At 47.5% G+C, this 72,089-nt stretch overlaps 1 protein-coding gene and 1 long non-coding RNA gene across 2 annotated transcripts; one reads left to right on the top strand and one right to left on the bottom strand.

The window, feature by feature from the left end:
- Positions 1 to 42,656: 42,656 nt before the first annotated feature.
- Positions 42,657 to 43,313, top strand: LOC147972491 (uncharacterized). Its single transcript, XM_087524357.1, has one exon. It carries the CDS (start codon positions 42,657 to 42,659, stop codon positions 43,311 to 43,313), a length of 657 nt encoding a protein of 218 aa, XP_087380483.1.
- A 13,391-nt stretch (positions 43,314 to 56,704) lies between these two features.
- Positions 56,705 to 57,840, bottom strand: LOC147972490 (uncharacterized). Its single transcript, XR_015603422.1, has 2 exons — positions 57,714 to 57,840; positions 56,705 to 57,104 (listed from the first exon to the last, which is right to left on the bottom strand). It is a non-coding gene; the product is annotated as an uncharacterized LOC147972490 (long non-coding RNA).
- Between the last annotated feature and the right edge of the window lie 14,249 nt (positions 57,841 to 72,089).

The raw sequence follows: 72,089 nt of genomic DNA, 5'->3' as shown, positions 1-72,089 counted from the left end.
ACAGGCTCGCAGATACCAAAGCAGAGAAGTACGGGCCAAAACTTATAACGTTGGCGAACTAGTTCTACGCCTGCCGGATAAGAAAAAGAACAAGCTCGAGCCCAAATGGGAAGGTCCCTTCATTATTGACCAAGTTCTGACCGGTGGAGCGTACCGACTGCGGGATGCATCGACTAGTCGACTCGAGCCGAACCCATGGAACGCGGCCAGGCTCCGAAGATTCTACGCCTAGCACCGGACTCTATGTTCGTCCCCTCCTTGTGTCCATTTTTTGCATATACATTATCTGTCTTGTTTTTCTTTCTTCCTTTCTTTTATTCTTTCTCTAGGTCTTCAAGGGCCAACTTGTGCCTCGCTTGCACATTATAGATGCGCTAGCCACGCTCATCATACCTGGGGGCTTCTTTCGCAGAAGCTTAATTATTTATCTGGGCGTCAGGCCCTGCAAATGTGTCATGCTTCCGCATGTACCTTTTTCGCCATTATATGCATCGATATGACTTAAGTTTTGGCCAAGCTGGGTTGCCTGGCTCTTGTATTTATGCCCTACATTCCCGTTAATTCGGCTACGGCATAAGGGGAGCACCTCTGTGATTGTTACTGCCGGGTCAGCCGGATGTGTACCTCAGACTGGGTGAAGCCGAAATCTAGCGTTCTTAAGGGAATATTCGGTCGGTGAACAAAAGATGATTTTTATTTATTGTCCATATCCGCCCCCAGATGTTTTTCCTGCGTTTCCTATCTCAGTCCGGACATGCACTTTAGGGCATGCCTACCCAGGGAAAGGAACCCTTAACGGAACTATTCTCCCTGGAAGATGTTTCTTACTACCCATGTAATATAACATAACTAGTTGGGCACTTGTCTGTTCAAGCACTAATGACCCCTACGCCTGGTCTCCACGCATACCCCGGTTCTTATATAACTGAGCGGGTATTAGGATACACTCCGGACTATCGGGTCCCGAGGTTGAAGCGAAAAGGTCCGCCAAGACAAATGATCTACAATCCGGTTAGAAGGCATTATACATGTCACTTTAATTACATAGTCATGCAGACTGACTAAATTCCTCTTCTATACCATCCAACAGGCGGTCTAGCTTACAATCCTGTTGGGAATACTTTGCGGCTAATTCAACTTGCCCATAAACTAAGCTAACGGGGATCTCTTTTCCATCGGGCCCCACAGGTCCGACCTCGGCCATATGATTTGGGTCTGCCTTGGTATACCGCGTCTTCACCATGGCCCAGGCTTCTCTGGCACCCTGTCGGCAGGCCGATATCTTCCATAATAGGAAGCGCCGTCGTGCTCCCTTGAGCTTCTCCGTAAGCTCTGCAACGCCCTCTGGCTGGGAGACGGATGGCCACAAGGCCTGGGCAACACCTTGCATCACCTGCCGAACTTGTTCATGCAGATGTGAGAGCTCGGATAGAAGATCACCCGCAGACACGGGCATTTCCTCCGCGGGACGACCCGTCAGCATACCTACAGACGTAATGTTGTTAGTCGGCTTCTTCGCCGAACTCCTTTAAAAGGATTCGTTCAAGCACTTACTGAAAATGTCGCGCCGAAGCCGCTTATTCTCCTCGGAGTCTGCAAGCTGGGCTCGAACGTCTTTTAGTTCCACGCTGAGCTTGATATTGGCATCTTGGAGATTGTTTTTCTCCCGCCTAACCTCAGTCAGCATGCGTTTGCCAGCCTCTAGCTGTCGCAAAACATGTTGGTCCTCCGGATTTTCTCCGGATTCATCTGAAACATCTATTGTTAGATCTGCAGCCACGCCGCACGCTATATGGTAACCATCATTCTTTAAAGTAAATGTTACCAGCGGGTGAATTTTTCGGTTCCTGCAATGCGGCAACAGCGGCCCGCAGTTGGGTCTTGCATTCCTCTAGCTCCTGTGACAGCCTAGTATTCTTCTCTGTAAGAACCTGCACAATAAAGATGATCCTTAAATCAGTTCTGCTAACTGTTTCAAGTCTCAGGGGCTATTGATACATATAAATTGTCAGATTTGCTTACCCGTACATCCTTTACATACTGATCCGTGGCTCTGGCTAGACCATCTTGAGTAGCTCGGAGGTACGCCTCTCCAGAATTGAAGGCATCAAATGCCTCTAGTGAGAAACAAGCGTCGCGGAGTACGGCCCGACAACGCCTATGATTCATGGCGCTTTCCACTTCTGAGTTTGTAGTGGATAATCTATCTGCATCCTCTGTAGGGGGATTATCCGGCGCCCGCCTCATATCGGTTTCCGCCTCTATGTCCGGTCCTGGTGCCCGACTGGTGGAAGCGTGATTAGTAACATCACCGAACATATTCTGGCGAGCATTTTTTCTGTTAAAGAAACACGGGCATCATTATATTTCGAGAAATACGACAACCACGGAGCGGGGTTTTTTGTCATACCTTTGCGTCGGCGTCTCTGTCCTGACCGCCTTCCTTTTTCTCCTACCCGGCCTCGGTGCCTCTTGTTGGCGAGTTGATGCAGGTTCGGCAGGGCGTCCCGAATGCCTTTCCTGTAAAAATGCCATGTGTATATGGTGGGTGAAGTGTCTAAAAGGGGATCCTAGTTTTTGGAGTTGGGATTTTTGGTTTTTCTTATGTGCGATGCAGGGAGCAGTCCGGGATAGTCGGCCATAATGGCCACCATGGCATCATCGCAGCTTAACTGATAGAACTGCCGGTCTATCAGCTCCACGAATATAATCGGATCTACTTCAAGTCCGGAGTCGAGGGCCCGGTCAGGGTCCTCTGGTTGTGGAGAAGGGCTGCTGACCTCCTTTATGGCTTTTCGCAATTCCTGCCGCAAAATGGCAAGGTGAATACTTACAACAAAGAATGCGGGAGAAATGGGAGTAGGGAGATATAACTTACCCAGCTTGGAGAATTGTACATGGAGAATCCATCCCGTGGTTTGATGCGGGTGAACTCCTCTTCCTCACCCTTGAACAATTCAGACAGAATTTTCGCTAAAGCGGCGGCATTGTCCGGACCCTTAGGCCCGCAGCGGGTGGCATCATCCACCCCGTTAAAACACCACAATGGGTGCCCACGATATTGAAGTGGTTGCACTCCCCGCATTATGCAAATCGACATAACTTCGATTACTGTCAATCCTCATCGAGCCAGTGCTTTAATCCGGTTCATCAGATAGAGGACTTCTCCATTGTCTTCCACCTGGGGGCTCCGTGGGCGCCAACTTCGGCGTTTCTTCAGAGGAGCATTGTTGAACTCAGGAAGACCCCACCGAAAAGGGTCCGGAAGGAGAACGTCCTCCATATAAAACCATTCTGAAGGCCAGTCTTCGGACGACTTCTTTAGGGTACAGGGCAGGTATACGGTATTGGCGATGCGCCATATTTCGGCTCCGCCCACTTGATAAAGTGACCCCCTCTATGTGCGAGGAATGAGGCAAAATAGCCTTTTCCACAGCTTGAAGTGAGCCTCGCAGCCCAGGAGCAACTCGCAGAGAGCAACATAGCCGGCGATATGTAGGATGGAGGCGGGGGTGAAATTGTGTAACTGGAGGCCGTAGAACTCCAAGAGCCCGCGGAGGAACGGATGAATTGGAAATCCGAGTCCTCTTAATAAATAGGGAACAAGGCAGACCCGTTCCCCAATAGAGGGGCAGGGAAAGCTCTCCGCTTGCTCCCCGCCATTGTAGGTGGCAAGCCCGGCTCGAACGGGCACCATATACGCCGGAGGGAGAAATCCCTTAGTCTGCAGTTCGACTAATTGACTGTGCGGGACTGAACACCTCTCCCAATCACCGGGCTTAGGGCTACGGGGGTGGGAGGAGGAGCTGCGGAGGTCGGCCATGCTGGAATGGATCTTTCCGAAACGCGCTCTGATGGATTCTCGCTGGGGGGGAATGGTATTGATTGGATCTAAGGATCCCCATCCCTTTAATAGACAATTTATTTATCTGGCTAGGGGGTGAATGTAAAAACGCCTGACGCCTCGTATTCATTCGACGCATGGGAGATAACCCTTGTTGGGCACAGAAGCCAAGAGGTCCAAACATTTATGGGACCGGACACTGCTTTACAAACATTTGGAAGATGGAGAAGAACCCGCCTTGCAATGCCGAAGACAAATGTGCGCCGGACTCATCGTCATTGAAGCCTGGTTAGGGGGCTACTGAGGGAGTCCTGGATTAGGGGGTATCCGGACAGCCGGACTATATCCTTTGGCCAGACTGTTGGACTATGAAGATACAAGATTGAAGACTTCGTCTCGTGTCTGGATGGGATTCTACTTGGCGTGGAAGGCAAGTTAGGCAATACGGATATGTATATCTCATCCTTTGTAATCGACCTTGTGTAACCCTAGCCCCCTCCGGTGTCTATATAAACCGGAGGGTTTTAGTCCATAGGACAACATACAATCATACCATAGGCTAGCTTCTAGGGTTTAGCCTCTCCGATCTCGTGGTAGATCAACTCTTGTAATACTCATATCATCAAGGATAAATCAAGCAGGGCGTAGGGTTTTACCTCCATCAAGAGGGCCCGAACCTGGGTAAAACACCGTATCCCCTGTCTCCTGTTACCATCCGCCTTAGACGCACAGTTCGGGACCCCCTACCCGAGATCCGCCAGTTTTGACACCAACAGGGGTAGAACATGGGAGATATTATTCCTACTAAGGGACATTGCCGCCGTCACACAACCTCAACCAAGACGTTGAACCTAACAAGAAGCAGAACAGGGTCCCTCCCGCCGGTGGGTGGGGTGGGAGGAGATCCTCCGCACCTCCATGGCCCCAACAAAGATGGGGCGGACTGGCGGCGGCACCGACGGGAGGAGAAGAGCTTTTCTTGTGGAGGAGGAAGGGGATGGAAATAACTTTCTTCTCAAATTAATATTGAGTTACTGACTCATTTAATAATGTGATTTTGTTTTCTCACATTTAAGATTGAGTTTTCTCATAGTGTAGCCAACAACCGGCTATATGGAGTTACCATGTCAGGTATAGCCAATCTAATAGCCAACATCTGAAGTAGCTAGTTACTAAGAATAACAATATTAATACATGACTCATTTTACACTCTGGAAATGTTTTTGAAGTTCGTGTTGCAGCTCTTTCAATAGACAACCGATTTTCCTTCTGTCATCTTCTCTCTTATCGAACTCATCCAAGATATAATAGTTTAATACTTACAGCCTGATGACTGTACCATTAGACTTGGTTTTATGGATTACAAGTTATAGAGTGATGTGGGCTTCATTTGGCTGGGCGATGTGGCTTCATTTGGTTGGGAAATATGAGCTCACCAATGAAGATTCACAGAAAGGTTAGTGGGGATGTTGTTTAGAAGTGAACGTAAATGATGGAAACTTAAACTTAAAATTCCTTTAAACCTAGTGGAAGAAATAAGGAGAAAATGATACAACATATAATGATTACTATCTCTTAATACTCCCTCTGTTCCTTCATATAAAGTGTATTTGATTTTTTTAAAGTCAAACGAGTGCATGTTTGACTGAGTTTTTTAGAACAAATATATCAATATCCAAAATACGAAACTTATATCATTTGATTCATCATAAAAAGTAGTTCATATTTTACATATTAGGTATTGTAGATGTTGTTATTTTAGTCTATAATCTTGGTCAAACATTTGAATAGTTAACTTGCACTTCAATCAATACACCTTATATTCTAGAACGGAGGGAGTAACTCATAAGAGGAAAATGTCTGAAGGAGGAGAAAACTCATTAGTGAGTTTAGAAAATAAAAATATGCTTTATGTACTTTCCTCCAAAACCCTATTAGGGAAAATTGAATGTATCACATATTATCTTGAGAAGATATCGCCTCATTAGACACCGTTATGTGAAACTTTTGAAAGAAAAACTCATAAAGGAAAATAGTGTGATCTCATATGTCACTGAAAAACCCCTTTAAAATCTAGTGGAAAAATATATGAAGAAACTCATATGACATATCTAAACACTTTTATCTATATTGTCTCATTAAAAACCTTTTAGGAGAAACCATTAGGGAAAACCCATGAAGGGAAAAAGAGTACAATATATGAATCTGATGATTATGATTAGGTTTTAATTTTGGAGTCTACTCCTCCCGAACTTTCCAAATCTAGAGGTTTTGTCATATTGATTCCATTGGCATGACAATGGAATGTAGAAATTTGTAATAACACTCTAAATAATCTGTTAGATCTTCACAATAATTTATGAGTAATGTATTTGTGATACTACTCTTCATATAACATAATGTATTTCAATGACACACATGATATGACCTTGATAGATAATAATGTGTGATTCTAATGAATCTTAGCCACATCATTTTGAGTGTGGTCAACCATTTTGTTAAGCCATGCATATTTTGAATGTTCATATAAATTAATTGTGTTAGAATGATAAGTGAAGTAGCCATTAAAGTCTATTTAGATGACTTTCATAAGAAGGCTATTCCTGCAAATTCATTCATTGATATGGCATTGTTAGGCTCAAATAAGTAGCCCCTATCATTATATCATATCATGGTCATATCTTGATTTTCCTGATGGAATTGTCCAAGATCTATTGCGAGCTTGAGATATAAGCTGGTATTCCTTATATCAACCATATACCTTTTGTTGGGGGGTTGCACTTTGAATAAATATAGTAAATATAGTGTCAGGCCTAACGTAGTTTGCAACTATATGAGTGCTTTGGCATTAGTGAGATATAGAACTTCAGGTCCTGGTATCACTTCATTATCACCCCTATGTAAGAATGGAATTGTACCATAGCAGGGCAGTATGACCATACATGTGTTTTATTGATATGATATATCCACATTGAACTTCTCATATATGTTTTGGATATAGGTAGATTGATATCTATTCTTGAGAAATGTTCAAGTCGTAAACTTAAGCTAAATTTGGATGAATCCAAATTTCCCGTCTTGAGATGATTTTGTGTATGTATAGGTATTGTATAGATATTGATGATGAGGTCATCGACTAAGTGATGTAAAGAAATCAAATTTGAGATTCCTATATTAACCACACAAACAATTATCATTATTTTAAAAGTCCTTTTAATGAAGGAACTCATTTAGTCAGTAGTACCATATGATTTCCTGTCATTTCAAGTTATATAGTGACTTGTGAAGTTTTGCACAAAATATGTTGTGATTTATTTTTGGATTCAGAACTGTAAGCCCTTCAGAGACTTCAATATGGATCTTTGAAACAAGTGACATATGAGTATGTAGTCACTACATCTATTAATTGCATGGATACTTTTTTTATACTGCCAATGATATTTAGTATCGAAACATAATTCCACTTATACAAGAGGGTATGTTACATCATAATTGATGTCGGGTCTCTGCGTGAACCCCTTTTACTACAAGCCCCGCTTTCTCACCACCTCATAGATTTTGTTTATGAATGAGAAGTTATTTGTATTCCATATGGGATTTACTTATGGGGAGTGTGTAATCTTTGGTAAATACAACGCTTTTGTTGAACGAGTGCTATTCTTTTATAACTTGCTTCCTTTTATGTGAAACCATATGAGTGCAAAAGGCACTCTATTAAGTGAAGAAATATATGTTGACAAATGTAGTCTTTGTTTTCTACGATTCTGGTGGAATTGATGAAATTTTTGGAAATGTATTTATCCCTTTTAACTCTTTGTAATTTCCTACAATAATGGAGTCAAGATGTTTCGATGTCCTGGCACCAAAATATTTGTGCCCATTTGTGCCAGCCTTTGGATGATGAGCATCCTGTGAGGTGTCTTTCAACATGATGTTGAATTTCATATACTGTTTAAGGATCTAATTTCCTTTGTTTCCATGGAAGCATATGAGAATATATATCTTGTGGTCATATTTCTTCCTCTCTTGCTCCCATTTAAGAAGAAGAGTGGTTTATTAGGTACCCCAACTCTCTCTAACATCTTACTACAATGATGAAGTCGAGAATATGTCAATAATTTGACGCAAAGAGCGTCAAAATAAGGAATTGCCATATACCCCACCCATTATGGAACTAGTAGCTAAAACATAGAGAAGGGCCCATATGGCATGATTCATTGAGTTATATTTTTTATTCTGTTTTATTTGGTGACTACATTTTTTTGTTAAATAGATATGAAATACATACATTGTGGAAAAAAAATTGCACACATACCGTGAAGCAAAGGGAAGTCCTTGTCTATTTGAAATGGAGGTGGACCGTTCGGCAGCGAGAAGAAGCAGAGTGTGTGCCATGCGAGTTAGTGTGCTAATTATATAGTTTTAGACTTCATGGTGATATGGATCCATTAAGCTGATTTTAGGGGGGAAACATAATAATTTCCTTATACTCCTACAAGAATCCTAGAACGTTGGGTAGCCACCGACGTGTGGAACTACAATGGCGCATACACATGGCAAGAAATTGGCGATGGCTGCAACGTGGTGTTGATTTTATAATTATTTAGGAGATTAGAGTTGCTTGGAGATGACACTTTGCATCATAGACTCGAAGGTACTGGAGCTACATAAAGCTGATTGAATTTGTTATGCTGGCCTTTCTTTTAGCAGTGTAGAATGCAGAACAATCACTGCGAATACATGTACGACCAAGCTAATCGGACGGTATACGTCCTTCGCTGGCAAATTAATCAAGCAACTGTCAAGCCGAACAATCCCTACATGAGATCAACCGGCATACGTGTAGCACATGCCTTTTGGTTAAGGTTTGTAGCAGCATGGGGCGGCGGCAAGCATGTGCACCAAAATGAGCTCGCTTTCCAAGGCCATGCAAAATTGGAGTCGAGAGGTTTTTGGCTCCCTGCCCGACAGATTTCCAAGTTAAAGGTGCAGCTCAAGGACGCTAAGGAAAGATCGCTTGTGACTGGATTTTTTCAAGAGGTGAAGGACATTGAAAGTCAGCTCCATGATCTTTATGAAAAGGAGGAAATTTATTACAAACATCGATCACGTTTAGACTGGCTGCAATGGGGTGATCAAAATACCAAGTGTTTCCAAAATCGGGCTTCTCATAGGAAGAGGAAAAAAATGGTGAAGGCCCTATGCAGGGAGGATGGCACTCGGAGTACTTCTGATGACGAGATGTGTGCGCTTGCAGCGGGTTTTTATGCTTCGTTGTTCCAATCCGAAGGTTCGAACGCAGTGGAAAGAGTTTTGCAACACATTGATATGTTAGTCTCAGAGGAGATGAACGAAAAACTCACAGCCATGATCTCGGATATGGAGATAGAGACAGCTCTTTTTCCAGATGGGCCCGACTAAGGCCCCGGGACCGGATGGTTTCCCGGCCTTGTTCTACCAACGACACTGGTCGGTGGTGAAGGAGGATGTGTGCAAGGCGGTAAAGGATTTCTTGTATGGGGTTGATACACATGAAGGCTTTAATGATACTATTATCGTGGTGATACCTAAGCTCAACTCACCGGAGTTGCTGTCCAATTCCGACCGATAAGCCTATGTAATGTGCTCTACAAAATCGCTACAAAGGTACTTGTTAATAGACTGAAGGGAATCCTCCCGTTGTTGATCTCGGAGGAGCAAAGTGCTTTTGTGCCCGGAAGGCTCATGACGGATAATGTCTTGGTTGCATATGAGTGTATCCATGCAATCAGGAAGAGGAATAGGAGGAAGCCTCTATGTGTGGTCAAGCTGGATATAATGAAGGCATACGATAGAGTGGAGTGGAATTTTCTGGAAACGGTGATGGAGAGGTTTGGTTTTCATGCAACTTGGATTCAAATGATAATGAGATGTGTGACTTCGGCGCGTTTTAGTGTGAAGCTCAATGGGGGGGATATCAGATTCATTCCTACCTTCGAGGGGTCTCCGCCAAGGTGATCCGTTGTCACCATACCTTTTCTTGTTCTGTGTAGAAGGTTTTTCAGCTTTGCTAAAAAATGCACAAGATGTGGGTGATTTGCGAGGGGTTTCTTTTGGGAGCACTAGCCCCATAGTTACCCATCTTCTCTTTGCGGATGATAGCATTGTTTTTCTAGAGGGATCTGAGAATAATCTCCTCATGCTAAAGTCGATCTTGGGGGACTATGAGAAGGCGTCAGGACAGAAAGTTAACATGCAAAAGTCGGCCATATTTTTTGGGATGGGGAGTACGGAGGAGAGCAAAGAGCAGCTCAAGGCGGTCATCGGAATCAATTCGGAAGCATTGAGCGAGAAATATTTGGGCCTGCCTACCGCAGTGGGCAAGTCCAAAGAAGGTACTTTCAAATATGCTAGGGAGAGAGCTAAGGGAAAGGTCACGGGATGGAAGGGGCAAGGTTTATCCAAGAAGGCTCGTGAGCTGCTGGTTAAATCGGGGCTCCAGTCTACCCCAAATTTCACCATGAGTTGCTTCCAACTCACCAAGAAATTGTGCGGGAACCTGACATCTATCTCTTCTAACTGTTGGTGGGGTGAAGCTAAAGGTGAGAAAAAGGTACACTGGATCACTTGGCAGAAAATGTGTGCGAGCAAACGCAAGGGTGGTATGGGTTTTCGTGATATGGAGGTTTTTAATCAAGCGTTATTGGCAAAGCAAGCGTGGAGAATTATGCTTGTCCCCACTTTGCTGTGTGCACGAGTCCTCAAGGCACGCTATTTTGCTGATGGGACTATCCTCAATGCAACATGTCCGAGTGGTGCTTCCTACACTTTCAAAAGCATTTTGTTTGGCCGGGACTTGTTGCTTGAGGGACTTTGTGACGCCCGGATATTTAAGCTATAGTAATTCCCTGTTAATCGTGTCGTGTCACCTTAGTTATTGTTGCTAATCTTGCGTTAGTTCAAAACTGATTCAAAATTCAAATTCAAAATCAAGTCAAACAATTAAAGTTTTCAAAGGTCAAAACTAAAATGTTGTAAAGGTGTTAAGTAAATCATGGGTAATAGAGATGGAGAAACCTAAATTTAATTAAAAAAATAAGTGTTCAAAATAATTAAAATAAGGGTTTAAATATTAAAATAAATGCCTTTTGAATTTTATAAAATATTAAACTATTTTAATTTGGGATGAGAATTAATGTGGCAGTAGTATATTTAAAAGTATTAATTTAGGTGCTAGTGATAATTTTCATAAATATAAAATAAAAGAAAACTAAAAGTAAAACAATAAAAGAAAAATAAATAAAAGGTAAAAACAAAAGAAAAGAAAAGAACCCCCGGGCTCCGGCCCAGCAGGCCACCGGCCCAACTGGGCAAAGACCCAGCCGGCCACTCCCCATATCCCCCACTACCCCCGAAACCCTAACCACTCCCCCACACGCTCCTCTCCCCCGCACCCCATGACCCGATCTGGATCGGGGGCGCTCGCCCCCCGACCCTGGTGACCGCGTCGCCGCCACCTCGCGCCATCACCGGACCCCGCCAGACGCATCGTCGACCCCGCCCCCTCTCCACCGTCGGCGCCAACGCCTCACCGCCGTATCACCACCACCGTCGCCTTCCTCCTCGCCGGCGCCGTCGTCCTCGACTCCTCCTCAACCGCCGTTGCCCCGATCCCTACTCTCCGCCGTGAGCCGCCGCCTTCTTCCTCCGCTCTGCCCTTCGCGCGCGCCGCGCCCCCCTCCACCGTGGTCGCGCCTCGGCGCTGCTCCTCGCCTCTGCCCGCCGCTCCCCACTTCATCGCGACGCACGCCGCTCGGGGCTGTGCCCCGCGCCCCGCCCCCGCTCCCTGCATCGTCGAGACCTGCGTTGGCACATGGCCTGGCAACGCCCGACTCCTTCTGCAGCGCGCCCCGCCTCTGTCGCTGCTTCGCTCCTGCGTCGTCGCCATCCCCATCGCCTGTAGTCGCGCCAAGCCCCGCCTTTGCCGCCCATGCGCGTCGCCCGCCGCCCGCGTCGACGGCGCTCCCGCCTTGGCTCGCCCCTCCTCGCGAACACGAACGCGCCCGCCACCCCAGCGCTCGGCTACGCCGCCCGCTGACGGCCTTGCCTTGCCGTCCTTGTCACACGCGCTGCGAGGCCGAGCCCCAACGCTGCTCCACTCAACGTCGTCGCCTCTACCGAGCCCACCCAGCGATCCAGCCGTCGCCCGAGATGGCCGCGCCGGCTTGCCCCGCTCGGGTGCGCCCGCACCAGGCGCCCAGCGCCCATCGCCCGCACCCACAGTGGCCTATGGGCCACTAACCAGTGGGTCCTGTCCCCTGTGCCACATACATGTGGGGCCCAGTCCTAGAACGATTTATTAAAAAATCAAATAAATAAATAAATTAAGTTAATTAATTAATGTTTAATTAACCTAATTAACTAGTGTTAATTAATTAAACAGTAATTAGATTAGTTAAACCCTAATTAGACTAAAGAGTCAATGACATGTGGGACCCACACATCAGTTTGACCGGTCAACACCCTGTTGACTGCTGTCAGCAAACACTGTTCTGGATAATGTTGAATTAAAATAATTAAGTAAATCCAAAATTTTATTTAAATCTTTTAAAATTAATATAAAATAAACTGTAGCTTGAATCAAAAAACTTTGTACATGAAAGTTGCTCAGAACGACGAGACGAATCCGGATACACAGTCCATTCATCCGCCACAGATCCCTAGCATAGCGAACGTGCAACAATACTCCTCCGGTTCGTCTGTCCGAAAACATGGAACACCGGGAATATTTTCCCGGTTGTTTTCCCCCTTCGTCGATATCACCTCCTACCGCGTTAGGGCACACCTAGCGCCGCACTTTGTCATGTCATGCATCGTCATGCTTATGTTTGCATTGTATTTATTGTTTCTTCCCCCTCTTCTCTCCGGTAGACTACGAGACCGACGCCGCTGCTACACAATACGACTACGGTGTTGACGACCGCTCCTTCTTGCCAGAGCAACCTGGCAAGCCCCCCCCCTTGATCACCAGATATCGCCTATTCTTCTCTCTACTGCTTGCATTAGAGTAGTGTAGCATGTTACTGCTTTCCATTAATCCTATCCTGATGCATAGCCTGTCATTGTTGCTACAATTATGGATACCTTACCTGCAATCCTAAATGCTTAGTATAGGATGCTAGTTTATCATCAGTGGTCCTACATTCTTGTCTGTCTGCCATGCTATACTATCAGGCCGTGATCACTCGGGAGGTGATCACGGGAATATGCTTATACATAATATATGATTCTTGTGGTGAATAAAGACGGGTCGGCTCGAAGAGTACCCGCCAGTGATTCACGGATTGGGTCCGAAAGGACGTTTGTCCCGACGGCCCACTGAGTGGATCTTTGTGGCGGAGCGACATGGTAGGTTGAGACCACCTAGGAGAGAGGTGGCCCTGGCACTGGTCGGCGTCCGCGTTTATTTCAAAATAACACGCTTAACGAGATCTGGGTATTTGATCTGAGTCTGGCCATTGGCCTATACGCACTAACCAACTACGCTGGAACAGTTATGGGCAGTCGACGTCGTGGTATCAGCCGAAGCCTTCTTGACGTCAGCGACTGGGCGGCGTGCGCAGGGTTGGACTGGAACGCCTGCTCTTATATAAGGGAGGCTAGGTCTGCTCGTCGGTCACGTTCGCAACGTGCAGGTGTGCAATGGGCGATGGGCCCAGACCCATGCACCATAGGATTTAGACCGGCGTACTGACCTCTCTGTTGTGCCTAGGTGGGGCTGCGACGTGTTGATCTTCCGAGTCCGGTCATGACCCAGAAAAGTGTGTCCGGCCAAAGGGGATCGAGCGTGTTGGGTTATGTGGTGCAGCCCTGCAGGGAAGTTAATTTATTCAAATAGTCGTGATCTTCGGCAACAAGACGACTTGGAGTTGTACCTTGACCTTATGACAACTAGAACCGGATACTTAATAAAACACACCCTTTCAAGTGCCAGATACAACCCGGTGATCGCTCTCTCACGGGGCGACAAGGGGAGGATCGCCGGGTAGGATTATGCTATGCGATGCTACTTGGAGGACTTCAATCTACTCTCTTCTACATGCTACAAGATGGAGGCCACCAGAAGCGTAGTCTTCGATAGGACTAGCTACCCCCCTCTTATTATGGCATTCTGCAGTTCAGTCCACTGATATAGCCTCTTTACACATATACCCATGCATATGTAGTGTAGCTCCTTGCTTGCGAGTACTTTGGATGAGTACTCACGATTGCTTTTCTCCCCCTTCCCCTCTTTCCATTTCTTCCTAGTTGTCGCAACCAGATGTTGGAGCCTAGGAGCCAGACGCCACCGTCGATGACGACCCCTACTACACCAAGGGTGCCTACTACTACGTCCAGGCCGCTAACGATGACTAGGAGTAGTTTAGGAGGATCCCGGGAAGGAGGCCTATGCATCTTTCGATCTATATCCCAGTTTGTGCTAGCCTTCTTAAGGCAAACTTGTTTAACTTATGTCTGTACTCAGATATTGTTGCTTCCGCTGACTCGTCTATGATCGAGCTCTTGTATTCGAGCCCTCGACGCCCCTGGCTTGTAATATGATGCTTGTATGACTTATTTTAATTTTTAGAGTTGTGTTGTGATATCTTCCCATGAGTCCCTGATCTTGATCGTACACGTTTGCGTGGATGATTAGTGTACGATTGAATCGGGACTGTCACAAGTTGGTATCAGAGCTGAATGCCTGTAGGAATCCCCCTTCCACACTCCTTGGCCGAAGTTGAGTCTAGTCGATGAAAACTGTTTTACTAACATGGCTGTGTGGCCCATGGGCCCACGTCGCCATTGGGTGGTATTAGGATCTTTTATTCCTCGGCCTATACTCTTGGACTCTGATCTCTCTTTTATTCTGGTTAAAATGAATTTACTAACTCTGACTCTAGGTTCTCGTAACTACTTCCTCCCGGAGAGCCCTTATCACAGATGATGGCCTGCTTCACCAAAAGATTCCGAAGATACTCTCCGTTATCCTCTCGAGACCTTGTGCCCAACACTTTTGCTATTCCCAACCACAGATAAATCCATATGGATAACTGCTTACACTTGTCGTTCTTACCTCTGTTCCCAGTTTCCCCTATTATTACTTGATACCCTGAAAATTTCTTCGATAATTTGAGAATCCTTTGTGCCCACCGCTTTGCAGCTCTTTACCGCAGAAATACCCTGCGGATAATTCCACACACTTATCGAGGATTTGTTCATCCCCAGTTGATCATGTGTTTCCCAAGATTCTTTGAATGCTATTCGGTCTTTCGAAAATCCTCAGCAGACTATTGCTCTTGAAATTCTTGCCTGCTTGCATTATGGTTAATTCCATATGTCTAGTAGTCTTCGTTGACCTCCCTTGTCCTTGGCATTTTGAGCCTAAGGAATTATTGTCTGTGAATGCACGCGATCATTAGTGGCCCTTATAAAATATCCTTCCGGCTCAGACGTCATTTTAAACATGAGCTGGATCCCCCCCAATCAAATTGTCATCGATTGTACCCCCTAAGGCTATTCTACTTATCGTTCCCTAATCAGAGCTTTGCTTCTGAACCCTTGTCTTCGAATTCATAATTCCTTTGCATTTGAGCTTTGAGTTAGTTAGTTGTTTCTTTAATCTGATCTCCTTGCATTCTTTCTTCCTCTAGTTGAGTACCGATGCTCACATCAGATCCCTTGTGGACCACCAGACCCTTTGTCGGAAATTTATCCGACAACGTCCTTCATATTCAATAAGCTTGTGAGCCTTTCCTCGGATACATAATGCCTTTGGTAAACTGTATCCTCTACTTTTGTCAACCATGCTCTACTATCGAGCTTATGTTATTTACTATTGAATCTTGTGGTATATGTTCCTGAGATAACCCGGTGGGTTTAACCTATACCTTCCCTAAAATCGGGTGAACCTGAGAGTTTTCACGAGTCATATTCTCCTGGTGATTTACCAGATAAAATTTTAACACTACAACTCCATCGAAAATGAGAAGTGAATGATAGGTTATGCATTGGAGAAGTGGGAGTTGACCTTGAACCTTGTGTTCATGCCCATGGCCACGATGTAGATCTTGTCATGCCAGCTTCTCTTAAAAAAATAGTTGTCCCCTTGGTATAAGTTCATCTTATATGTGGGGTTTGGTCGTTTACAACCGTGGTTTCGACCATGATTGTTCTCATTTGATTCTATTTCTCGGACAAGTTAAAATACTTGCCTTTTGCAGATCAATATGCCTGCCCAACCTCTACTCTGCTCTACCTTCGAGTTTTACCTTCTGGTCTCTCGAGAATATCATGGAACTACATAACTCCTTATGATTTCTTCATCTATAATTATTTCTCACTGATTCCAATTTTTCCCCGGGTAATGAGTTATTAGTCACTCGAGAACATCGATAAGTGAATCGAGTCTGCACTATGATTCAACAACTCTTATTAACCACCATTGCTTACGGGTTTGAACCCGATCACATCATTCCTAGCCAGATTGGCTATAACATTATTGTGCTAATTTTAACTATGCTACCTGGTCCTTCTTCCCGGAGCACGATTTTCGATGATGAGCTAAGCTTACGTCGACTTTCCTCGTCATATCATTTTTCCTTGAACAACAAGTTGGATTCCGAGTTTGTGACGTATCCGTGGTTCCAATAACCTTGCGCTTCATCATTCCTTTGACTTGATGCCATCGCTGATCGATTAGATCTTAATGAAATCTCTCGACAAATTTGTCATGATCATCAGCAACATTTTGACTCCAAGGATATCAATCGAATTCTTGATGAGAAATACCATCCTTGCCCCTCGATGATTTGTATTATCATCGACAACATTATTTCCTTCCCTCCGACACAAACTTGATCATGTTATGGAGCTCCTTGCTATCCAGCTTATGTTATGCTCTACCTTGGAGTATTACCATCCTTTATGTCAAGAATGTCGTGAGAATTTCACCACCTCTTGAGAATTCTTGATACAAGTAGCACTTATCACCATCACCATTCCTTATTGGTCCTCGTGTTGTTCCTAACCGGGATACCAGCAAATGAACTATGATTTGTGAATTCAAAACTGCTAGCAACCCTATTCCTTTGAAGTGAATGTTCGATAGTTTCATACTAAGTCTTTTGGTTATTGGATCACCATCCTAACATTGATCATGCCATCTAAAGCCCATACTTTGGGCGCGCCTTTGAACCAATGCTTAATTGTGTATGTTTTCCTCGAGCATACATCATTATATCATTCTGGTCTAACAAATGTTATCTCATTGTTCACTTAATTGTGGAAATCCATTTTTTTGGAAATGTCGATGAATTGTTGTTGAGTTCATCGGCCACCTCCTTGTCCTCTCCTTGGTTTAATGATGATCTCATGATCCGAAACTCGCTTCCATAGTTCATTGCCCGAGAATCTTATGATGTCTTCTTGTCAATTTGTGTCGCACCTTTTTCTTCTTAGGCATCCTAAGTCCAAGGTATCATGCCCCCAACCAGATCTGAAACTCGGTCAGATATGATGGTTGGGATATTTTCCAAGAGTTATAACATTGGTCCTTATATGACCCGGTAAGGTGATGTCATGCCTAGCACACCTGGCCGGAGGACCCGTTGTTATAGTTTCCTTTTTAACAAGGTTAACCATTCCTCCATGAGGAAATTGTAAGACTTATTCTATAAGTTGTTCCTGATGAATCCCTTGTGTATCCAAGTCCGACCTTTGCTTGAAGACCATGTCAATGCTATCTAGAAGCATGTTTGTGGTACTCTGATTATCAACAAGAACATTTGAAGCCCAATGCTAAATGTTTCTTACTCAATTATCCAAACACCGTTGTATGGGTAATGTCATAAAATTCCTCTCCCATTTCCTAAATGGTTTTCTACTTTCTATATTGTCATGGATATCATGCTCTGCTTGCCCTTGGGAAGGATATACCCCTGAAATATGTGTTTAAACGCATTTTCCTATCCATTGGTCTGTTTAATTATTCTTGTGATCTATATATGATCTAAGCAGTAATAATTCACTGTTTATGTAACCACCTTGGTGTACTACTCTGTCAATAAGACCTTGTTACTATTGTTGATGACATACTGGTAGCCAACGATGGACGAGAACCTTGCCTATTGGTCTGCCTCGTTCAACGAGCAGGAAAATGGTTCTCTTCGTTCCTCGTCCTTGGTACCAACGTTGTTGCCAACATAACTAGCAGGCTACCCCTTTGACATGCCTTGCTACCATGGCTATGCAAGATGTCACCGTTCCTTCTACTTTTAACCCACATGGTGGGCCCATAACCAGCTCCACAGGATCAAAACCTGACTCTCGTGTACACCCCCCGTTTCCAAGGTTATTCCTCACGCTTGGCTTCGTGTGTAATTCGCGAGCCACCTTCCTAGTGATCTATTCTGGTATCAGACGTAATACTTATTCTCGTTACTCTGTACCCTTTTCACACCTTGTATCAGTCATCGAACGACTGTCTACCCGTTTGAAACTTCTTATGGTACCATATTACTTTGCTCTCAGCATGCTTTGTTCGTTCAACTCGAGAGATACTCATATGTTCATTCGTGGGACCACCCCCGATGATTACCCCTGGTAGCGTTCTATCGTTGTCAAGCTGCCCCTTTCCTATTCGTAAGTACGATGGAGCCCCCGAAGAAAGGATGCCAACATCGTCATGATGACCCAAAGTAGAGAAATGAAGACACCCACATAATGGATTGACCTCTTCGAGAAGAGCAACCAAGACTGGGATGACTCGTTGGAATTTCGTAACCAAATCCCTTCCCCCTCACTTCCCCTCTTAAATCTCGGGACGAGATTTCTTGTAGTGGAGGAGAATTGTGACGCTCGGATATTTAAGCTATAGTAATTCCCTGTTAATCGTACCGTGTCACCTTAGTTACTGTTGCTAATCTCGCGTTAGTTCAAAACCGATTCAAAATTCAAATTCAAAATCAAGTCAAACAATTAAAGTTTTCAAAGGTCAAAACTAAAATGTTGTAAAGGTGTTAAGTAAATCATGGGTAATAAAGGTGGAGAAACCTAAATTTAATAAAATGTTTAAGTGTTCAAAATAATTAAAATTGAGGTTTAAATATTAAAATAAATGCCTTTTGAATTTTATAAAATATTAAACTATTTTAATTTGGGATGAGAATTAATGTGGCAGTAGTATATTTAAAAGTATTAATTTAGGTGCTAGTGATAATTTTTATAAATCTAAAATAAAAGAAAACTAAAAGTAAAACAATAAAAGAAAAATAAATAAAAGCTAAAAACAAAACAAAAGAAAAGAACCCCCGGGCTCCGGCCCAGCAGGCCACCGGCCCAACTAGGCAAAGGCCCATCCGGCCACTCCCCATATCCCCCACTACCCCCCCGAAACCCTAACCACTCCCCCCACTCGCTCCTCTCCCCCCACCCCACGACCTGATCTGGATGGGGGGCGCTTGCCCCCCCGGACCCTGGTGACCGCGTTGCCGCCACCTCGCGCCATCACCGGACCCGGCCAGACGCATCCTCGACCCCGCCCGCCTCTCCATCGCCGGCACCAATGCCTCACCGCCGCATCACCACCACCGTCGCCTTCCTCCTCGCCGGCGTCGTCATCCCCGACTCCTCCTCAACCCCCGTTGCCCCGATCCCTACTCCCACCGTGAAACGCCGCCTTCTCCCTCCCCTCTACCCTCCGCGCTCGCCGCTGCCCCTCCCTCCACCGTGGCCGCGCCTCGGCGCTGCTGCTCGCCTCTGCGCGCCGCTCCCCACTGCATCGCCGCGCACGTCGCTCGGGGCCGCGCCCCGCCCCCGCTCCCTGTATCGCCGTGGCTTGCGTTGGCACATGGCCTGGCCGCGCCCGGCTCCCTCTGCAGCACGCCCCGCCTCCGTTGCTGCTTCGCTCCCTCATCATGGCCATCCCCATCGCCTGCAGTCGTGCCAAGCCCCGCCTCTTCCGCCCCTGCGCGTCGCCCTCCGCCCATGTTGACTACGCGCGCGCGACGACGCTCCCGCCTTGGCTCGCCCCTCCTCGCGAATGCGAACGCGCCCGCCACCCCCGCGCTCGGCTACGTCGCCCGCTGACGGCCACGCCTTGCCCTCCTCGTCGCACGCGCTGCGAGGCCGAGCCCCAACGCTGCTCCACTCGACGCCGGCGCCTCTACCGAGCCCACCCACCGATCCAGCTGTCGCCGGAGATGGCCGCGCCAGCTTGCCCCACTCGGGTGCGCCCGCACCAGGCGCCCAGCGCCCGTCGCCCGCGCCCGCAGTGGCCTATGGGCCACTGACCAGTGGGTCCTGCCCCCCGGGCCACAGACATGTGGGGCCCGGCCCCAGAACGATTTATTAAAAAAATCAAATAATTAATTAAATAAATTAAGTTAATTAATTAATGTTTAATTAACCTAATTAACTAGTGTTAATTAACTAAACAGTAATTAGATTAGTTAAACCCTAATTAGACTAAACAGTCAATGACATGTGGGACCGACACGTCAGTTTGATCGGTCAACACCCTGTTGACTGCTGACGTCAGCAAACATTGTTCTGGATAATGTTGAATTAAAATAACTAAATAAATCCAAAATTTGATTTAAATCTTTTAAAATAAATATAAAATAAACCGTAACTCGGATAAAAAAACTATGTACATGAAAGTTGCTTAGAACGACGTGATGAATCCGGATACGCAGTCCGTTCGTCTGCCACACATCCCTAGCATAGCGAACGTGCAACAATACCCCTCTGATTCGTCTGTCCGAAAACGCAAAACACCAAGGATATTTTCCCGGTTGTTTTCCTCCTTCGTCGGTATCACCTCCTACCGCGTTAGGGCACACCTAGCGCCGCGCTTTGTCATGTCATGCATCGTCATGCTTATGTTTGCCTTGTATTTATTGTTTCTTCCCCCTCGTCTCTCCGGTAGACTACGAGACTGACGCCGCTGCTACCCAGTACGACTACAGTATTGACGCCCCCTCCTTCTTGCCAGAGCAACTAGGCAAGCCCCCTCCCCTGATCACCAGATATCGCCTATTCTTCTCTCTACTGCTTGCATTATAGTAGTGTAGCATGTTACTTCTTTCCGTTAATCCTATCCTGATGCATAGCCTGTCATTGTTGCTACAATTATTGATACCTTACCTGCAATCCTAAATGCTTAGTATAGGATGCTAGTTTATCATTAGTGGCCCTACATTCTTGTCTATCTGGCATGCTATACTATCGGGCCGTGATCACTCGGGAGGTGATCACGGGTATATACTTATACACAATATATGATTCTTGTGGTGAATAAAGACGGGTCGGCTCGAAGAGTACCTGTCGGGGGTTAGGTGCGACATATGCCAATGGATGGCTTATCATGGTGGGGGCGAGTAGAACGTCGCCGGTGCCTGGAAACGGGATGAGGCGAAGACATGCACACTGGCGAATCTTACCCAGCTTCAGGGCTCTCCGGGGAGATAACACCCCTACTGCTGCTCTGCGGGGTCTCCGCATGATCACTATGGCAAAGTGTTTACACGGTTGCTCCTTGAGCTGTTTCCCGGAGGTAGGAGAGGGCAAGGCTAGCTCTCTCCCTCCTATATGATCTGGTCTAGAGCTAATGGGTTCCAACCCTTTGCATGGGTGCCCTGGGGGGTTTATATAGGCCTACCCCCTGGGGGTACAATGGTAATCCGGCTGGACGCGGGCCCAGCCATCAGCGCCTCTGGCCTCCGTCTTCCCCGCCAACTGGTGGGCCCCGCCAACTGGCCTGGTACGGAGCCGACAGGCCGTGTCCGCCGCAGGCGGGTCTTGCCGGCTGCTGATTACTGTAGCCGTGCTTCTGATGACGCGGGCTTGATCATGAGGTCGTGGCAACAGCCCTGCCGCCTGGCGGGCGATCACTATTGCCACTCTCCATCACATCTTGATTAATGGCGCGTGGGCCCCGGGGGAGAGCTCGGCCAACTTCCTGGGGCCGACTCTCGACGGGTCCGACTGGTGGCCCTCTTGCCGTCTCCTAGGGTCTCACTGACTGGTGGGACCTGCTGCCTCTGGGCCGCACAGACAAATCGTCGTGGGTGCAGGATTCGGTCCTTCGGTGCTGATGTCAGGGCCAGCATGGCAACAGTGCCACGCCGCACGGAGATCTTCCGGGGTACGGCGTGCTGTGGCCATGCCTGCCCTTGGTAAGGGGCGGGAGTGGGCTTCATTGTAGCCACTCCCCTGCCTCATCCCACTTGATGAGGTCATGGGGTTTGTTGAAGTCGCAGGCCGACTTCCCAATGCTGGCTTCTCTGGAAGTCGCCAGTCAGGAGTCGGCTTTCCCTGAAGTCGTCCCTGGGACTCGGCCGTGAGTGGTCAGTCGGCCATCTTGCCGTCGACTTCTTTGAAGGCGGCTCTTCGTCCTGGGGTCTTGAGGGGCGTAGCCTGCCCCGATGTCTTGAAAGGTTCTGGGGCTCGGGTTGGCCTACCCGTGGCCCATTACTCCGACAGTAGTCCCCGAAGCTGGTGAGGCACCGCGGATGATCGGCCGAGAAGCCTCAGCAGTTTCTCTTTCCGGGTGCTCAACACATGATCTTTGATTGACTTCTGCCAGGCCGACTAGAAGGAGTCGGACTCGCTCAATTCGGACTCGCTCAATTCCGACTCGCACAATATTTCGAACGTTGCAGCGGGATCCAAGTAGCGTGCTAGCTAAGCCTCCAGGTCGCCGCCCATTCTAGGCCTGTCATGCAATGACACGTGGCTGGGCCATCCTGCCAGCCTACGCGCGCGACGGGACAGGCCCATAGGCGGGGCCGACCACTACCGCGCCTCGGCGCCCGAGCGGATCCGTTGCGGCCCCGGCGGACGGTTAGGATTCCCGTGGAGTTACTGCGCGCAGTAACTTTGTCGTGCAACGTGGGGGTCGTGGGGCCGTGGGTGCAGTAAATCCCACGACCGCCCCTCGGCTTCGCAGCCCATGAGGCTATAAGTAGGGGAAAGAGGAGGGCACACGCGCCCCTCCTTCCTACCACTCCTCGCTCTCCTCCTTCTCGCTGCTCCTCTCTCTCCTCCTTCTCACTGCTCCTCGCTCTCCTCCTTCTTCTTCTTCTTCGCGCCGCCGCGCGCCCAAGCTTCGACGAAAGCCGCGGCGATCAGCTCGCGATGAGCTCTTCCTCCGCCGCCGTGCCTCCCCCAGTGCGCTCCGGAACCTGGGACGGCTCCGAAGTTCACGACGACCACATCAAGTTCCTCCGCAGGACTCGTCGGCTCCCCGGCGAGGATCACGTGCGGGTGCGTCTTGCACCGAAGGGGGAGATTTCCCCCGCGCCGCAGGAGGGCGAGTGGGTCATCTTCCGCTCGCACTGCTTGCGCGGGTTGGGGCTGCCGGCGAGCAGTTTCTTCCGATCCTTCCTGGAGTTCTACGGCCTCCAGCCGCACCACCTCACCCCCAACACGGTGGTGCTGTTGTCCGCCTTTGTGGCCTTGTGCAAAGGCTTCCTCGGAGTCCTCCCCACCCTCGAGCTCTGGGGGGGAGTTCTTTTTCCCCAAGCTTGGCACCCAGGCTGCAGGCGTGCCGGCTCAATGCGGCGCTTTCATCGCCGTGCGAAGGTCGGGGGCCGACAAACCCTTCCCCTCCATCTCGCTGATAAAGTCGGTGAAGATGTGGCAGCGATTGTACTTCTACGTCAGGAGCGTCTTCACGAGGGGCGACTGGGTCAACCTACAGGCTTTCGAAGCCGGCCTGCCGGCTGGGAGACTGCCCAACTGGTCATATCGGGCCAAGCCTCTAATGCCTGCGGGAGCTGGCGCCATCGCGGGACTCTGAGTGCTGACGCAGTCGGAGGGCTTGACTAGTCCAGACCTGCTGGCCGCCTTCGTGGCGCGCCGAGTTCTCCCGCTCCAAGGCCGCCCCCATATGATATGCCAAATGAGCGGGCACCGCGACCCGAGTCGGATGTGCACCAAGGACATGCCTCGCGAGGAGGTGGCCTTCATGGTGAACTACCTCTCGGACAGCAAGCTCCTGGAGGATTGGCGGTTCGGCAAGGAGCTGTACTCCCGCGTCAACCCCCCGCCCGTGGTGAGTTGCATTTCCTTTCTTTCTTTGGATTGTCTTCTTTCTCACCGAGTTTGTTTTGACCAGTCGGCTTTGGTCAGAATCCCCTCCTCCACCTGCCAGCCGACACCTCGGGGCCGGCCCGCGAGTTCCTTGCCGACCGGGCGGAGAGCGACGTCGATGACCCAGATCTGGGGGCGGCGGCTCTGGAAGACGACGCCGAGGGAGGAGGAGGACCAGCGGGCGACTTCAGGCCTTCGGCCACTTTCGCCGACTGGCCTGACGACGACGCCGAGGGAGAAGTCGCCCCCCGCCATCGGCCAGGAGCCAGCTAGCCTGGCGCGGGCTCTTCTACCGCGCCGGGTGCTCCAGGCGGCGGGAGAAGCGCACGGCCGTGCCGACCTTGTTCGACAGTCGGCCGAAGAAACCCAAGGGTTCGGCTGCGGCGACCCGGCGGGACGAGGCGGCTGCGAAGGCCATCCGCTTCCGCAAGGAAGTGAAGAAGCCGCCATTGGTCTCCGCGTGAGTATTCTGTCTTAATGCTTTATTCTTTCTTTGTGGCTTTGCCTGAGTCTTTTGCTTGCTTCCCTTGCTTCAGGGCTCCCCTCACTCTTGAGAGGGTCACCGCCGCCTCCGTCATGGGGTCAGCGGAGACGACCGCCACCACTCGACGGATTGACCCCGCTGATGACCTCTGGGAGGCGACAGAGCGGAATGCGCAGGAGAAGCGCAACGAAGAAGAGGCCGTTCGCCTGGAGAAGGCGGAGGCCTCTGCCAAGAAAAAACTGGCGGAGGCCGAAGCCGCCGCCGCGACGAAGCGGCACGCTGAGGAGGCCACACGCCGCCAATCGGCGGTGTTCGTCATCCCGCTAAACTCTGCACCGCCGCCTCCGGAGTTCACGGGGCAGACTGGGGAAGCCGGCGGCGAGAACCCCGTCGTGGAGAGGGAAGGCGGCGACCCCTCTACGCCGGACGTGATCGTTCCGCCGCCGCCTCCGCCGCCGTCTAAGAGTGCGCAAGGAAAGCAGCCAACGGACCCTCCGGTGACGCCGACCGAAGACGAGGCCGTGGCGAGGTTACTCCTCCAAGTCGGCTCGCCGACGCGCCGCCGTCTGGAGAAGGCGACCTCGGCACCCTGCCCCTTGGAGGCCGGCGCCGCCAGCTCGGCAATCTCAGACGCCGAAGCGACGAGCGCTGCGCCCATTGGGTGGGTGCGAGGAGGCGGCACAGGGCCACTGAACCAGGCGCTTCTGGACGTCCAGGCAAAGCTTCGTGCTGAGGGCGACGCTCTCCAGAATTGCACCAAGGCGTACCTGGCGTCGCGGACAGCCGTCCGGGTATGTTTTTTCCTTTGGTCCTTGTTTCCTTGTTCCTCTCTATGGGGGCGCGCCAGCGCACCCACTGGGTGTAGTCCCCGAGTTTCGGGCTGGCTGCTGAGCAGGCGGCCCAGAACTCCAATTGATGAACTCTGGGTATTAACTTTTTGTCTAAAATGCTTGACGCAGGATTACCACAACCTCCGCGTCACTGCCTTCAACCATAACGTTGAAGAGCTGGGCAAGCGGACCGCCGATTTGTCGGAGAGCCAGAGTAAGTCCTTTTTCTTCTTTGCGGGGGCGCGCTGGCGCACCCGCGGGCTGTAGTCCCCGAGATTCGGGCCGACTGCTGAGCAGTCGGGCCGGATCTCCCCGGTGATCTTCTTTATTGATGACTTAACGCCTTCTTTCTTCCTTCTTTTCAGGAGCCAACGCTGCCCTTCAACAGTAGCTGAGCGAAGCCAACTCCGCATTGCGCGCCAAAGGGGAGGAGTGCAGCAAGCTCGCCACAGAGCGCGATCTGCTGGCCACTCAATTGGCGGAGCAGAAGGAGCTACTTGTGAAGACGCGGAGGGAGGCGGAAGAGACGGAAACCGCCCTCCTGGCCAAGTTCACGAGCGAGCGCTCCACCTGGTCTGACAAGGAGGTGATGCTGGCCTCCGACTTCCATGAGATTGAAGACATCGTTGATGGTGAGTTTCTTTACTTTCTTTCTTCGAGCTGCCGATTATAAGTCGTGCCGACTCCTGGTTTTTGACTTGCTTCTTCGTTTCTTCCGTCTTGGTAGACTTCTTTCCTGGGCACTCGCAGGCCGCCATCCAAGCCATCAAGGCTGACCGTGAAGGTCGAAGGGCGGAGGGCGCAGAGATCGCCGCCGACGCCCCCCGAACCCTTGACGAGCACATCCTGAGCATCGAGGTTCGCCTTCGGCCAACTCACCGGATGCTGCGCCGGCTTCAGCGTGTCGGTGCCCAGGCGATTGCCGCCCTGTGGCCGGATATGCAGGCTCCGCGCACCCCCAGCCTGACGGCCGACTGGCTAGAGGTCGCGGCTGGTCATCTTGAGGCCTGGAAGGGTTCTTCGGCCCGAGCTGGAGCGCGCCGGGCCATGGAGTTCGTCAAGGCGTGGTATCCGGGGCTGGATCTAGACCGGCTGGCCACGCTTCGGTCAGAGGCCCAGCCGGAGCTGGCAGCTGCGGAAGACGCCCTCGTCAAGCGTGCTGTGGCGATCACCGAGTACACCGACACCAGCATCTTCGTCCCTGAGCGGTCTGAAGACGGCGAGGAGGTACCGTCGGAGTGCTTTGGGATGAACCCAGACTACGTCGAGGATTCGGCAGAGGTGATTGGCTCCAGCGTCGAGGAGGAAGGCGAGGCGGAGGACGGAGGTGATACGGAGGCACCAGAAGATGGAGCAGACGGCCAGCCTCAGCTCGACCATGCCTCCAGCAACGAGCCGCGTGCGACCGACCCGACTGCCGCCGGAGGCGATCAAGCCGAGACTACCCAGCCGGCCGCCCCGACTCCTGATGCTGCCGCCTCCTCCGACCCTCTGAATCCGTCTGCTGCTTCCTAAGCTGCCGCTTTACCTTTATTTTATCTGCTTCAGTGGTCTTTGAAGAACTTGTTAATTCGCACAATTCCACCCGCGGGGTGTATTTTGAACTTCTGCTCGAAGATTCGGCCAAGGGCCTACGTTATGTAAATATATTTATCCGAGTTCCATCTTTTCTTGCTCATTGCTCTTTTGGCTTTTTTCCTTTGCCGCTTTCTCTTAGTTGCCTGCCTTGCCAACCGGACAGCCGCTCTGCGGACTGCCACTGGATCAAATGCTTGGCTACTTTGGGAAGGCAAGTATTTGCCGTTTTTAAGAGTTTTTGAGCAAGTTGAATAGAAGGCGGCAATCCGACTATTCGAGAGTCGGTTTGTGAAAAAAGGCTGGAAACCATCTTGAACTATGTTTTATGCTTTGAGTCCTTAGCCATTTTTCATGCGAACGCCCATTCTACCTTACTTCTGCCCACCGTATAGTCGCTTCTGCGAGCTGCGGCTTCTGACAGGAGACGGTTTAGGTGGTACACACTACTTGTCCGGCTGCAGGAAGCATTTCACAGTGTAAGGTGGCAAGTCCCCGGGCCGACTTGTCGAGCCCAGTGCCAAGCGACATAACAAAGAGTAACATACTTGTAGGCATAATTTTTATCATACAGACAAAAGAGGGCAGTCCCCGAGCTCGTCTCGGGGGGCCCGAAGTCTTGGTACTTTAGTACAAAAGGTAGCGTGGTACATACTGCATCAACTGTAAAATCTTCGGAGGAGATTTGCATTCCATGGCCGCTCTGTCTCCTTGCCGGAGTCATCCCTCTTGCGTGCCCGGGGCTTCTGAGCGTCAATCAGGTAGTAGGAGTCGTTGCCCAGTACTTTGCTGATGATGAAAGGGCCTTCCCAAGGTGCCGACAGCTTGTGCTGGCCGGCTGTTCGCTGGATCAGCCGGAGCACAAGGTCGCCTTCTTGGAAAGATCTTGGCTTGACCTTCCTGTTGTGGTATCGGCGCAGGCTCTGCTGGTAGATGCTGGACCGGCTGAGTGCCAACAGCCGGCCCTCTTCCAGCAGATCGACACCGTCTTGTCGTGCTTCTTCTGCTTCCTCCTCGGTGTACATGGTGACTCGTGGGGATTCGAACTCTATGTCCGTTGGGATGACGGATTCGGCACCGTAGACGAGGAAGAAAGGCGTGAAGCCGGTTGACTTGTTTGGAGTCATGCGCAGACTCCAGAGGACGGCTGGTAGCTCATCGAGCCAGCAGCCAGCCGAGCGCTCCAGAGCCTCGATCAGCCGGGGTTTGATGCCGGACAGGATGAGGCCGTTTGCTCGCTCCACCTGGCCGTTTGACTGTGGATGGGCGACAGATGCTAGGTCCAGTCGGATGCCCTGTGTTGCGCAAAAACGGGCCAAGGCGCCTTTGGCAAAATTTGTGCCGTTGTCGGTGATGATGCTGTGTGGTATGCCGTACCGAATTGTGATATCGATGATGAAAGTCACGGCAGTCGGACCATTCAGCTTCTTGACTGGCTTCGCTTCTATCCACTTGGCGAACTTGTTCACTGCGACGAGTAAGTGAGTTAAGCCAGCTCGTGCTGTCTTGAATGGTCCCACCATGTCTAGACCCCAAACTGCGAAAGGCCAGGCAATGGGGATGGTCTTGAGTGCAGAAGCCGGCTGGTGCAGCTTGGAGCTGAACTTCTGGCACCCTTTGCATTTTTGGACCAACTCCTTGCCTCTTCTAGGGTAGTCGGCCAGAAGAAACCGTGTCGAAAGGCTTTTGCGACGAGCGCTCTTGAAGCCGCATGGTTGCCGCACTCGCCTTGATGGATGTCTTTGAGAATTACTTGGCCTTGCTCTGGCTCTACGCAGCGCTGGTAGACACCAGTGACGCTGCGCCTGACCAGCTCTCTGTTGACTATGGTGTAGGCTGTCGCCCAGTGTTGTACTTGCCGAGCTGAGGTCTCATCAGTCGGCAGCTCTTTGCTCACCAGGAATTTGAGGATGGGCTGGGCCCATGAGGGTGCTGCTATTTCTTCGACTGCCAGAACTGCGACTTGGACGAGGGCGGTTGGGCTGGGAGGCGGCGGGTTGGAGTCAACAACCGCTTGCTGGGTTAATGAAGTCCCCAGGCCGACTGGCGCGGCCCTTGGGTTGAGTTCTGGAGTCTTCGAGTCCGCAGCCGCAGTCCCCGGGTCGGGTTCGACTGTGGCGGCTTTGGAGCCATCTGCCAAAATCCCGGTACCGTCTGCCGGGGCTCTGGAGTCGGATCCGACGTCTTCGGGAGGAGTCGGCACAAAAATGGAGTCTGATTCTGGTGAAGGCTTGACAGACGGCTTGAGGAGGCATTGAAGGGCGACGCCGGATGGTATTGCTTGGCGGGTAGAGCCGATTTGTGCCAAGGCGTCTTCTTGGTTGTTGTCGTTTCTTGGCACGTGGAGGAACTCGCACCCTTCGAAATACCCGCTGAGTTGCTGCACGAGGAAACAGTAACTCGCCATGTTTGCGTCTTTCGCGTCCCAGTCGCCAGATGACTGCTGGACCACTAAGTCCGAGTCGTCATAACACAAGATCCGGCGGATGCCAAGTTCTTTGGCAAGCCGGAGCCCGTGAATGAGCGCCTCGTACTCGGCGACATTGTTGGAGGCGGCAAAATGGATTTGCAGTGCGTATTTGAGCTTGTCGCCTTTAGGAGAGGTGAGGACGACGCCGACTCCCAAGCCGGTGCGCATCTTGGAGCCGTCGAAATGCATCCACCAATGGGTGGAGTCAGGGGCTGGAGGTAGGTACTGGGTCTCGGCCCAGTCGACGAGGAAGTCGGCCAGTGCTTGTGACTTGATAGCGGTGCGGGGCTGGTAGTGGATGGTGTAGGGAGCCAGCTCTATGGCCCACTTGGCCACTCGGCCAGAAGCATCTCGGCTACCAATGATCTCGGCAAGCGGGGCCATGCAGACCACCGTGATTGGATGCTCTTGAAAGTAAGGCTTCAATTTCTTGGCAGTAAAGTGTACGCCATAGCACATCTTCTGGTAATGCGGGTAGTTTTTCTTGGAGATCGATCGTACTTCGCTCAGGTAATATACCGGTCTCTGGATAGGTAGTGCCTTGCCTTCCTCCTTGCGTTCCACCACAATGACCGTGCTGACTACCCGGCTGGTGGCAGCGATGTACAGGAGCATAGGTTCCTTGGGAGTCGGAGCCGCCAGGACGGGTGGAGTAGTCAGCATCTTCTTCAACTGGAGAAAAGCTTCGTCTGCCTTATGGTTCCACTCAAAAAAGTGGTCTTCTTCATGAGTTGGTATGAGGGGAGAGCTTTCTCGCCCAGCCGACTGATGAATCGGCTGATGGACGCCAAGCAGCCGGTGAACTTTTGCACATCCAGCAGTCGGCTGGGTACCTCCATTCTCTCAATGGCCTTGATCTTTACAGGGTTGCATTCTATGCCGCGTTCAGAGACCAGGAATCCAAGGAGCTGGCCGGCTGGTACTCCGAAGACACACTTCTCGGGATTGAGCTTGATCTGGAATCGGCGCAGGTTCTCAAAGGTCTCCTTGAGGTCTTCCAGCAGTGTTCCACGCTTTTCCGTCTTCACCACCACGTCGTCTACGTAGACGTGGGCGTTCCTGCCGAGCTGCTTGAGGAGGCACTTCTGCATGCAACGCTGAAAGGTGGCACCGGCATTCCTTAAGCCGAACGTCATGGTGAGGTAGCAGAAGGCTCCAAACGGCGTGATGAAGGCGGTCTTCAGTCTATCAGCCGGGTTCAGCTTGATCTGGTGATATCCTGAGTATGCATCCAAAAAACTCAAGAGCTCGCATCCGGCTGTGGAGTCTATCACCTGATCGATTCTTGGTAGAGCAAATGGGTCCTTGGGGCAGGCCTTGTTGAGGCTCGTGTAGTCAATACACATTCGCCACTGCTTGTTCTTCTTCAGTACCAGGACCGGATTTGCTAGCCATTCTGGAAAGAACACTTCCACAATGAAGCCGTCTGCTAGGAGTCGGGCTATCTCTTCTCCGACAACTCTTCTCTTCTCTTCTGATAGGCGGCGCAGGGGCTGCCTGACCGGCTTTGCATCAGGTCGGACATGTAACTTGTGCTCGGCGAATTCCGTCGGTACACCTGGCATGTCTTTGGGGGACCATGCGAAGATGTCCCGATTCTCACGGAGGAAATCGACGAGCTCGCCTTCCTATTTGTTGTCGAGGTTTGCACCTACGACAGCGTACCTCTCTGGGTGCTCTGGATCCAGGGGTATCTTCTTTGTCTCTTTGGCCGGTTTGAACGAACCTTCAGCCTCAGACTCCTTCGGGTTGGGCGATACCTCTGGCTGCTTGCCGGCCATCGCCACAACTCGCTTAAGGAGCCGCTTCTCGGCCACGATTACCAGGGACTCGGCCAGCCGACTGCTCTCAGCCGCGCAAGCAGACGACTTCCGGTAGTCACCGACCACAGTCAGAATTCCCCTGGAACTGGGCATCTTCATCTTGAGGTAGGAATAGTGGGGGACCGCCATGAACTTGGCCAAGGCGGGTCGGCCGAGTGGCGCATGGTATGGGCTCTCGAGGTCCACCACCCCAAACCAAACAGACTCTCGGCGGAAGTGATCTTTGTCTCCAAAGAGGACGTCCATCAGGATCTTGCTGATTGGTGAGCAGGAAAGCCCAGGAACAATGCCGTGGAACACAGTCCGGCTGTTCTGAAGCTGTCTTTGCTTGATTCCTAACTTCTCCATGGTGTCCTTGTACAGGATACTGATGCTGCTGCCTCCGTCTATCAAAACTCGTGAGAAACGCGTGGCTCGTCTATCCGTAGCAAAGGTGGCGTCCAAGACCAAGGCATAGGAGCCCGGACTTGGCATCACCTCTGGGTGGTCAGCCCTGCTCCAGCTGATGGGCTTCTCGGACCAGTGCATGAACTCTGGTGTCTCTGATGCTACCGCATTCACCTCTTGTCGCTGCAGCCGCCTGCTGCGTCGATCATCAGCCATATTGGTAAACACCACGCAGGCTCCGTGTTCTTCAGGGTTTTTGTACATGTACTGCGCCGACTGGCCTGACAGCCGGCTGCTGGGGCAGAGGCGGAGGCGGCTGCCCAGCAGGCGGGGGTGGCAGGAGGCCGTCTCCCTTGGCGATCCTGGTGAGCCAGTGGCACTTCCGGGTGGTGTGATTCGATGGCTTCACGCCGCTATGGAACTTGCAAGGTCCATCCAGGGTCTGTTCGTAGGAGAAGGCCGGCAACCAGTTTGGCTTGCCGCCTTTTTGTCGCTTGGGCGGAGGCTGCTCATCCGGCTGTTGGGCTTCAACGGTCGCGACCTGCCGGCTGCGGGGCCTTGCGCTTGTGGTCGCCCTACTGTTGTCGCCGTTTGGCGTCTCCCGCCGGAGTTCTTGGAGCTTGAGGGGCCACTTTGCCAGTTGTGCTGATTTGAATCTCCGCCTTCATGGAGGAGTCGGCCGTGGCGTACTTGTCTGCTATGATCAGCAGCTCATCGAGGGTTTCTGGCTCGTCGCAGAGGAGCTTGTGCTTGAGGAGGGTGCCTTCTCTGCACCCAGCTGTGAAGTACTCGATGGCCTGCACCTCGTGCACGCCCTCGCAGGAGTTCCGAAGCTCGGCCCAACGCGTGAGGTAATCGCGAGTCGACTCATCGGGGCCTTACATGCACAAGGAGAGCTGACGAGTCTTGGGAGGACGCTTGTACATGCTGGTGAATTTGCGGACGAACGCTTCGGTGAAGTCGACCCAGCTGTTGATGCTGCGGGGCTTCAGGCTATTCAGCCATGTTTGGGCCGTGCCCTGGAGCAAGAGCGGAACGTACTTTACGGCGACATGCTTGTTGCCGTTTGCTATGCTGACAGCCGTGGAGTAGTCGACTAGCCAGTCTTCCGGCTTCACGGAGCCGGTATACTTGGGCGTGTCTCTTGGGAGCGTGAACCCTTTGGGAAAGGGCTCGTCTCGAATGCGGGGCCCGAAACAAGGTGGACCCAGCTCGTCTTCTTCTTCCAGCGCTAGGGATCAGTGAAGTCGGTCGATCCGGTGGCGGGCGTCATTCTCTCCAACTCCCTCTCGGCGGCCAAGGCGGTCGCCGAGAGTCGGATGGTCAATAGGCGACGGGGAGACTCGCCTCTCCTTGCGAGGAGGGGAAGGCGGACAGTCGTCCCGTCGTTCCACTGCTCTCGGACGGCCGTCGTGGTCGCGCTCTATGGTAATGCGAGTCCGACTGTGGCCGACAGCCGGATCCTTGTCTCTTCTTCCTCGGGCGCCGCCAGTCGGTGTCCGAGACGTCGCGCCTTGATCTCGGCGAAGGTCGTCGTTTTGCCGCTGCGACGCCTCCGTGCGGCAGCCGGCCTCGTTCTGTGCGGCAGCCGCGTCGAGGAGCTGCTGGACTCGCCCCATCATGAGGCGGCGTTCTTCGCCCTCGAAATTGTCCAACTCATCCGCCGCTGCCTGGGCGGCTCGGATGTTCTGTGCTGGTGTAGCGTACACAGGGCGGCTTGCCCCAAATAGGTTGGCGATGGCTACGCCGCGCTGCTGGACCGCGCCAAGGTGGCTGGGCCCCGCCTGGGCCGGCGAGCCGCCGACGGCGCGATCCATCTCCCGATGGTAGGCTTCTGACAAGCGTCTCATGCTGGCCAGCTTCTTCGCGCCTTCAACGAGCTAAAGGCGGCGCGCCTCCAACGTCTCTGCGTCAGCGTCTTCCGGAATGGGCGCAGTTAGGTCTTGTAGCGCCGCGCCGAGTGAGTCGTGCGCTCCTCCGCCGGGGAGCTCGTCATGACTGATGACGAGCACCTCGGTGACGGTGCTTCCGTTGCTCTCCGCGCGAGGGAGAGGTTCGTCGTAGATCACCACATTAGTGGGGAACGCGTCGAGCGACGCGGTGTCGGAGTCGACCAGCATCGGGTCGGTGGAGCCTACATACTCCAAGTCTACGGCAGGCTCGCCAGAAACGTGGAGTTGATCTAGGAGGCCCGCGAGGAGGCTCTCGGAGCCGCCCGTGCTTGCGTTGGCTGCAGGTTCGTCGGAGGGGCGAACCTCGCCGACAAGTTCGGCCAGGCAGCTGGCTGCGCAGGCGATCTCAACGCCGCGTAGTGCGTTGGCGCAAATTCCGTCTAGCGTGCCTGGCTGGCTGCGCTCGCCAGGGAGGAAAAGGGTTCCCGTCCAGAACAGGTCTCCGGATGGCGTTGCACCATGCCCCACGGTGGGCGCCAAATGTCGGGGGTTAGGTGTGACATATGCCAATGGATGGCTTATCATGGTGGGGGCGAGTAGAACGTCGCCGGTGCCTGGAAACGGGATGAGGCGAAGACATGCACGCTGGCGAATCTTACCCAGCTTCAGGGCTCTCCGGGGAGATAACACCCCTACTGCTGCTCTACGGGGTCTCTGCATGATCACTATGGCAAAGTGTTTACATGGTTGCTCCTTGAGCTGTTTCCCGGAGGTAGGAGAGGGCAAGGCTAGCTCTCTCCCTCCTATATGATCTGGTCTAGAGCTAATGGGTTCCAATCCTTTGCATGGGTGCCCTGAGGGGTTTATATAGGCCTACCCCCCGGGGGTAATCCGGCTGGATGCGGGCCCAGCCGTCAGCGCCTCTGGCCTCCGTCTTCCCCGCCGACCACTGGGGCCCGCCGACTGGCCTGGTACGGAGCCGACAGGCCGCGTCCGCCGCGGGCGGGTCTTGCCGGCTGCTGATTACTGTAGCCGTGCTTCTGATGATGCGGGCTTGATCATGAGGTCGTGGAAACAGCCCCGCCGCCTGGCGGGCGATCACTATTGCCACTCTCTATCACATCTTGATTAATGGCGCGTGGGCCCTGGGGGAGGGCTTGGCCGACTTCCCGGGGCCGACTCTCGACGGGTTTGACTGGTGGTCCTCTTGCCGTCTCCTGGGGTCTCACTGACTGGTGGGATCTGCTGCCTCTGGGACGCACAGACAAACCGTCGTGGGTGCAGGATTCAGTCCTTCGGTGCTGATGTCAGGGCCGGCATGGCAATAGTGCCACGCCGCACGGAGATCTTCCGGGGTACGGCGTGCTGTGGCCATGCCTGCCTTGGTAAGGGGCGGGAGTGGGCTTCATTGTAGCCACTCCCTTGCCCTGTCCCACTTGATGAGGTCATGGGGTTTGTTGAAGTCGCAGGCCGACTCCCCAAAGCTGGCTTCTCTGGAAGTCGCCAGTCAGGAGTCGGCTTTCCCTGAAGTCGTCCCTGGGACTCGGCCGTGAGTGGTCAGTCGGCCGTCTTGCTGTCGACTTCTTTGAAGGCGGCTCTTCGTCCTGGGGTCTTGAGGGGCGCAGCCTGCCCCGATGTCTTGAAAGGTTCTGGGGCTCGGTTTGGCCTACCCGTGACCCATTACTCCGATAGTACCCGTGAGTGATTCACGGATTGGGTCCAAAGGACGTTTGTCCCGACGTCGCTCTGAGTGGATCTTTGTGGCGGAGCGACAGGGTAGGTTGAGACCACCTAGGAGAGAGGTGGCCCTGGCCCTGGTCAGCGTCCGCGGTTATTTCAAAATAACACGCTTAACGAGATCTGGGTATTTGATCTGAGTCTGGCCATTGGCCTATACGCACTAACCAACTACGCGGGAACAGTTATGGGCACTCGACGTCGTGGTATCAGCCGAAGCCTTCTCGACGTCAGCGACTGGGCGGCACGCGCCGGGTTGGACTGGAACGCCTGCTCTTATATAAGGGAGGCTAGGTCTGCTCGCTGCTACTATGAAAAGGGCTATAGCCAATATGGACATTAATGGCGCACCATGTATGTGGTGCGCCACTGCTATATAGCAGTGGCGCGCCAGATACATGTGCGCCATTAGTGTCCTCATTACTAATGGTGCACCACACACACGGTGCGCCATTACTAGCAAATTTTATTTTTTTATTTTTCCAAAACTATTAATGGCGCACCAGTGCACACTGTGCTATTAATAGTTTTAACTAATAATGGCGCACCACACACACGGTGCGCCATTACTAACATTTTTTTTCAAAACTAGTAATGGCGCACGAGGGTACAGTGTGCCATTACAAGTTCAAACTAGTAATGGCGCACCACAACCAATGTGCGCCACTACTAACAATTTTTTTTTTTGCAAAACTAGTAATGATATTTCTTCTGTTCTGGTCCTCATGAATATTTATTTATGTGTTTATTCTGGTATTGAATTTCTAACTCACAAAAAGTATTGAATTTGTTAATATTTTTTGAACTCATGAATATTTTTAAATTTCATGGGCACTTTTTGAATTCATGAATATTTTTTCAAATTTGATGATATTTTTTCACATTCATAAATGTTTTACCAATTCATAAATGAATGCAACTAAAAATCCAAAAAAATGATGATATTTTCAATTAACAAATTTGATGATATTTTCAAATAACAAATTTGGTGATATTTTTTCATATTCATAAATATTTTCAAATAACAATTTTGTTGATATGTTTTCACTTTCATAAATGTTTTCAAATTTGATCGTCATTTTCTAAAAAAAATATTAGATGCAACTAAAAATCCCAAAAAAAAGGTTAGTAATGGCGCACCAGGGGAAGGTGCGCCATTACTAACAAAGTACTTATGGCGCACCCCTAGGAGGTGCGCCATTGCTAACCTTCCCCCCTCGCTAACCCTCCCCGCCAGATCCCCCTCGCCCGCTCTCGCTCTCCACCGCCGCCGAGCAAACCCCCCGCGCCCGCTCTCCACTGCCGCCGACGACCTCCCGCACCAGACAACCCCCGCGTCCGCTCCGCCACCGGAGTCGCCGCCGGAGCACTAGGAGGAGGAGTCCTTCTTCTTCCTCCAGCCATCGCCATCTCGCGGTCACCACCGTCTCTCCAGTCCACCCTGGCCTTCACCGAGCCTGCCACGATCACCGTGGTGAGTCCCTCAGCCGTTCCCCCCTTCGATCCGCCTCCATAGGCCGCTGTAAGCCGCCGCCGTCGACCTCACGCTCACCCCACAGGCGGCCCGTGCCCCCGGGATCCTCTGCCGCGCCCCGGCGCACACCCTTCCCGCTGCTCCTGCCCTTGAGCACGCATCCGCCTGCGCGCCCCTGGCCATCCCTCGCCCGTGCTTGTCCGCCCGTTGCCGCTCATGCGCGCCCGTGCTGACTGTTGTCACGCCGCCCCCGCTGCTGCTGTTGCTCTGCTGACTGCACTACTGCTGCTGTTGATGTTCGCTGCTTGGCCGCTGCTTGCTGCTGCCTTGGCGTTGCTCTTTCCCACTACTGATGTTGCTCTCTGTTGCCGCCACACTACTGCTCTGCATGTTGCTTGCTAGTTGCCCTTCCAACCCGATTCCATTCCATCTGGTTACGACGTTATGCTACTGATGCTCGATTGATTGAAGTCCCCTGTCTCCATCCTCCCCTGTTAACGATCCGGAGGGATTTGGTGCCATTTCCATGGGTAATAATCAATTTTTGATTGAGTTAGTGTAATCGTCGGCTGGCCCTGTCATGTTCTTCCACCCCCGGGAACACAACACTCATCTTTTTTACCAGTTTCTTTTTGTTTGCACCGTTCAGGTCCACTCCTTTGTACCCAAAGGTCCACTGCTTTTTCATATTAGCAAACACCTGTAAGTATGTGCCTGGTTACAGTTTAATCTAATGATTATTGCCCACCAATGCATGATATGGGCATCTCACCACCACCATAAGAGAACACTAGGATTATCGCATTCGGTTTTAGCCATTTTAGCTAATGCGGGAGAATAATATTATGTGTCGAACCGACAGTGAGCGTCGTACTGTCATGGGAAGGATTTATTAGGAGTGGCTATTAAGTTGGTGCTTGACACTTGTGGGTGCAATTGCAAAGCTTTCCCCTGTCCATCAATATTATGTGGTGCCTTTTCTTTTTTGAATTTAAAGAGTGCCAACTTCAGCACTAATCAGTGCCAACTTCAACCTCTTAGCCAGACAACAAGTGGATTCCATCACCTCCATCCCAACAACATGCTTTATGGCTGCACAGGCAGTTGACATGTTCCGAGTCGTTGCTTCAATCCAATGCTCCTCCAATGCTCCTCATAGGATTAAGCAAATCCAATTAAGAAAAAAGATAGCACCATCATAGATCACATATCCCTCAAGGAAGAACCACTTTCAGCTATCCATGAAGAACCACTTTCCTGCTTGTCTGCAAAGTGGTTGTTGGAGTCCAGAACACTTAAATAGTTAGTCAAATGAATTGCTTGCTTGCTACTTTTTTAGCTACTCTTTTTATTAAAAAAATTATTGTAGTTTATATCATATATATTGTTGGCATGTATTTCATATGTTCTGTAGCATTAAGGCTACATAGCATGCCATTTTTGTGCCTTGTATTAATTGCTTTCCCTACATGTTTGCAGGTTTAAGTGAAAAAAGAGGAAGAAAGGAGAATCAGGGTAGGGTTTCATGGCTAGAAGATATATTGCAGGGTTTTGTCTCCGACCATCGTGTCGTGATGATATTGGGGGGTTTTGTCTCCGACCATCATGTCATGATGATATTGTGGGGTGTTGTGGGGTTGCAGCGGGGCGGGTGGGATAATGATTTTGCAGGTACCCCGAGAGGCCCTTGAGTTTGCCGGAATGTCGATTAACTTCCGTTTCGGCAAATTCGGGTACTCCATATGTCCTATTTTCAGCAAAGGTCATGATGAAATTTTCCGTGAATTTTAGCATGACTTTGCTAAAAATAGGACATATGGGGTACTTGCGACTAATGCATGGGCCAGGGTATCTTAGTACTTAATTAAGTAGGATCAGCTGCCTCTTGTGTTATACATATAGAAGTGTGATATCAACTCATAGTTATTACTAATGTCAGTTGCTCATCATCGATAAACCCTAATCTGGTAGGATGACCTACTAAAAAAGCCCATACCACATATTCTATTTGGATGGCCTGCTAACCCTTGACCATAAATACTTGAGATGGATGTAGCAGGCTTAAAGAAAGAAATATTTTTAGGCCAACTCCACTAGGCCTGGCTGGAAATGCACAAGTCATCGGACACAAGAGATGATGTAGTTTTGAATTATGAACGTAGGAAATGTCGTCATCGGACGATGAAAGTCTCCTGGGGGAGTGCGGCTGGTGCCACGACGATCAAGGTCTGTGCGACAGGCCTCACCTGGACGATGATCGGCACTTCAGCATTAAGCTCAAGGATACCTTCGAAGTTGAAACGATACACAATGACGACAAGTGTTTTTTTCATAATTAAGCATGACTTCAACTATTTCAACGTGTAATTTTCATCTTCTACAATTCGAGTATAGCTTATACCATGCCATGCAAGACGCTATGTCTTGGAGAGGATGGATTTTGAAGACCGCGAAAACTATTATGAAACAAAGAAAATTCACCTAAGGACTCGTCATTATGTGGATTTTGAAGTAAATCTGTATAATTCTGGGAGCGTAACCCATTTTGGTTGCAAAAATTGGGAAGCATTTTGCAAGATGTATGGTTTTGATGAGGGTATGCTTGTCACCATGGATCTTGGTGATCCTGACATCGACCAAGACAATATGGACATTCGGGTCCTTGTTGATACGCCTCCAGTTCTACCGCTATGTGAGTTTCTCAAACATAGTTAATTATTAACTAATTTATATTGTTCATTTCAAAATAGTTGACAGCTTATTTCCATTGACAGCTTATTTTCATTCTTCAAAGAATGTGCGGGAGCTGGTAGACAAAACCCACTACACCGATGGCTCCGAATTAACTTACAAGGAGAAAAATCATCTGTTCGGATTTTGTACTGACATTGAGAATTACAATATCTACAATGAAACTCCTCAACATTATGGTCAATACGTGCCACTAGTGCATGTGTTGAACTACGGTAACTACCATGGAGATACCATGGTAAGATTTTTTACTATTATGACATCCGTGCATCTTTTGCATACTTCTAAAACTAGTACATCATTACTAACTATGAAGTTATTACTATGTTTTTCAACAGATAATCCCAGAGAATTGTGTGCCTCATTTTATGTATCAGAAAGGTAGCCTTAATGTTTTGAACATACAGCCAGGTCATCCTACGAATCTCAACTGTCCATACCAGATTTCTAAAAGAAGTGGAGACATGCAAATCAAAGGATGGAAACAAATGTATGTACAATCGTAAGGAGGTTCTTGGAAGCAAAAGGAAGCGAAGCGCAAGAATTGGAGACAGGATGATCTCCATTCTCCATAATGGAGAGTCAGGGTCTATATTGTTTTATGCTATTTTACCTTAAAGAGGGTATTTAGGTCCTACCTAATACTGATGATCATGTGCTAAGAACAATTAAGCAGGGTTGGTTCGATGACTATGAGGATGATGATTGTATGACTTGTTATTAATAACGAGTAGAAGTTGTATGATGATGATTAGTAGAACTTGTTATTATGATGATGCATGATGAGAGCATGAAGAGTTATTATATATCTGTGGATGAAATGAACATGGATTGGATTGAAGTGAAGGCAACATGCGTGTGGTGCATGTCGAAAGTAGTACAATCCAAACTTGATCAAGTTAGGATTAGTATTACTTTCGACATGCACCACATGTTGCCTCAGTTCAATCTAACTCATGTTTAGGCATAGCAGTAGTAGTAGCACGGAGATAAGAGAGGACACATCTCTCAATTATCTCCGAATGCAGTATTACTTTTGACAAACTCGCTACTCGCGGTCTCGAGACTTGTAATGTTCTAACTTTGTTCGGTCTTTTGAATTCGGAGACTAATAGGATGAATTGTATTCGGAGACTAATCTTCTATTGTATTTGATGAATCTGCTGTTTATATGTTGTGTTGTCTATATTCTGTGCAGTAATATATTTTGTAACCTGTGCAAATATCAGAAAAGAAAAAAAATTCCTAAAATTCATACTAGTGGCGCACCATACAGCACATTAGTTGCGCACTGCTACAAAAAAATACTAGTGGCGCATTATCTTTTAGTGCGCCATTAGTAACCCAGAGCACAAGGTAAATATGGCACCCTGGGAGGCATACTAATGGCGCACCGTGTGACTTACTAATGGCGCACTGCCTGGTGCGCCACTATAGTCTGGTATACTAATGGCGCACCAGGGGTGCGCCATTAGTATATGTTACTAGTGGCATGATGATAGTGGCACACCTGTAGTGCGCCATTAATGGCCAAAACAGGTGCGCCACTAATAAGCCTTTTCCTAGTAGTGGCCGGTCGCGTTCGCAACGTGCAGGTGTGCAATGGGCGATGGACCCAGACCCCTGCACCATGGGTTTTAGACCGGCGTGCTGACCTTTTTGTTGTGCCTAGATGGGGCTGCGACGTGTTGATCTTCCGAGGCCGGTCATGACCCAGAAAAGTGTGTCCGGCCAAAGGGGATCGATCATGTTGGGTTATGTGGTGCACCCCTGCAGGGAAGTTAATCTATTCGAATAGCCGTAATCTTCAGTAACAGGACGACTTGGAGTTGTACCTTGACCTTATGACAACTAGAACCGGATACTTAATAAAACACACCCTTTCAAGTGCCAGATACAATCCGGTGATCGCGCTCTCACAGGGCGACGAGGGGAGGATCGCCGGTTAGGATTATGCTATGTGATGCTACTTGGAGGACTTCAATCTACTCTCTTCTACATGTTGCAAGATGGAGGCCGCCCGAAGCGTAGTCTTCGATAAGACTAGCTATCCCCCTCTTATTATGGCATTCTGTAGTTCAGTCCACTGATATAGCCTCTTTACACATATACCCATGCATATGTAGTGTAGCTCCTTGCGAGTACTTTGGATGAGTACTCACGGTTGCTTTTCTCCCCCTTTCCCCTCTTTCCATTTCTTCCTGGTTGTCGCAACCAGATGTTGGAGCCCAAGAGCCATACGCCATCGTCGACGACGACCCCTACTACACCGAGGGTGCCTACTACTACGTCCAGGCCGCCAACGACGACCATGAGTAGTTTAGGAGGATCCCAGGCAGGAGGCATGCGCCTCTTTCGTTCTGTATCCCAGTTTGTGCTAGAATTCTTAAGGCAAACTTGTTTAACTTATGTCTGTACTCTGATATTGTTGCTTCCGCTGACTCGTCTATGATCGAGCTCTTGTATTCGAGCCCTCGACGCCCCTGACATGTAATATGATGCTTGTATGACTTATTTTAATTTTTAGAGTTGTGTTGTGATATCTTCCCGTAAGTTCCTAATCTTGATCGTACACGTTTGCGTGGATGATTAGTGTACGATTGAATCGGGGGCGTCACAGACTTATATGGAGAGTGGGGGACGGATCGAGTATTCGAATCCATCATGATAGCTGGATACCACGCAAAGGTAGCCTTCGGCCGCTGGGCCAAGTTTTTGTGGCAGGGATCATGCGTGTGAGCGATCTCCTCAATGGAGATGCTCCGGGATGGGATCGCCCCAAGCTGGAGGCGATGTTTTCAGAGGGAGAGGTTCATGATATTCTGCAAATTTGAGTTGGGGGCGCAGGAACGGAAGATACACTTGCTTGGAATTTTACTAAGAACGGTCATTTTTCAGTCAAGTCAGCATACCATCTGGGTATGGAAAAGAAGCGGGCGAGATCGGGACAGCCCGGCTCGTCCTCTTCGGTAGCAACACATCGAGGCTGGCTGGCACTTTGGAGTACAAATGCACTGGGTGAGGCACTCATCCACGTATGGAGGCTGATTAGGAATGGCCTAGCGGAGGGTTCTGAGCTACTCCGGAGGAAAATCAAACCCGGTGTTTTTTGTCCGGCGTGTGGGCGCGAAGAAATGGTGCATCATAGGTTTGGGGCTCCTATCATTCCATGTGCTTCTGGAAAGAGTTGAGTTCAATATTTGGTGCGAGATTGGCGACCCCACCTCGATTGTTCTGCACCCAGAGGTCGCTTGCATCGTGGCTGCTCCAGTGGATGTCCGAGGCCTCCTATGATGACAAGGCTGCAATGATCCAAGGTCTTTACGCCCTTTGGCTGGCAAGGAATGAAACAAGGGATGGAATACGCATTGAAGAGGCGGACTCGGCGGCGAGGCGGGTTGCAGCGCTGATGGACGAATGGAAGAGGGTGCGTGGTCAGGAGGAATCTTCATCAAGAACAGCTCAACATGTGATTTGGGAACCACCGGCGAATGGCTGGCTTAAAGCAAACGTCGACGGTGCTACAGCTCGGTCGGGGCAAGATGGTGGTGCGGGTGTGGTTTTCAGAGACGAGATGGGTTCATTTAGGGGTGCGGCATCTTTTTTCCTTCCTGGTATCTCGCAGCCAGAAACCACTGGGCTGTTAGCTTGCAGAAGAGCGGTGCAAATGGCGCTACAGCAAGACATCCCAAAACTGCATGTGGAGACTGCCTGCCTTGGGGTTGCTAGGATGCTGAATGAGAAAGAAAGAAACCTGTCGGCGGTTGGCATCATGGTAGAAGAGATCAAGACGATGGTGAGGAATTTGGGAGATTTCAAGGCTACATGGGTCCGGAGGAGCGCGAATAAAGCGGCACATGAGTTAGCTCGTTTTGGTTTATGTAATGCTGTTTCGATTTCGTGGGATTTAGCTCCCCAGATTGTATTCTAAGTATTGTATCAGATGAACTACCTGATCTAGTCTAAATAAAGTGGGGAAGTAACTTTAAAAAAACTCAAGACAAAAGGTACTTTTTTTAGAAATAAGACAAAAGGTACATGCCACACACACAAGGAATGTGCCGGCTGGGCTCGTCATCTGTCGTACGGTGGCAGCTGAGAAGGCCCACTAGTTTTCTCATGTGAAGCTTGGGCCAAGTGTCTTCGCATGAAGAAACAAGGAGGCATCAAAATCCCTATTTGACGCACCTTGCTTCAAATTGTTGGGCTTCACACAGGACCAGCCAGCTGGGTGGACCCATTTAGCTGTCCGATTTTGGGAACCTTCCAGAATGTTCTCATTTTGCTTCTACTTTTTTTAAACATTTTTCTACAGTTTCTTTTACCGATTTCGTTTGGGTTTTTTAAAGTCACATTAAAAAAATACGGAAACACTAACGCCCATACGTGTGGGTGTTACTCAACTCGCTCACACGCTTGAATTGTCGTTCGTTGTTTTTTGCACGAATCTTGACACGAAAGGTGGATTTGATGTGTCACATAGGACGGGGCTGATGTGTGGGAGTTGGAGAGTTTGCCCACATGCCCGCACCACGCTATTTGCCAGCTGCGCTGTCTGGACAAACTAATTTCTGCCCACACAGCCACCACCTAGGTCATGCACGTGTGGGCGAACTGTTTTTCGCCCACATGGCACTCCTACGTTGTGGATGGCAACTGCAGTTACGCGAACGTGGCAACTAGGTAAATACACATGGCAACTGTGATTCTTTGCTAGACGGCAACTGCAGTTGCGCGTACGTGGCAACCCGATAAACAGACATGGCAACTGTGATTAACAATACATGACAACTATGGTTGGACCCCACGTGGCAACTAGGTAAACACACATGGCAACCATTGTTTGATCATATGTGGCAAGTAGTTAATCACACACTGCAACTACGGTTTGATTACACGTGGCAACTACCATAAATTAGACATGGCAACTATAGTTAATCAAAACAGATAGAGTTGCCATACTTTTACAACTACACTTGCCATCCCGAATAACTACATCTGCCAACTAAATCGTCATCCCGCGGGGTACCTGTTGGAAATTTGAGTAATTTACCGAATGATTTTATTAACAGAAATACTAGATAAAGTATGACTAATATAGTAGAGATAAAACAAGTTATGCGTTCGGACAGAGAGAAGGTAAAGAGCATCTGCATATATGAACTTGAACTAAACACATCTAGAACAGACACTAGATGAAGTTGCATATATGAAGTAGAACCTAACACATGTAGGACGGAAAGTAGAGCAAAGAACTGTGTCATGACATCTAACAGAATGAGCAAGAACACGTACAGGACAACAGCAGTGGAAGTGCTTGACTTGGGGTCGGTATCCTCGCCTGCCATGTCGTCGAGGAGATCGTGGACGTCGGGGAAGAAGTCGTCGTCGGGGAAGTAGTCGTCGGCGACCGGATCGTCCGTGATGAAGCAGCCAGTAGTCGTGCTGAGCGCTCCCCAAAAACCTTATCACCCTTCTCCCGTACATGACTCAAAAGGTGCGGTTTCGGAGGCCTACTGTCCCGACCTGCGGTGCACGCCGCAAGCCGGGATGGGGAAGATCGTAGCAGCAGCGCAGTGCTCAGGAACTTGTGGCGAGAGGAGGAAGAGGTTCTGGTGCGTCTCTCTGGGAGGAGCGACCTCCCTTTTATAGGTGCAAGAGAAGGAGGCGAGAGGGCAACGACGGGAGGCGAAACGAAGAGACAGAGACGAAGAGAACAGCCAGCAGCCGAAGGGCTGCACCATTCGCATTCAAACTCCACTTTCGCAAAAATCTTTTTAGCTTCCGTGTGACCTTTCGTATACCCGTAGTGAGTGGAAAAATTTTAGATATCGGCTCGGCTCATTCCCGCAACCCGCGACCCGCAGCGCGTCGTGATGAGGCGAGGTGTGGCGTGGCGTGGCGGGCGGTGGAGGAGGAGCACGCGTGGATATCCCTCTTGTTCTCATGCTCGTACAAGTGGGGAAAGAACCTCCCTTATAAGGAGGTCCAACTCCCACTAAACTAGCAATGTGGGACTAAACTTTAGTAGTATCACTTGCCTTGCACAAATGGGCTAAGTGGGCCTCTAGGATTTATTAGGAATTCCTGAAATAGTTATTGGGCTGCCCAAAATAGACTAAATTCCAGCAATCCCCCACCAGATCCTAGAGACATACAAAAATTTGCCTTTGGTTCCAAAACACTATTTTATATACCGGTACTGCAGTGGAGACTGTTAAGTTGAACTTCCACCTAGAACTCTATGCTAAACTAGTAAGCAACTTGAACAGTGGACTGGGCCTTGAACTGCAAGTTTTCTGCGAATCTAGCTTCACATAAAGCCTTGACCGATACGTGGCTACCGTGGGGCTTCCCCGCGGGTGGAGCTTATGCGTCATACTCCGTGACCTTTCATGAGTTTACTAGAGAGAACCCTACTCTCATAGATTGCGACGTTTGACAATTAGACTCATATAGGTGTGTTCTTCAAAAGATGTTCTGCGGGATAACATCTCTGCTTAAATAAGCCACTTAGAACATATTAAGATATACATCAACCTGCCATGCAGATTAGGAGAGTATTGCATCTTCATGGAGTGGTATTGTGAATATTAAGGATACTCTCCTCTCAGTTGACCAACAGCTTATCTTCCACATCTAATTCACGGGATCTCCGATCACCAAGAATAGGTTACCACTGTGAACAACTCATATTGTGGGTCTCATACCCATCTCCCTCGATGCATTATCTATCACATTACGTGATAGACCCTTCGTAAAAGGATCTGCCAGATTTTTAGACGTTTGGATATAATCCAATGCAATAACTCCGGAGTTTTTCATTTTCCTGACAGACTTTAACCTTCTCTGAGCGTGTCTTGATGACTTCATGTTATCCTTTGAGATGCTCACTTTCGTGATCACAGTTTGATTGTCGCAGTTCATAAGGACACCCGGTATAGGTTTCTCAACAACCGGCAAGTCATTCAAGAGCCGGCGAAGCCAATCTACTTCAATCGTAGCTGTATCTAGTGCTGTGAGTTATGCTTCCATTGTTGACCTCGTTAAGATGGTCTGCTTGCAAGACTTCCAAGAAACAGCGCCACCTCCATGAGTGAATACATAACCGCTCGTGGTCTTTATCTCATCAGCATCTGAGATCCAGTTTGAGTCACTATACCCTTCAAGCACCTTTGATTGCCCGGTGTAGTGAATTCCATAATTTGCAGTGCCTTTCAAATAACGCAAAACTCTCTCTAGAGCTTTCCAATGCACATCTCCTGGTTTTGAGACAAACCGACTCAGTTTGCTAACAGCAAAAGAGATGTCAGGTCTTGTAGCACTTGCTAAGTACATAAGCGAGCCAATAATCTGAGAATATCTCAATTGATCTCTAGCAATTCTTCGATTCTTTCGAAGTAACACACTTGCATCATATGGTGTTGGAGAGGGCTTGCAGTCACTATAGCCAAAGCGACTCAAGATCTTTTCCACATAGTGAGATTGAAGCAATGTAATCCCATCATCATCGTCTCTCAACAACTTGATGTTCAGAATGACATCAGCCACTCCTAAATCCTTCATCTCAAAACAACGAGATAGGAAATCCTTAACCTCCTTAATAACATTCAGATTTGTTTCGAAAATCAGTATATCATCAATATACAAGCACAGGATAACTCCCTCGCCCCCACCATGGCGATAGTACACACATTTGTGAGCTTCGTTCACAACAAAGCCTGCAGCTGTTAAAATTATTTCAAATTTCTCATGCCACTGTTTGGATGCTTGCTTAAGTCCGTACAAAGACTTCAGCAACTTGCACACTTTCCCTTCCTGACCATCTAGTACAAACCCATCTGGTTGTTTCATATAAATTTCCTCGTCCAACTCTCCATTTAGGAAAGCAGTCTTAACATCCATTTGATGAACAAGAAGACCATGCGAGGCAGCTAGTGAAAGTAGAACTCGAATAGTGGTCAGTCGAGCCACAGGTGAGTAAGTATTAAAGAAGTCTTCACCTTCCTTTTGGGTATAGCCCTTAGCCACGAGACGAGCCTTGTACATTTCAATAGTACCATCTGGCCTAAGCTTCTTCTTGAATACCCATTTGCATCCTATAGGTTTGCACCCATAAGGACGATCAGTTATCTCTCAGGTTTCATTTGCCAAGATGGAATCCATCTCGCTACGAACCGCTTCCTTCCAGTAGTCAGCATCTTCAGATGCATATGCCTCTGAAATAGAACTGGGAGTGTCATCTATAAGATACACAAGAAAATCATCACCAAAAGACTTTGCAGTCCTCTGTCTCTTGCTCGTAGTAGGAACTTCATTGTTCTCCTCCACAGGACTTTCAAAGTGTTCCATCGAAGTGGCAGGTTCGGTAATTGTAACTGGTTCCTGATTCGATGAACTAGGCATCTCCTGATTAGATGAGGTAGCCATATCCTTCATGGGAAAGATATCTTCAAAGAAAGTCGCATCATTCGACTCCATGATCGTACCGACATGTATGTCAGGTACCTCAGATTTTACAACCAAGAATCTATAGCCAATGCTATGAAAAGCATATCCCAGGAAAACACAGTCCACAGTCTTTGGTCCAAGCTTCCGCTTCTTTGAAATTGGAGCACTGACTTTCGCCAAACAACCCCATGTTCGCAGATAAGAGAGTTTTAACCCTTTCTTCTCCCATTCCTCGAATGGAGTTATCTCTTTGTTCTTTGTGGGGACTCGGTTCAGGACATGAAATCCTGTCAATATCGCCTCCCCCCACCATGCCTTGGAGAGACCCGATGTGTCTAACATGGCGTTAACCAAATCTGTTAGAGTACGATTCTTTCTTTCGGCCACCCCATTTGACTGAGGTGAATAGGGAGGCGTCCTCTCATGGATTATACCATGTTCCGCACAAAAAGCATCAAACTCATTGGAAAAATACTCTCCACCACGGTCGGACCTAAGCCTCTTGATTTTTCGATCAAGTTGGTTTTCCACTTCAGCTTTATAGATCTTGAAAGAGTTCAAAGCCTCATCCTTAGATTTCAGAAGATACACACGACAGTATCTAGTGGAGTCATCAATTAACGTCATGAAATATTTCTTTCCACCTTTTGTCAACACACCATTCATTTCACATAGATCTAAATGTATGAGCTCTAGTAGTGCAAGATTTCTTATTTCCACAGTCATGTGAGACTTACGAGGTTGCTTAGCTTGCACACACACTTGGCACTTAGATCCCTTGACGGTGGTGAAACTAGGGATTAAGTTCAACTTCGCTAGTCGCGTCATGCAACCAAAGTTAACATGACAAAGACGTGAATGCCACACATTGGATTCACTATTGTTGCAAATATGATTAACAACTTTATTGCAAACGTCTGATAAGGATAAACGAAACAAGCCTCCTAACTCATAGCCTTTACCAACAAAGGTTTCATACTTGGATATTACAAATTTATTCGACTCAAAGACAAGCTTGTAGCCATCTTTACACAGAAGAGATCCGCTAACAACATTTTTATTGACGGAGGGGACATAATGCACGTTCTTCAGCCGCACGATCTTCCCCGAAGTAAACTTCAGATCGATCGTGCCAACACCACGAACAGAAGCACTTGAATCATTGCCTATCAGCACGGTTGAAGTCCCTGCGGTCTGATAAGACGAAAACATGGAAATATCACCGCATACATGCACATTAGCACCCGTGTCAATCAACCAGTCAGGAGAATGACATACTGAAAGAATAGTGAGAAATATACCATACCCAGCATCCTTCATGTCAGTGTCTCCAATGACAACATTAGCGGTCTTGCCGCCTTTCCCAGGATGACGCTTGTCATAGCGATTAGGACAACTAGGAGCCCAATGATCAGGATCCCCACACACATGACAAGCACCTTTCTTCTTGCCATTCTTCTTCTTGAAGTTCGTGTGTTGCACATCCTTGTTCTTCCCATCAAACTTTGCTTTTCCATCAAACTTGCCCTTATTCTTGAACTTGTGGGGCTGGAAGTTCTGCTTCTGTACCATATTGGCACTAAATCCTCCCCCAATACCTCGAGCACGTGTATCCTTTGCTCTCGCCTTTTCTTCCACATCAAGAGTGCCAATGAGATCCGGGACGGAAAACTGCTGCCTCTTATGCTTCAGCAAGGTAGCAAAGTTCCTCCATCACGGAGGAAGCTTAGTGATGATACCTCCGGCAACAAACTTGTCCGGTAGCATATAACTGAAGTGCTCAAGTTCTCTAGCAAATGACTGTATCTCATGAGCTTGCTCAATCATGGAGCGCTCTTCAGTCATCCTGTAATCATAGAATTGCTCCATGATGTACAGCTCAGTGCCAGCATCCGAAACCCAAACTTGGCCTCGAGTGCATCCCACATATCTTTTCCATTATCAATTGATGCATAAGCATCAACTATGTTCTCACCAAGAACACTCAAGAGAGCAGCCTTAAACAGAAACCGTTGAGATTTGGAAAACGTTTTTTAAAAAGTGCGAGCAGTTTTGAAATGTCGTGATTTCATTATATTTCTTTTTTAGAAGTGAAGATTTTTTGATATCCCACTTTAAAAATTAAACACGAACTAACCCTACAAATCCTGAACAGTTTTCTAAAATGCGAACAATTTTTTAAAAGTTTAACCATTTCCGAAAAAACAAACAAATTACGAAAAATTGTGAACCTTTCTTCAATTTTCTGAATATTTCCAGAGATCACAAACAGATTTTAAGTTTTGAACAAAAATGGATAACATAAACATTTTCTAAGTTAAGAACAAAAAAGTTAAAACTTAACATTTTTCATACAAACAAAAATTGTATTGTATGAGTTTTTGGAAATGCAAACAAAATTTGACACATGGGAACATTAATTGAAATTGCAAACAAAACGATGAAACCGCGAACATTATTTTAAACATGAACATTTTTCTGAATTGGTGAACAAATCTTAAAAAAAAAATTGAAAGTCAGAACATATTTTGAAAACCACGAACATTTTTTGAAACCCCCAAACATTTTTTGAATTTGTGAACAAAATTTGAAAAAACAGGAACTTTTTTTGGAAATTTGGAACAAATTTTTTGAATGTGTGAACAAATTTTGAAAAAATGAACATTTCTTGAATTTGTGAACAAATTTTGAAAAACCGGATCATTTTTTGAAATTCGGAACAATTTTTTTGAAACCACAAACATTTTTCGAATTGATGAACAAATTTTGAAAGCCAGGGACTTTTTTTTGAAATTCTGAATAATACTTGAAATTTCCAAAAAAATGAAAATGAAAAATAAACTTGAAAAGAAAAAAAAGGAAAATGAAAAATGAAAAAGAAAGGAAAAAGAAAGAAACTCAAAAAAGAAAAGAAAAAACGAAAAAGAAGAGAAATAGAAAAACGAAAAAGAAACTGAAAAAGAAAAGGCCGGTTCAGGAACCTTCTAGAAGATTCCAAAACCGGAAAAAACCGTCTGGGAAACTTTAGAAGGTTCCGAAAACCAGAAACGCTGCAACCACTGGGCCGGCCCATGACATCGCTCGATCGCCAGGTCTGTGCGAAACGGCGACACTTTGACGCAACGAGCGTGCAATAGGAAATTCCAGTCTAAACCTCCGAACTAACATGACCTGGTCCATATGGAAATGTCCACATCCACCGGGCCTCAATGTTTCCTTCCAGAAACCGAAACCCACACGAACTCGGCCTCCGTATAATGATTCTAATCTCAGTCTAACCTGTTCGATTGCCATAGTTGCACCGATCGATCGAGCGCCATGAGTTCACGAGGCGACCAGTCTCGCCGGATCGACATGGAACTGGACGCGCCCCTGTTCGCGCATGACCGGCCGCTGGGGAGTAGAAGACCTTGAGATCGTCGTCCTCAACTCCGATGGACGTCACCGCGCCCCGAGCTACAGCTTCCCCCACCGTTACTTGGACATCCATTTACCCAACTGCGGCGGCGGCGTGAAGCTGAAGAGGCTAAAGCTCACAAACTGCGCCCCGCACGTCTTCAGATTGGACGCAAACCCGTCGCTAGCTCCGGCACACGCGTTCAATGCGCTCACCATGCTCGTCTTGCAAGACATGCCGAGGTCGACGCGCGGCAGCGTATACCAGTCTGTCATCCGGGCATGCCCAGCTCTGGAGGTGCTGCACCTCAGGTCATGTGGTTGTGAGTGCGACGGGAGGTCCTTGACCATAGACGCGCCCGGCTCGCGGATCACAGAGCTGTTCCTCGAGCTCACCAGCCTCACGCTCAGAATGATCGATCTGCGCGCGCTGCCGAGGCTTGAGAGGCTGGCATGTATGGGCGCTCCCCTTGAGCTCAAGTTCCGCCGGGTGCCGCGCTTGGCGCGCCTCAGTCTCACCCACGACGAGGACGCTGACGCCATAACTCCGGAGTTCGTGTTGCATGGCGTACGGAAAATGCACCCTCTCAGCAGATTCTTGAGCGGCCTCACGAGCTTAGAGGACCTCGTCCTCCGGTTCACCGGGCCAGACATGTGGATCTTACGGTCTCTCGGCGACATGCCGCCATTGAGCAAGCTGAAGAGGTTGCTCGTGGCGGACATGCCATCATCGTGGGACATCACGTGGACGCGCTACATCCTGGAGGCCGCGCCTTTCCTCGAGATGATGCACATTCATCTCGATGACGATGACTCTAGCACCGGGGTCGTGACCGGTAAGCTGATCCGGTGGGCGCCGTCGCCGAAGTTCAAGCACTCCCGGCTAGGAGAGGTGGTGGTAGGTGGCTTCGAGGGGACGCCGAGGCAGGTGAATTTCGTGAGGTTCCTCACGCGCGTGTGCACAGCGCTGCGAGACGTGGTGCTTCTCAGGCATGGCCATGTACGGGACAAGGGGCTCTGGGATTGGGAGACGGTAGCGCCACGGCCGGAGTGGCAATGGAGCGACGAGGATAGAGACGGGACGCTGAGAGAGATCGAGGATGATGGGAGTGGGACTAGCGCTTCTTCTTGCTCGACAACTCGAATAGTTTTTGGCTGATTTTTCACTAGATATCGGACATCCTTTTGTGCAAATAGTTGGCTCCCCAAAACACATAGCAGTAGCACCAAATAAAAGTGGTTGTGAACCAACTTGTACATGAATCACTATTACAACATTCTTTCTTCCCACAAGCGAGAAACATTTTTTACTTACTTGGCACAGTTACATATTGATATTATAGCCATTATATAATACACAAAAACATTGCAATATTCTTAGCAGCACTTATAGCAATTGCAAAAATCTTCGCACAACAGAGAAAAACTGTTGAAAATTAGACAATTCGTGATTATCCAGTAAATAATTCATAAATAACACAATTTTTTTTACCATGTATAGGTCTAGCATATCTATATCTATATCTATATCTACACCTAATATTAAAGGACGGAAGCTTTTATAGTTCTTCATACGTCACCCCTTTATATCCGCTGATTTGTTTTAACCACAAAGATTGACGGCTGGGATTTAAAATAATGATATTCTTTTAGAGGATAAATAAGGATCGTTTCTTCGATCATTTTTTATATACCTACATATATATACGACCCACAACCCAAACAGACTCCAAGTCTAGATGTGACCCAGCCGGTTTTCCACCTGACGCGTCTTGGTTTGATGAAGCCTCCTCGATGATTGCCAGAGGGAGGGAAGGACCTGCTGATTGGTTTTACAGATATGTTCACTGTGCCGTCCATCCGTGTACGTCGTCAGGTCATACTCCTGGTCGAGCACCAGACCGGTGGTCGCCGAGGATGTCGACCGTTAGATTCATGCGCAAGGACCCTTGGACTCCGACGCTGCCGGCGAGCCCGTTCACCACGCTGACCGTCCGCTCGCCGTGGTACACCTCCGTCCCGCTCTGCGATAACCGGAATGACGCGATGTTGGGGTTCTTAATCGAGAGGCTGGCTGTGACAGGGTCAGCAAGCCCTGCACCGTCGCCGACCCTAATGGCAGTGAGGGAGACGCCGTTCATGGTGATGCGCACGTAGCAACATAGTGCCGCCTGCGGACCAGAACCTAGCGGCTCTCCTTGAGGCTTGACGTCCACCTCCTCTCCTCACCCCCTCAACCGCGTGCACAATTTATTCCCGGAGAGCGCGTGCCATCAGGGATAGCGCAACAGCAACAACAGTAGTTGCATCAGCCGAAAGATCAGCATGGTCCTCCTCGTTCGTTTCAAGCTTAGAAGGCCAGGTTGGGGGAAGGCCAGGACATGGCATCCACAACCATGGTGGCACATAGCTTGGTCGTCGCGCATGAAGCGCTTGGACCGGAGCTCCGTCCTCCCCGACGGGAAGCGGGGCGCCACTCCCCGCCATGGATCCAGCTGTTGGGTTTCGTAGTAATTTCAAAAAAATTCCTACACACACGCAAGATCATGTGATGCATAGCAACGAGGGGGAGAGTGTTGTCTACGTACCCAACGCAGACCGACTGCGGAAGCGATGACACGACGTAGAGGAAGTAGTCGTACGTCTTCACGATCCAACCGATCAAGCACCGAAACTACGGCACCTCCGAGTTCGAGCACACGTTCAGCTCGATGACAATCCCCGGACTCCGATCCAGCAAAGTGTCGGGGAAGAGTTCCGTCAGCACGACGGCGTGGTGACGATCTTGATGTACTACAGCAGCAGGGCTTCGCCTAAACTCCGCTACAGTATTATCGAGGTATATGGTGGCAGGGGGCACCGCACACGGCTAAGGAATAGATCACGTGGATCAACTTGTGTGTCTAGAGGTGTCCCCTGCCTTCGTATATAAAGGAGTAGAGGGGGGGAGGCTGGCCGGCCAAGGAGGGAGGCGCAGGAGGAGTCCTACTCCTTCCGGGAGTAGGACTCCCCCCCCCCCAATCCTATTCCAAGTAGGATTCCCAAGGGGGGAAAGAGAGAGAGGGGAGCCGGCCACCTTCTCCTAGTCCTAATAGGACTAGGGGAGGGGGAAGTGGCGCAGCCACCTTGGGCTGCCCCTTTCTCCTTTCCACTAAGGCCCATGTAGGCCCATATGGCTCCCGGGGGGTTCCGGTAACCTCCCGGTAACCCGGTAAAATCCCGATTTCACCTGGAACACTTCCGATGTCCAAACATAGGCTTTCAATATATCAATCTTTATGTCTCGACCATTTCGAGACTCCTTGTCATGTCCGTGATCATATCCGGGACTCCGAACAACCTTCGGTACATCAAAATGCATAAACTCATAATGTAACTGTCATCGTAACCTTAAGCGTGCGGACCCTACGGGTTCGAGAACAATGTAGACATGACCGAGACACGTCTCCGGTCAATAACCAATAGCGGGACCTGGATGCCCATATTGGCTCCTACATATTCTACGAAGATCTTTATCGGTCAGACCGCATAACAACATACGTTGTTCCCTTTGTCATCGGTATGTTACTTGCCCGAGATTCGATCGTCGGTATCCAATACCTAGTTCAATCTCGTTATCGGCAAGTCTCTTTACTCGTTCCGTAATACATCATCTTACAACTAACATATTAGTTGTAATGCTTGCAAGGCTTATGTGATGTGTATTACCGAGAGGGCCCAGAGATACCTCTCCGACAATCGGAGTGACAAATCCTAATCTCGATATACGCCAACCCAACATCTACCTTCGGAGACACCTGTAATGCTCCTTTATAATCACCCAGTTACGTTGTGACGTTTGGTAGCACCCAAAGTGTTCCTCCGGCAAACGGGAGTTGCATAATCTCATAGTCATAGGAACATGTATAAGTCATGAAGAAAGCAATAGCAACATACTAAACGATCGGGTGCTAAGCTAATGGAATGGGTCATGTCAATCAGATCATTCAACTAATGATGTGACCTCGTCAATCAAATAACAACTTATTGTTCATGGTTAGGAAACATAACCATCTTTGATTAACGAGCTAGTCAAGTAGAGGCATACTAGTGACACTTTGTTTGTCTATGTATTCACACATGTATTATGTTTCCGGTTAATACAATTCTAGCATGAATAATAAACATTTATCATGATTATAAGAAAATAAATAATAACTTTATTATTGCCTCTAGGGCATATTTCCTTCACCAGCAACCCGCCCACGGGTCAAAATCGAACGGATGCAGGGACATGAGCGGCCTGTGCGCAATAGCTCGCCGTAGGAGAATTGGCAACAGGTCCGGGCTGGACTCCTCTCCAATACGGACTCCAAGTCCTGATGCGATGCAGCGGGTCACACTTTGGACTGAAAGAATTTCGGACGTTTATTTAGCTGGACTGAATCCCGCGATTTGGACACGTTGTATTATGTATTAACTGATGCATGCTGCCATTAGAAACATCTAGAAACTGACACACATTAAACAGTTAATCACTACGGGCCGGCATGGTGCCATTTTCTTATGCCTAATCTTGCTTCTTTTGATGTATCATTTGGACCAGGGGATTATTTTCTCTGACTAACAATTCACTCAGCATTGGATATGCATATTATAGAATTACAAGAGGTCTGGTAGGACACTAAGTCGGTGAGATCTAATTCAAAGAACTGAGATGTCATGATTGCATGGAATTCGACCAGCTGGTATTGTTTTCCAGGTATGACATGTTCAATAATTGGCTCTATTGCTACATAATCGGTGTGTCAAATGACACAACTACTAAGATTGCATCTTATTTATGCCTTCTCTGATTCACTATTTTGCTTTTGATTTGATGTTCCATGTTTTCTTTTGATGTCGTTACCATGTGTTATTCAAGAACTGCTGCTTGCTACACACTATTGATTTTCATATACTGATAGGCTTAAGCAAATATCTTATAAGTTGGATATATGAATCCAATGCAATTCAAGGCAAACTTTAGCAATTAGTCAGAATCCAATGTCACCCATGCATGATCCATATTTAACAGGGGAAATGAATAGATCATGTGACACGAAGTGTTGGCTGCATGGTGTTGTGCATGTCACATGACTTGGTATTGTAGGCTGCCATCTTTTTATACCATGAAAGTTGTTTCAGCTACATTTTGATTTCTGCAATAACAACATGCTTACAGGTCTTATATTGTTAAATAGACATATTCCTTTTCCATAAGCAGAAGCAATAGATTAAGGAGTTTTACTTCATCAAATTCTTTATGTTGTTAAATAGGCATAGAAATCGTGTAACTTGAGAAGCTGTAATATGCTACGCATGGAAGCAGTCAAGTGGCGACACGGGTGGGGCAGCCTTGAGCCACGGCTTATTGGGCTTGAGACATGTATTTTTCCTTTTCCCGTTGCAACGCACGGGCACATTTGCTAGTAGTAGATTAAAAAAACGACAACATCACAAATGCAACATCAACCATAATTCGAGACATGATGAGATCACGGCACACATACTATTCATTTGTAGGTAAAGTAGTTGTAGCTGCTGCAGACACGGTGTTGTTGACAGTGACGTTGGTGAAGACTAGTGAAACCAGACAACGTTGGAGATGCCGGTACGCGGCGCCGTCTGACTTGGATAGAAGAAGAATAGTGGTGATGAAGTTGAGTAGTTGCATGTAGCGCTTCCCAAAAACTAAATTCGTCATCTCCCAATACATGATCACAAGGACAAGAAGTTCCAGAAACCTGCGTCCATGCCGGTGTTGAGAGTGGAGTAGATTACGATGACGACACAAGTAGGCGTCAACGACAATGATAGTTCTTGCCACGGTCAGTTCTGATATTCATAATTTCGCCTATATATACGACCAACACACAAATATATCAAAAAAATTATTTATATGCAAAATACAAAATTATTTAGTTTGAAAACTTAGTTAATTAATTTTTTGAAATTATATTAAATTTATTTAAGTAGTGAATTTGAGATTAATGCAATTTAACTAGATGCATTAATTATTATATTCTATATGTTTATGCAGGATCTTTTATGGGTTGGCGAAAGCAATGAGATGGCCTACGGGTATGCAGCGGTTGTGTTAATCCTACTCAGTACTCACCGTATTTAACATTATGTTGCTTCAGAAGCAGCTATATAAGTTCTTTCACTTAATGTTTATATTACAAACTTACGGGATAAATTCCTACCGTCTTCTCAGGTAGTTTCACCCGAAGGGAACACTTCTCTACAGCTACAAGGTTCTCAACAAACACCACACAGGCTAAATAGAGAACTACCGGCAGAGCTTTCTCCTATAGGAGCCCTAGCGTAAGAACTCATCTCATAAATTCATAATAAAAAGACCAAGTGAAACACGAAACTACTTCATATCGATAACATAATTTACATACGGTTTCCCCTTTCAGAAGACCTCGAAGGGATTACAAAGAGAAAAGAAGGCTACCTTCCTACCTCCATCATGGAATGATACAATGCCTCAAGGGCTTTATTACAAGTGGAGATAGAGGCTACTACTATGACTATTAAGGAGTGTGAGGGCTATGGTGCTTGGGTGTTGCGATGCTCTGGAGTCTGGTGTTGTGCAGCGCTCAGTCCGCCTCCTTTTATAGTGCGTGAGGGACACCGTGCGGTCACTAGTTTATTCTTCTCTGGATGGTACACTATTGCACGTCTTGAAGTAACTTAACTGTCATGCATATTCCTTCGTGTGAGCTGATGAAACAACCCCATTTTTATCTGCCTTTTAGTCTACACTATCAAGCATCTTTGTTTGCATAGCCTGGCCATGCATGATTCTGATGCGTGACTGCGTTTTTGTTTTGATCATTAAGATTAGTTTTTTGCTAAATGTTACAGCCTAAAATATTTTGTATAGACCATGGATTGAAGACCTTGTCCTGATAGAGGATTTTGTCCAGGCTAGAATCCTTGTCTTGATAGATGATTTTGTCCAGACTGAAAACCTTTTCTTGACAGATGATCTTGTCTAGACGGAAGCTCTTGTCTCCATTGCAGTTCTTGCCCTAATATTTAACTAGATCGGCAGCGCGCCTTGGCGCGAGGGTGCCGGTCCCAACGATCTGGCCAAGCAAGTAATGCTCAAGTTAGTAGGAAGTCAGGCTTAGCGTACGTATTCAAATAGGATAACAAACAAACATTCACATGTAATAAGGGCAGAACATCATCGATGGATACCAGAATGATATATAGTACAACACATCTCAGAATGATATATAGTACAACACATCTTCATAGCGACCAGAACGATAGTAAACACATTTAAAGGATGCAAATGTTCATACATGGTAAATTGAAGGATGCAATGTCCATCCATGCAATGTTCATACAAGGTAGATATTGAGTACAAAAGGATGGATAGACGCGCCAGGCCGTGTTCACAAAAGAAGAGGGAGATCACACGGTTGTTTACATGGTACATCACAAGAGTTGGTGGCATCATATATCATCGGGTGCTTGCCAGAGTTAGAATATGTGATTGGTGACGTCCATCGACGATCAAAGCCATGGCCATGGTGCGAAGAAAGCAATTGGTGCAAACACCTCATGCTCTGTGCCTGAGACGACAAACGATTAGATATGTATAATATATTTGGTAATAGAATGTGCCAGGCCTGCAAGCTCAAAAATAAGAATAACACGATAAGTAAAGAATCAACGGTGGCACAAGCTAATATGTGAATCGGTGGTTTTAGATCATTTAATAGATTCATTAGGTGAGTATTCGACCAAATAAAAATCAATGCCACAACTAAATCACAGTCAATAGATCTGAAGTATTCTATCTAAAATGGGTGTTCTAATGGACCATGAGGCTTTCACAACAATAGAACTGCAGCTACTACTGAAAACCGAACAATATTTTTGTACACGGCCCAAAGAACAGTAAAATTTACTCACATGAATCCTGGATTGACATTACAAAAGTACGGAATTTATAAGTGACCGACAACTCATGTTTACCTTGTTCATTGGTGGCACCGTGGACTGGATTTTCCTTGTTCCTGTCGCCGGGGTGGCGTAGAAGAGCTCCCTCCGTGCGCTCTTGTTCGAGTACAACTGAGACATCAAGTTCAGAAAGGTAGTTCTATAGACCAGGATTAGGAATACATTCCACAGGTTGAAATACCATTCATAATACACATTAGGTAAGAAGGACCATACATAAGGATAGCAAGGCCTGTATACGAAAGACCAACATAACCAGGTAGCAATATACACCCTCTGTAAAGAAATATAAGAGCGTGTAGATCACTAAAGATATACACACTCTATAAAGAAATATAAGAGCATTTAGATCACTACTTTAGTGATCTACACGCTCTTATATTTCTCTACGGATAGGTAAGTGTGCAATGCCCCATTGCTCCCCACAATGAACAAATACATAAAGCTTACTGGCATGACTCGTTAACAATAAAATAATATCAAAAATCCTCCTTGAACTTCTCATGAACTAATAGCATCGCCAAACCATTGTTTATCCCAGAATATATACTGGACGAATCCTACACACAAGTCAATTGTTATAACCAATGAATAGGAAATACTGGATACAACTGAGCTGTTATTGTTGGTTAGTATGAGCAGGTTGGGCATAGCCATCATTTTTAAGAAGCCTGGAGAATTAGACATCGCCGGTAACCAAAACCAAATAGAACATTACACTTTATACAGAGTAACTGAAAGATAAATGAGCTTCTCCAAACGCATTTTTCTACACAAGCATCTTAAAAGTTTTGGTTTAGCTTCTGAGATGGCACCGGGCTAGCTATGCAGGAGAGATAGACGATGGCCAACAGAGAATTTAGAGAAGCACATAACAAAAACTGCAACACAAGTTCTATCTAATGAGTACTGACAGATGTGAGCCTCTGAAACATTGTGGTGGCATCTCACCTTCATAACAACACTATCATCCTATAGTCATCATCATATTGCAAATATAAGGGAAGGGAAAGGAGTTTGCAACCTAGTACTCCCATTGTCAGGGAGCAAGAATGTGTGGAGGCATTGGGGGCTTCAGTTATTTCTCTTTCATCTACTCATGTGCCACATCCGCCGCATCCGCGAGCCGCAATACAGCTAGGCAGGCGCACATGGTTCGCACACCGTCGCCTTGCCGAGAAACCTAGAGGCGGACATGAGAGCAAAATTAGGAAATGGTGGAGCTTAAGATCCACATGGTAACAACAATCTGTCACCACTTGCATATTTATCATTTTTAGTGATTGTTTCAATAGAAACCTACATCCACAATTGTATCATCTTTAGTGATTGTTAACATGAACACTAAAATTTCAAATAAAACAAGCTACAACACTACATAAAGGTATACAAACTGAAAATAATATTGTACCTTTTTCAAATTAAGGCAGTAGTCCAGATTATGTCTAATAGCATAATGATGGCGACATCTATATAGCTACGATGGATATTATATGCGGTAGCGTGAATAGCTGGAGCTCAGGGAAAGGCAAGCATGATCAACTCCCTCAGAAAATATCCCATTGTGTTCATGTCATATGAGAAAAAATAATCTAGTTTTCAGAGTTTACTGCATCCGCTTCCGCTGCAAATTAAGTCCCCAACGAGTAACACATCACTCTATGACGAATCATCAAGCACTGATGCCTTGCATAGCCATGAACTGGCATCGATGCCATCCTCGTCAAAATAGCATGAATAAATCAACATAGTGAGATGGAAGTATATTAAATTAAGAAAATATGTCACCATTATAAAAAAATATCCAACTGCCTTGTTGTAATTGATCCTAGATAACCGAGACTACATGGATAATATACATGTGTAAGCGACCGCGGAGCTTTGACAGCCAATAATATGTTAGTGTCCTGCAATCAGGTCCTTTTTCCTCTACAGACACAGTACGTGAGAAATTTTGGAATATATATTCACTAAACAAAATACTTTATAAAATAAGACAATTGACAGTAATAATTCGAGACTATAAGCCTTGCTATACAGCCCTACAATTTAGTGAGTATTGCATACATGTCATTCTTTCTTGGATCAATCTCATAAAAAAATACAAATACAAAGTAGAGAATGGCCATCAATTTATTACTCTAATTTGCTGAGACAAATAAAAAGTGAGGCATAAATCAGTAGAAAACTGATGTGTTATTTCGTATAGACCACCAATTAATTTTTTAGGTTGAAGTTTTCCAACTGAAGAAAGTAGAAAATGAAATTGATGAGCGATTAAATAGTACAATCAAACCTTCCCTTTGACACTACTCTGTTTCAATTTGATAATGTTTGACATGGATGAACTTAATTGGACAATGGTAAGAGTTGTAGCAGGAAGCTATAAACCATACCAAGATCAATTATACTATCCAAAAATGTGATCATCAGTGTGCAAAAAATAGGGAATCAATTATACAGTTCAAAAATGTGATCATCAGTGTGCAAAAAATTGGGAATCTTAAAAAAATGGAGTTCAAATTCGAGAAGGATCTTCAGCTGTCGCCCAACCGCTACCGCCGGAAGAGGTGCAGGACCAGCCAACCCCACATATGGACGCAATGGTCAACGGCCAAACCGCCCAAACGCACCGTTACTTCAACAGAACCATCTCACTTCTCAAGCTCATCGTCTCCTACTGTCGAATGCCAAGATGTCTGTCTGCCTATTTGGTATTGGAGTTGCAGGGAGTGCCTAATTTTTATGTATCTAGCTTGCTTCACTTTTCTTCAGGTTCTAGCTCACAACTAAGTAATCTAATGCAGAAAGTTGATTAGTGTGTTATCTCTGCTCATTTGATTTTCATAACCAGACTTTTACATAATGCTACATTTTTGGAATACTGCATGAGATGATTCTTTTGAAGATGTCGGGCACACGGAGCACCTCTGCCTTGCCATGGTGCTAAAAAACTGCCGATGGTGCTCTAATCTGCAACACCTCACTACTAACCTTGGAAACAATGCCTCTACTCCTCTACCTAGAAAAAATCTTCCTAATTAAAATCCCAATCCAGATAAAAAAGGAATATCGTTCTGGATTTGGAACGAAGGAAGGGTTCTTGGATCCAGGAGAACAAAAGGCGGACGAACCACATGTGTTCATTTAGCTGATGAGAAGATGAGATAAAGGGAGTAGTACCTACTGAGCAGAAGCGCGGTGGCCATATGATGGCTCGCTTAGGGAGGCCGGTTCCACCAGCTGTGCCGCCAAGTCATGGTGGTATCGGCCGCTCAAGTTCAAGGTTGGGGTAGGAGGGCAAGGTTGTTGCCATGGCGCTGGTCTGGGTCGCTAGGAAGTGTAAAGGAAAAGGTTAAAACTGTAGCGACCAGACCTCAAACGGTCCAATCTCTGTACTCCGGTGTCATCCCTGGATCAGTAATGCTGACACCACACAGTACTTGAAGGATTTATAACAGAGTAGCAATCACACACTTATTACATCGAGTGTCTCAATAGAGAACTTATTACAATAATATGGCTTAAGGCCATCTAATAACGATAACAGCGGAAGGCTTGGAAGATAAGTGAGTCCATCAACTCCAACGGCATCACTGAGTATAGAACCACGACCTAAAACTCCTTAATCCTCGTCTGAAAAGTCTGCAACATTAATGTTGCAGCCCGAAAATGGGTCAGCACATGGAATATGCTGGCAATGTAACACATAGAGAGTAATGGAATGAAACAGCTATACTATATGCATATTTGGCTGGTGGAAAGCTCTATGGTTACAGTTTTGCGTAAAGCCAATTTTTCCCTACTGCAAAGGAATAAATTTATTTAATTATTATGGTGGTTATTAAACATTGAGAATGGTTGACAGCATCCTCAATCCCAATTAAGTAACTTCATTAAACAAACCCATCAAATTAAATTTTATAGTAACATGTTGAGATTCACATGATAATCCAGGTACTACATACTCAAGATGTCCATAACCGGGGATACGGCTAACCATGATTAGTTTATACACTCTGCAGAGGTTTGCGCACTTTTCCCCACAAGACTCGATCGCCTCCGTTTGGTTTCTCGCACTACACGGTGTTTGAGAAACGGATGACCGAGACATAGTCTTTCAGAAGCGCTAGCACCTTACGATGGGTAGACCGTACCACCTACATCCCCTACATCTGCTAGTCTACCACTGTAAGAGTTCGCACAACTTAGTCAACTATGCTAGAGCCCATAATAGCTTGTGGCTGCACACGGAAGTTTCTAGCATGAAAAATCTCATGATCCCTTTGAGCCTGGGTGGCGGTCCAAAAGAAAACAGGCAATCCTGGAATACCCAGGTACCTCAATCCACCCAGATGTGTATTTAAGTTGCCATCTTAGATAAACCATTGATTTAAAAATCTCACATCTGTCATGGATATCACTCACCCAATCCACGTCTACTAACATAGCATAGCAATAATAAGCAAACGTAGAAGTAACTCCCAAAAGTTTGATAATAAACAGGTAATAGGTACTACCTTAACTACTTCCCAAACCCCACAATTTAATTAGATCCTAATCATGCAATGTGTAGGGATTGATCTAATGCAATAAAACTGGGTAGTAGAAAGTATGATCAAAGTGTTACTTGCCTTGCTGATGATCTGGGAAACCTAGTGATTCAAAGTAACAAGCGACGCACTCCAGGTACTCTATCGCAAACAAACAAGCATACAATAAGAACTCAACTAATGCACAGGTAAAACTCAAATAAGAGATCTAACCAGAAAGTTCAACTTAAGAACTCCAGTTGGCAAAAAGAATCAAAATGAACGAAGCAACGAAAGACAAACGGCAAAAGAAACAGGCTTCGATTACTATTCTGGATCTAGGGCAATTTTTACAGTGATAAAAACTTGTTTGAGTTGGTTAAACGGAAAGAGGGTTTCGAGACAAAACTCCAGGCGCTTGAATCGCCTGATTCCGATAAACGAGCGAGAAGTTATACTAAAACGAAAATTGGATCAGAAATCGCGATCAGAAAAATCACGAATTTAATCCGAGAAAAAGAAAAACGACAAACAGTTTAACGAACGAACGTTCGTTAACTGGATCTAAACGACGTACACGTTCGTTAAAATGAACAAATGAGCTAACGCTCGCTAAATAGACTAAACCGAAATAAAACCGATCTAATAAAAAAACGAATCTAAAAAAATAAACCGCGGCTTTAAAAAAACGGGCGGTTTTCTAAAGAAAACCGTCGGCGATGGCGGCTACCTCGGCGGCGGGTCCGGCGGGCGGCGGGGCGGCTCCGGCGGGGCGGCGGGGCGGCGAGGCGGCGGCGCTGGAGGCGCGGGGCGACGCGGGGCGGCGCGCGGCAGCGGCGGCGGCGGCGGCCTAGGGTTAGGGTTAGGGCGCGGCGCCGGGCTCGAGGCGGGCTGGGGCGCTGGTGGGCTGGCCGGCTCGGGCGGGCGCCTTATAAAGGCTGCCCCGGGCGGTGTCCCGCTCGGGTACGGCCCGGAGTCGGTTCGCGTTTTTTAAATAATAACGCGCAGAAAAAAAACAAATAAAAGAAATACTAAACGGACTCCAAAAATCCCAAAATAAATTTTCCCCGGCTTCTAAAATCAAGCCGCATAGGATGAACATTTATTTGGGGCCTAAATGCAATTTTGAAAAACGCGCATTTTTCCTAAATTCAAATAAAATAGCAAATAAAACCAAATAAAATCTTATTTGATTTTTTATTAAATCCTCAATATTTCTTTATTTTGGGAAAGTCATTTTATTCCCTCTCTCATATTTTTGCAAATGGAAATTATTGAAGATAAAATAAATAAAATCAAATGATCCTATTTTCAAAATTTGAGACAACTCAAATATGAAAATAACGAAATCCCCAACTCTCTCCGAGGGTCCTTGAGTTGCGAAAAAAAATTCTAGGATCAATCAAAATGCAATAAATATGATATGCAATGATGATCTAGTGTATAACATTCCAAATTGAAAATTTGGGATGTTACAAACCTACCCCCCCCTTTAAGGTGAATCTCGCCCTCGAGATTCGGGTTGGCTAGAAAATAGGTGAGGGTGGTCCTTCAGCAAATCTTCCTCTCGTTCCCAGGTGGCTTCATCCTCCGTGTGGTGACTCCACTGAACCTTGCAAAACTTGATAACCTTGCTGCGGGTGACTCGACTGGCATACTGTAGAATCTTAATTGGTTTCTCCTCATAAGTCAAATCACTGTCCAACTGAATTGCTTCCAGTGGTACCGTATCTCTCAGTGGTATGTCAGCCATCTCCGCGTGGCACTTCTTCAACTGGGATACATGAAACACGTCGTGAACTCCGGACAGTCCTTCGGATAATTCCAACTTGTAGGCTACTTCTCCCATACGTTCCAACACTTTGTATGGGCCTACAAAACATGGCGCTAGTTTTCCCTTAACTCCAAAGCGCTTAACTCCTCGAAGTGGTGATACTCGAAGATAAACTCGGTCTCCAACTTCGTAAACTATCTCCTTGCGTTTAGAATCTGCATAACTCTTCTGCCTGGATTGAGCTACCTTTAGCCTGTCGCGAATTAATTTCACTTTCTGTTCAGATTCCTTTATCAGATCCGGTCCAAACAACTGGCGATCTCCAACTTCATCCCAGGACAATGGGGTCCTGCACCTCCTTCCGTACAAGGTTTCGAAAGGGGCCATATTCAAATTGGATTGGTAGTTTTTGTTGTAAGAGAACTCTGCATATGGCAAATTCTCATCCCAACTAGATCCATAATCTAGCGCACAAGCTCTTAGCATATCCTCCAAGATCTGGTTGACTCTCTCAGTCTGTCCATCTCTCTGTGGGTGGAAAGCTGTGCTAAACTCTAGTATGGTTCCCAAAGTCTCATGCAACTAATTCCAGAACTTTGAAGTAAACTGGGTTTCTCTATCCGATACAATGCTCCTTGGAACTCCATGTAGACATACGATCCTGGTCATGTATATCTTTGCCAACTTTGCACTGGTATAGGTAGTCTTCATTGGAATGAAATGAGCTACCTTTGTCAAACGATCGACTACAACCCATATCGAGTCATAGCCTGAACGTGTTCTGGGCAATCCTGTAATAAAATCCATGCCTAGCTTATCCCACTTCCATTCGGGTATCGGCAATGGTTGTAGCAATCCTGCTGGCTTCTGATGCTCTGCCTTCACTCTCTGACATACATCACAAACTGCTACGTACTCCGCAATATCCTTCTTCATTCCGGTCCACCAGAAAATATCCCTCAAATCCAAATACATCTTGGTATTTCCTGGGTGAATCGAGTATGGTGAGTCATGGGCCTCTTGCAGAATTAGCTTCCTGATCTCCGAATCATTTGGTACATAGACACGGTCTTCAAACCATAAGGTATCGTGCTCATCCTCACGAAATCCCTTAGCTTTTCCGTTGCTAATTTTCTCCTTAATAGAAGCAATCTCCTTGTCAGTCCTTTGGGCTTCTCTGATCTTATCCATCAAAGTAGACTGAATCTCCAATGCTGCTACATAGCCTCTCGGGACTATTTCTAAACATAACTCTCGAAGATTTTTGGCTAACTCCCTTGGTAATTCTCCCGTCATTAGGGTGTTGACATGGCTCTTATGGCTTAATGCGTCAGCTACTACATTAGCCTTTCCGGGGTGATAATGCAATTTCATATCATAATCCTTGATGAGCTTCAACCATCTCCTTTGTCTGAGGTTCAACTCCTTCTATGTGAAAATATACTTCAGACTCTTATGATCCATGTACACTTCGCAATGGTTTCCAATCAGAAAATGTCTCCAAGTCTTCAGTGCATGCACTACGGCTGCTAACTCCAAGTCATGCATAGCATAATTCAACTCATGAGGCTTAAGCTGTCGTGAGGCATATGAAACAACTCTCCCTTCCTGCATAAGCACTGCTCCAAGTCCTCGACGTGAAGCATCGCAATACACCTCATAATCCTTGGTCTGGCCTGGCAAAATCAACACTGGTGAAGTAACCAAACGTTTCTTAAACTCCTGAAAACTAGCCTCACATTCCTCCGTCCATATGAACTTGGTATCCTTCTTCAACAACTCCGTCATAGGCTTCGCAATCTTTGAGAAATTCTCAATAAACCTCCGGTAGTATCCTGCGAGTCCAAGAAAACTCCGGATCTCTCCCACGGTGGTTGGTGCTTCCCACTTGGTCACGGTATCAACTTTAGTGGGATCTACTTCTATACCTTCTCCGGATATAACGTGTCCGAGGAATCCAACTTCCTTCAACCAAAACTCACATTTGCTAAACTTGGCATATAGTTGATGTTCCCTGAGCTTTCCAAGAACCAAACTCAAATGTTCCTTATGCTCCTCTTCATTCTTTGAGTAAACTAGGATATCATCAATGAACACTACAATGAACTTATCCAAGAACTCCATAAACACTTTGTTCATCATGTTCATAAAATATGCAGGTGCGTTAGTCAGACCAAATGACATAACGGTATACTCGTACAACCCATACCTGGTGGTAAAAGTTGTCTTGGGTATATCCTATTCTCGAATCTTCAACTGGTGGTATCCTGATCGTAGATCGATCTTGGAAAATACCTTAGCTCCTTGCAATCGATCAAACAGATCATTGATCATCGGTAGTGGGTACTTGTTCTTGATGGTTACTTCATTCAATCCTCGATAATCGACAACCATCCTTAACGATCCATTCTTCTTCTCCACTAGAAGTACTGGCGATCCCCAAGGTGAAGAACTTGGGTGAATATAACCTTTATCCAGTAACTCCTTAATTTGCTTCTTAATTTCCACCAAATCCTTTGCAGGCATCCTATATGGTCTCTTTGATATTGGCCCTGTGCCTAGCAATAGCTCAATCAAAAATTCAATATCTCTATCCGGTGGCATGCCTGGCAACTCTTCTGGAAATACTTCGGGGAAATCCTTCACTACTGGTACTTCCTCCTGCACAACTCCTGTTAAGCAATTTACTTGAGTCCTCTTTGGCACATGTCGGGATACATACTTGATCCTTCTCCCTTCTGGGGTGGTAAGCAAAATTGACTTACTAGCACATTCAATATTCCCTTCATACTTTGATAACCAATCCATGCCTAATATCACATCCAATCCTTGGGATTCCAATACTATTAGGTCTAAGGGGAAAACATAGTTACCAATCCTTAATGGTAACCGATCACACCATAGACTAGACATATATTCTGCTCCAGGCGAGGTTATTAACATGGGTGACCTAAGGGCTTGGGTTGGCAGTTTATACTTATCCACAAATCCCCTTGATATGTATGAATGCGATGCACCAGTATCGAAAAGAACGAGTGCAGTAAATGACTTAACCAAAAACTTACCGATTACTGCATCCGGCTGCTCTTCAACCTCATCCACATTAACGTGGTTCAGCTGTCCCCTGTTGAAAGGGTTCGGCCTCTTCCCAGAGCTTCCATTGCCATTTCCATTCTGTGATTGAGGACATTCATTGGCATAATGTCCGGTCTTCTGGCACTTAAAGCAAGTGACTTGGCTCAGGTCTTTCTTGGCTGGGGTTGATGGGTTGGTGCGGTTCTGGCCGTTGCTTCCTCCATTCCCATTACCATTCCTGGGGCCATTGTGATTGTGCGAGCTTCCTCCTCCATGGGTATGCTGAAAATGTCCTCCTGGTCTAGGGGTATATCGTGACTTCTGCTGAGCTCCTGAATTGTACTTTCCTTGTGCATACTTCCTCTTGCGATTTTCAATTTGCTGCTGCTTCCCTTCAATCATAATAGCATGATCTACCAACTCCTGGTAGTTGTTGAAGGTTGCTACCATCAACTGCATGCTCAACTCATCATTCAGTCCTTCCAGAAACTTCTCCTGCTTAGCGGCATCCGTAGCAACGTCATCCGGGGCATAACGTGCTAATTTACTAAAGTCCTCCACATACTGGCCAACAATCCGTCCTCCTTGGCACAAGTTGCGAAACTCTCGCTTCTTCATGGCCATAGCTCCTGCTGAAACATGGGCAGTTCGAAAAGCCTGCTGAAACTGGTCCCATGTGACAGTATCGACAGGGAAAGTGGCTGTGAAATTCTCCCACCATGATGTTGCGGGTCCTTCAAGCTGATGTGCGGCAAACTTCACCTTCTCCGCATCCGTGCATCCTATTGTGGTCAACTCTCTAGCTGTCTTGCGGAGCCAATCATCTGCTACTATCGGCTCAGTGCTACTGGAAAACACCGGCGAATTCAGCCTAAGAAAACGGGCTAAGTGATCAACAGGTGGTGGTGGTGGTGGGTTGTTGTTGTTGTTCCCCTGATTCTGATTCTGGACTAGCAACTACATCAATGTGTTCTGCTGCTGGATCAACTGGGTGAGCTCCGGTGGAAAGGTAAATCCGGGATCACGTCTCGGAGGCATCTGAGGGTTTAGAAAAGATGAGATTTAAGAATAGAGGGGGTCTAAAGAGAAAACACTACCCATATGCACATGAGGCAAAAGCAAACAATTCACTTCATTCAATCAAACAAGGGCATACAATCGATCTAACTATCGCAAAAGTGCTCAGACTACTATATTTACATGGTGGACTACTACTACTGATGAGGTGGTCTACTAGAACTATTCTTCGGTTGCAGACTCCATGATATCTGCTCCAGCTTCCTCAACATAGTCATCATCGCTATCATCTGGATCCAAGTCGGTGTCATCGATGATGATGTAGTCTTCCAGGCGAATCTCCTTGGGTTCTTCGTCTTCTTCTACTGGTGTAGGGCCTCCCATAAATATTCCAATCTTCTTGATCAGATCGTCATTCTTCCCCACTAATACTTCAATTTCTTTTCCATAATCTTCACGTGTAGCCTTGAGTTCTTCCTCCAGTTCCTTGATTCTTGTCCTTGCCTTCTTCAGGTCTATCATGTTGGCGCACATTTGGTTCTTCTGACGTCGAATGTGCTGGTTTAACTCCTGGATAAAAGTTGCAATTGATCTATCCTTTCTGGTGCTGATCATCTCCCAGTGCTCATCTCGGCGCCCACAAATCTGGTAGATAGTATCCTTGAGATCGTTGCGGTAGATTTCTCCAATGCGTCCCATGGCTATGTGAGCTGCCATGCTCTTTCCTAGACTCCAAGTTGGTGCATCAAAGGAAAACTCTATGGGCTCGGTGACTGGTATGAATGTCCTTCCTGGAACTTGAACTTGAATCATCCAACGCTCTTCTTCAGGTAAAGTGGCGTTGTAGGTTCCGGTGAAGCTTGGTACTCCTATGTTCAGGTACCTAGTGACTTCCTTCAAGACGCCCAAAGGGTGTATCTTCATCCGGTTGCGTGAACTTGTTCCTTGCATCTGCCATCCTAAAGAGTAGAAAAGATGAGAGGTCAGAAGAGAAGAGTGAGTAGTGATCTAGGTCTTTAGCTTAGTGGTCGTGTCCTATAGTCAGCATGTGCTCTGATACCATCTTGTAGCGACCAGACCTCAAACGGTCCAATCTCTGTGCTCTGGTGTCATCCCTGGATCAGTAATGCTGACACCACACAGTACTTGAAGGATTTATAACAGAGTAGCAATCACACACTTATTACATCGAGTGTCTCAATAGAGAACTTAGTACAATAAATATGGCTTAAGGCCATCTAATAACGATAACAGCAGAAGGCTTGGAAGATAAGTGAGTCCATCAACTCCAACGGCATCACTGAGTATAGAACCACGACCTAAAACTCCTTAATCATCGTCTGAAAAGTCTGCAGCATTAACGTTGCAGCCCAAAAATGGGTCAGCACATGGAATATGCTGGCAATGTAACACATAGAGAGTAATGAAATGAAACAGCTATACTATATGCATATTTGGCTGATGGAAAGCTCTATGATTACAGTTTTGCGTAAAGCCAATTTTTCCCTACTACAAAGGAATAAATTTATTTAACTATTATGGTGGTTATTAAACATTGAGAATGGTTGACAGCATCCTCAATCCCAATTAAGTAACTTCATTAAACAAACCCATCAAATTAAATTTTATAGTAACATGTTGAGATTCACATGATAATCCAGGTACTAGATACTAAGATGTCCATAACCGGGGACACGGCTAACCATGATTATTTTATACACTCTGCAGAGGTTTGCACACTTTTCCCCACAAGACTCGATCGCCTCTGTTTGGTTTCTCGCACTACACGGTGTTTGAGAAACGGATGACCAAGACATAGTCTTTCAGAAGCGCTAGCACCTTACGATGGGTAGACCGTACCACCTACATCCCCTACATCTGCTAGTCTACCACTGTAAGAGTTCGCACGACTTAGTCAACTATGCTAGAGCCCATAATAGCTTGTGGCTGCACACAGAAGTTTCTAGCATGAAAAATCTCATGATCCCTTTGAGCCTGGGTGGCGGTCCAAAAGAAAACAGACAATCCTGGAATACCCAGGTACTTCAATCCACCCAGATGTGTATTTAAGTTGCCACCTTAGATAAACCATTGATTTAAAAATCTCACATCTGTCATGGATATCACTCACCCAATCCACGTCTACTAGCATAGCATAGCAATAATAAGCAAACGTAGAAGTCACTCCCAAAGGTTTGATAATAAACAGGTAATAGGTACTATCTCAACTACTTCCCAAACCCACAATTTAATTAGATCCTAATCATGTAATTTGTAGGGATTTATCTAATGCAATAAAACTGGGTAGTAGAAGGTATGATCAAAGTGTTACTTGCCTTGCTGATGATCCAGGAAACCTAGTGATTCGAAGTAACAAGCGGCGCACTCCGGGTACTCTATCGCAAACAAACAAGCATACAATAAGAACTCAACTAATGCACAGGTAAAACTCAAA

The sequence above is a fragment of the Triticum urartu genome, chromosome 5A (assembly GCF_056163025.1).
Source record: "Triticum urartu cultivar PI428250 chromosome 5A, HENAU_Tu73, whole genome shotgun sequence".
Classification (NCBI taxonomy): domain Eukaryota; kingdom Viridiplantae; phylum Streptophyta; class Magnoliopsida; order Poales; family Poaceae; genus Triticum; species Triticum urartu.
The sequence above is the reverse complement of the archived record's forward strand: the minus strand, read 5'-3'. Positions and strand labels throughout refer to the sequence as shown.

What these genes read in the sequence shown, in the direction of transcription:
- LOC147972491 (XM_087524357.1), top strand. Translation starts at nt 42,657, where the DNA reads ATGTCCGAGGCCTCCTATGATGACAAGGCTGCAATGATCCAAGGTCTT.